This window comes from Phaseolus vulgaris, chromosome 6 (genome assembly GCF_000499845.2).
Source record: "Phaseolus vulgaris cultivar G19833 chromosome 6, P. vulgaris v2.0, whole genome shotgun sequence".
Lineage (NCBI taxonomy): Eukaryota > Viridiplantae > Streptophyta > Magnoliopsida > Fabales > Fabaceae > Phaseolus > Phaseolus vulgaris.
The window spans coordinates 667,245-734,732 of NC_023754.2; the positions used below are offsets into that span (position 1 = coordinate 667,245).

The 67,488-nt window shown below is 37.5% G+C and overlaps 3 protein-coding genes across 3 annotated transcripts; all 3 read right to left on the minus strand.

The window, feature by feature from the left end:
- Positions 1–22,407: 22,407 nt before the first annotated feature.
- Positions 22,408–22,917, minus strand: LOC137832962 (uncharacterized). The gene has a single exon (XM_068641365.1). It carries the CDS (start codon positions 22,915–22,917, stop codon positions 22,408–22,410), a length of 510 nt encoding a protein of 169 aa, XP_068497466.1.
- A 1,528-nt stretch (positions 22,918–24,445) lies between these two features.
- On the minus strand, positions 24,446–28,192 carry LOC137830919 (membrane-associated progesterone-binding protein 4). The gene is made up of 8 exons (XM_068638328.1): positions 27,960–28,192; positions 27,711–27,787; positions 27,536–27,607; positions 27,354–27,391; positions 26,658–26,701; positions 26,390–26,436; positions 25,733–25,907; positions 24,446–24,804 (listed from the first exon to the last, which is right to left on the minus strand). The coding sequence occupies exons 1-8, from the start codon at positions 28,062–28,064 to the stop codon at positions 24,637–24,639; spliced, it is 726 nt and encodes a 241-aa protein (XP_068494429.1). The 5' UTR covers positions 28,065–28,192; the 3' UTR covers positions 24,446–24,636.
- Positions 28,193–29,463: 1,271 nt separating this feature from the next.
- On the minus strand, positions 29,464–31,352 carry LOC137833002 (isoleucine N-monooxygenase 1-like). The gene is made up of 2 exons (XM_068641401.1): positions 30,331–31,352; positions 29,464–30,212 (listed from the first exon to the last, which is right to left on the minus strand). The coding sequence occupies exons 1-2, from the start codon at positions 31,315–31,317 to the stop codon at positions 29,559–29,561; spliced, it is 1,641 nt and encodes a 546-aa protein (XP_068497502.1). The 5' UTR covers positions 31,318–31,352; the 3' UTR covers positions 29,464–29,558.
- Between the last annotated feature and the right edge of the window lie 36,136 nt (positions 31,353–67,488).

A 67,488-nucleotide genomic window follows, 5' to 3' on the forward strand; every position in this document is an offset into this window, starting at 1 on the left:
TTGGAAGAAATACCTTGCGAAGAACTGGAAGAATATGTAGAGGACAAACAGAAACGTAAATTCAACCCCAATTTCTCTTTCTTAAAACCTAATTTCACATTGTGAAACAATCAAATACTAAATGTTCAACTTTTACGTAGACCCCACAACCCAAATAAAATAATATTTTTTTGTGCCACTTTGGCAGTTGTATGGTGGAGCAACTCATTTAGAGTTATCCAAAAATTGGGACCCATAAAAAAATTATACATTTTTAGATTGTATAATATACTTTTTTTTTCACTTGATCTATGAAGTGTAAGGAGAAACTACAAAGGTACAGTAAACAAAATAGCACACAACCCAAGATATTTTGCCTCTTAAATAAATAACATAAACCTAAAAGATAAAACTAATATTATAAGATATACAGATTATTGAGTTTTCTCCTTTTGAATAATTTTTCCTGTGAACGTGATCTCAAATAAAAGACACGTGATCTCAAATAAAAGACCTATAGGTATATTAGGTCACTAACTCACATTCAGATAAATTTAAATAATTTCTAGGTTTAATTATTAATGTGATAATATTCTTGTTTATCATTTGTTATTGGATCATATATATATTTGATTTTTTTAATCATAACATTGATTGTTAGAAAAATAACTAGTGATTAATACCATTTAATCTACTTAACCAATATTCTTTTTTAATATGGTTTGTTCTATATATGTTCCAGTTTTATTGTTTTAAAAAGTAAGTTAATATATTTTAATTTTTATACTATCTGGTCTATGAAATCGGGTGATTAATATCTATTTTATAATATTACTCACTTATAACCCGTCCATAAAATTTAGGTTGTTAATATTTATTATATATTAACAACTTGGAAAGTATCATAAATATTGTTGATAATCTTCTATATGTATCCATAAAATTTAATATCTTATTTATGTAATTATTAAAATATGTATTTGACTTTTACTACCTATAAGTACAAACCCATGGAGTATTTCTCACTCACTAAATACTTCATACTTATATTACTTAGATATTAATATACTCTTACTGACTTGAGTGTCAAAGAGTCTTCTACAGGTGGATTCTGCTTGGTACATGGTGATAAAGTTCGGCAATCCTTCAAGAAACAAAACAGAAATCATCAACAACATGAATTCAACACCTTAAAAGGCTGAACGCAAAACCCGGTAAGAACAATTTTTTTTTTAATTATGACCATCGTAACAATGCTATGAAACTTGTCCTAGTATAAAAACTACAAATTTTATAATAATTGTTAAATGTTAGAAAATTTATATTATGGAAAAAGATTTGTGATAGTATAAAAGTTATACCATTATATCGTTGACAAAATTTAGTAAAAATCAGGAAAATAACGCTAACCTCCGAACCAAGCTCGACATAATACAAAAGGTACATGAAGAAGCTCGTGTTCATGAGGAAGTTGTTAAACTTAGAGTTGGTTGACGATACAACATGCGAGTACAAGAACAAAACTTCCATACAGGAGATCTCGTGTGATGTAAGCTCGGAGATGCTTGAAGGGATAAATAGGAAGGCAAGTTAGCCCCAAATTTGATAACCAACATTTATTGATTCTCTCTAAAATGGAGCTTACAAATAGGAGAGTTAAACGACAAGATGATTCCTCGTGCATGGAATGCTACTCATTTAAAGATTTATTTTAGTTAAATATCTATTGTAAACATTCAACAAAGATAATGTACTTTTTTTTGAGTAACTTGGATTATTTTCCGATTTGGATTATTTTCCGATTAAGATTTTAATGAGGCACGTCCTTAAATTAAATATATAAATTTAATTTTGTATCAATTTTTTTTTTATATATATATATATTTTGATGGTTCAAAGTATAACGAATAAATTCAACTTAGTAGCTTCAAAGTTAACTGATTATAATTATATCTTCAGTTCAAAGTAAGTCGATCACGATTACGACCTTAGGTAAAAAATAATGGATTATTTGTTCAAACTTAAATCATTAGGTTGGCTCAAAGATTAGCCACATGTCTAATTGATGGTTTTTTTACGACAAGAACACCGTGTCAAATGTAAAAAAATTATCCCTAATAATGAATATTAAATTCATAAGGAACAATTGAATTCTTAAGTATAATATTCAATAAATAGAAAACAATAAGTAAAAGTTTGTTGGATGTTTGTTGTGTATGAGATTGCAAGAATGTAAATAAAGTAAAGTAAAGAGTTGTTTGATTCAATTGGGAAAATTATGATTGGGGTTCATCATTCTCACTCTTTTTTATTTTGAAAAGCATAATAATATTTTATCCTTGATTGATATTGATGACCATATAAAATTCATTTATATCAATTCCTCACATATAAAATTATTAAGATAGTCTCCTAAATATCGATTATTTGCATATTTATAAAAAAACCTTATCATTACAAGCAAATGTTGATAACAATTAATATTTCAAATTGATGAACATATATTTATTCACACTCAATAGCTTTAATCATAAATTATTGGACTATAATAATAAATAAATCAATTGTTTTAATTAATATTCATATAATTGGGTTTATTTGGGCCTTAACTATTATTTTTGTTAATTTTGTGTTTTTAGAGTAAATGAGCTAAATATGCAAAAGTCCAAGTTGCTTATTGAATCAAAACAAAAAACAAATTCTAAGGAGAAGAAAGAGAAAATAAAAGCTACAATTTCTCATAAACAAAATTGGAAGCAAATCTTCTGCAAAATACAAGAATTATGAAAGTTGGAAATTGTTAACAAAATCTAAACGAAAATATTTTCTCAAGATCCTTAGAGCAGAAAAGCCTATAAAAAGACACAAACATTAAGGAAAAAGGAGGAGCTTCATAGGATTTTCTTAGTTTCTTTTCTTTTTTGTAATTCTTTTGCCTCTGCATGGAAAACTAAATCTTTTTTGTTGATTTCTTTGTAATTCTCCATTGAGTTCTGAGGTTTTGATCAATAAAAGTTTCATTTTTCAATTCTTTATACCAGTTTTTTTATTGTCTAATCTTATGAAAAACTAGTTTTTGTGAGAGGTTGTACTTGAACACATGATTGAGGGTCTTCCTTATCTTAAACTTTGATTTCTTAGTTAGTTCACATTGTTCTAATTAATTTACTAGGGACATGATTCAAGGGAAAGGAGATAAGCATTCCCATGGAGTATACGCATGGAACAAAGTGGGTACTAATCTAATGCGCCCAAGAAATTAAGTACTTACCACTATACTACTGGTTTAATCAGTACCCAATTTGTTCCATGCGTATACTCCATGGGAATGCTTATCTCCTCTTTCTTGAATCACGCGTCAAAGAAATTAATTAGAACAATGCACACTAGGGCAAAAAGAAGAAAAGGATACGCTTTATTTAGTGCGGCTTTTGCGCTACCCGCTTTCGTAAAAAACGCGGTGGCATTTTTGAAATTATTTTGATTTACGAATGCGGTTATTCAAATAACCGCATTCGTATTTGATTTACGAATGCGGTTTTACCTTTAACCGCATTCGTAAATCCTTTTTTACCCTAAATTTTGAAGCGCGCCACACACAATTTCAAACTTTATTTCTCGTCTTTGCCTTCGTTTCGCGTTCGCACTCTGAGTTCGTCTCCTTCTGCTGCATCTGCATTCCATTTGTGCAATGTAAGTTTCTTGAACTCTCTTTCTTCCTCTTCATCTTCACAAATATATGCATAAATGTTTTTCGTTTTTCTTATATATGTTTTTTTCCTTGCATTGGTGGTCTCGAAGCACTGTTTCGTTGGCTGACATTCGTTTTTCTTACATTGTCTGGTTTCTTGCATTACTCAGTACTCTTTCATTGTCTTCATGGTTTCTTGTGGAGTTTTTGGTTTGCTCCGTTGCTGCTTCTCTGTCCGCCGTCGCTTCTGCTGCCGCCACCGTTGTTGGCGCTCCTGTGACTCTTCATCAACGTTGGATTCACACAAGATTGACGATGTTTTAAAATTTTTAATTTTTCTTTAATGATTTGGCATATACAAGTGCGGTTAAAGCAAATAACCGCACTTGTAAATGGTATTTATAAATGCGGCTATATAGCCGCATTTATATTTCTTGATTTACAAGTGCGTGTTGATCAAATGCGACAATAAAAGCGCATTTATAAATTCGAAATAGCCGCATTTGTTTTATGTTTCTGCACTAGTGGCAAACTAACAATTCTAGTGTTTGATGTAATGATATTGGGAATTACCTACTAATGGAGAAGTTGTTTAAAATCCATGTGTATAAAGAAGAATGTGTATAAAGAAGAAGAGCCCCTTTATTTCACTATGGACCCTATAAGAACATATATGGAAGAAATCTTCTTTTTCTTAAACACTAGTGCAAGAAGATTATTTTACAACATTTATAGATACCAATTTTTGCGACATCGTCATATAAAAAAATGCGGTGACAATTTTGAAAACAAGAGCAATATATTAGAATCGTCACTTATTTGAAATAAGACCATATAGACTACAGTTCAATAGTCAAATGTCGCCTATGATGGACATTATAGACTATAGTCTATTAGGAAACCGCCACCTATAATCATGGGTTCTATATAGAGTACGTTTGTTATGTCATAACAGTCGTTTATATGCCTAACCATCCAGGCCTTTCCGTCTTTGCGTTTTCTTCTCCACTATTGACATTGTTGTCTTCTATGTGAACTTTCTCTGCTTCCATTGCTTTCATTGCTTGTAATGTGCCTTTCTTATAGTGTTTTATGTTGTTTTTCATACTTCATTTCTTCATGTTTTTGTGCATTTTTAAGTGTTGAACAAAGTGGTTTCACGAGTTCAAAATTTGGTACTCTTCTTCTCCTCGCTACTGTAGTTCATTGTCATTCTCCTCCACAACCCCTGCTCCTTTGTTAATTTAGTATTTTTAGGGTTTTTATTTTTTAATTTTTTATTATTATTTGTAATTAATTATTTGTTAAATTAGTAATTTAATTATTATTTATAATTTTATTTAGAGCATTAGTTAGATTACTATTTAAATTATGAGCTAGATTAGTAATGTAATTAATATTTATATTATTATTTAGGGCATTAGTTGAATTATTATTTAGATTATTAAATAGATTACTAATGTAATTATTATTTAGAGCATTAATTAGATTAATTATTATTTAAATTATTAATTATATTACTAATTATAATTGTATATTTAGAATTCGATTAAGTTTTTGAATTGCATGTATGATTGTAATCGTTTAATATGTATTGGTATTGGGTCCAAAGTTGTTCAATCCCCAACAAATTATTAAATTTTGGAAATTTTCATAGAGAGATCTTAGTTTCTCATTTGAGATTTAATACATGTATTTGTCTATTACTCCTCCAATTGTAAACTTTTTAAAACATTTTATAAAAATTAGAGGAGGTTGTAGTGTATTGAGCCATAAATTTTCTAGTTGGACAATTGGAAAGAACAATTACTTTTTATTTGTTCATTAGTACATAAATTGTAATCTACATCTCATATATTTTACGTAATTTTGGTTAATTGCCTTTTGTGTTGTTCTCTGGGTGCATATTTGATTTTGGAGATTTCGTGCCACCTGAATACCTATGCGAAATGTTGCTAGAATTTTGTGAAATATAAGGAATGATGATTAAAGTGTATCTACTCTTGAATTATAATAAAAAAATGAATCTTCTCAAATGGGATAGGTTCATACCGTTAACAAAAATTGTGAGATTTTACATGCATTAGTCAATACCTCAATGACCATTACAGAACATACATATGGATCGAGACTGGATTAATTCAGCTCACATAAGTGATGAGTACGAAAGAGAAGTATAAGAATTTATACAATTTGCGCAACAAAATGCCAACAATATTGGTGATGGAGTAAAGTTTGGTTGTCTGTGCGTTAATTGTTTGAACGAGAGAAAATTTGATGTTAATAAAATCAGGGAGCACCTTCTGTGTGATGGGTTTGTAGGATCTTATACAACTTGGACATGGCACGATGAATTATTACATTTACCAAGTTTGTTTGTATTTCAAGACTATGTTTAATCATGGATGATGTAGTGGGTGATGATAAACTGGAGAACATGATTCGTGATGTTGGAGCTAAGTCTTTCACAGAAGTGCATGGATACAAAATTATCTCAACCGATGTAGAGATTTCATTGTATTCTAAATCAACTAACTTCACACGGTTGTCCGTGGTGTTAAGACTGATGAATTTGAAGACAATAAATGGATGAATAGATAAAAAATTTACGTAATTGCTTCTGTTGTTGAAGGAAATGCTTTTAGAGGGAAATACTCTACCTAATCGTAATTATGAAGCCAAAAAGATTTTTTGTTCAATGGGTACAAAGTGTAAAAAGATACATGCATGTCCTAATGATTACATATTATACAGGTACATGAATGGGTATGAATTGTTGAAAATTTGTCCAAGGTGTGTGTTATCACATTACAAGTTGAAAGAAAAATATGATGATAGTATTGACGAGATTGCAAAGCATGGACCCCTAATAATGGTTGTGTGCTATCTCCCAATCATTCCAAGGATTAAACGTTTGTTTGCAAACTCTAATGGTGCCAAAAACCTTAGATGACATGAAAATGGTGATGACATGTACCGTCATCCAGCTGTTCTATTCAATGGGAGAAATTTGATGACGAGTTTCCCGAGTTTGGTAAGGAGTAAAGAGATATTCGACTTGGTTTAGCTACAAATGGAATGAATCCATTTGATAATTTGAGTATGAACCACAATTCATGGCCTATTTCACTAGTTATTTACAACTTACCTCCTGGATTGTGCATCAAGCAAAAATAGTCTATGATGATATCTGGTCCAAGACAACCAGAATATGACATAGATGTTTATCTAAGTCTCCTAATTGAATACTTAAAGTTGTTCTTAGATCAGGGTGTTAAAGTCTCTGATGAGTTTGCTAATGATACTTTTAAGATGCATGCAATGTTATTTTGCATCATCAATGACTTTTTGAAATATGCGAACTTGTCAGAGTATAGTCTGAAGGGTCATAAAGCATGTCCAATATGCAAAGAAGACACTGCTTCTTAACTATTGAAACATGGAAGAAAGATAGTATATCTGCGACATTGGAGATTTCGTAGAAGCCATATGATGAGCATATATTTATTCACTCACATTAACCTTAATCATAGATTATTGGACTATAATAATAAATAAATTCATTGTTTTAATTAATATTCTTATAATTGGTTTTATTTGGGTCTTAACTATTATTTTTGTTAATTTTGTGTTTTTAGAGTAAATTATCCGGATGAAGCATCTACCTTTTTGAATGGGCCAAATATACAAATGTCCAAGTTGCTTCTTGAACCAAAACAGGAAACAAATTTCGAGGAGAAGAAAGAGAAAATAAAATCTACAATATCTCAGAAACAGAATTGGAAGCAAATCTTCTACAAAATACAAGAATTCTGGAAATTTGGAAACTGTTAACAAAATATAAACTACAATATTTTCCCAAGATCCTTGGAGCAGAAAAGCCTATAAAAGGACATAGGCACCAAGGAGAAAAGGGAGAGCTTCATATGATTTTCTTAGTTTCTTTTCTTATTTGTGATTCTTTTGTTTTGCCTCCGCATGGAAGGCTAAACCTTTTTGGTTGTTTCCTTTGTAATTCCCCATTGAGTTCTGAGGTTTTGTTCAATAAAGTTTCGATTTTTAATTCTGTATAGCAGTTGTTTTTATTGTCTAATCTCTTGGAAAACTTGTGAGAGGTTGTACTTGAACGCATGATTGAGAGTCTTCCTTATCTTAAACTTTGGTTTCTTAGTTAGTTCACATTATTATAATTAATTTCTTGGGCACATGATTTAAGGGAGAGGAGATAAACATTCCCATGGAGTATACGCATGGAACAAAATGGGTATTGATTAAACCAGTAGACGCATGCTTTACTGTGAGTTTCAGTTGAATCAGATCGACGCATGTTCAATCTGATTTAGCTCTGTTGGAGGATTGAGAAAGGACTAATCTTTAGAGAACCTGTGAAGAATTCAATGGTGGAAGAACTTGTGATCAACCGCTTTTTATTTTCTATTTCAATCTCTTTTATCTTTTCTGCATAACTATCTTAACCCCCTTTTTATTATTATTGTTATTCCTAACATTTCATTGCTTGCAGATAGATTTTGAATTCGGTTAACTGAATCACTATTGGATTCATTGGGAGATGACTTGGGGTCATCTGGCCACAATTATACTATCATCTCTATAGTGTTAGCCAAGTCTACGCTAGATTCATATTAATTTGACAACAAAACGATAGTTATCACCATAATCTTTATCGGAGGTTGAAAAAAGCCTTTAATGGACATTAAAAGAATGACAGTTCACCAAATTCATTGACTGATGTTGAAATTTATGAAAAGATAAATAACACAAACCATTAGGTTCTATAACACTATATGATAGATGAGGAATAATATAAGTTTAATTTATATGTTTTTAAATGTTATTTTATATTACATGCTTCTAATGTATAGGAAATTAGCCAAATAGATAGGAATATATATTGGTAGATGTACTTATTTTAAATAATTTATCAATATATAAATAATTTTATAATATATATATATATATATAATTATTTGAATAAATGTAAATCTGACAGTTTGAAATATTATTATATATATGGCTACACTTTTAAAATGATCAGGTTAACTAAGAAGAGGAAATATATTAAACAAAGTAAACTAGAAAAAAACTCATCATAGACTATGATTTTGGCTTTAATCGTAGTCTATGATGGGTCCATGCAACAAATAGTAGAAGATCCAATAAAGGATGTAGGTGACGATTTTGTTAATAATTGTAGCCTACATTTATCTAATAGATTATGACTATTTAACCATTGTCTATAATTCAAAACTATAGTCGACATGCTCATAGGTTACAACCGTAAAACCTCACCTAAGGGCTTTAAAACTGTTGTCTAAAAACATTTTATAAAGACACTACAAAAAAATCATTAAATAGTAATTAATTTTAAAAATAAAAAATAATTAGTTATTATAATGACTGAGTTAGATACTATTTTATAAACTAAAAGCTTTTGGTATCTATTCTATTATTAATAAAAATTTATAAACTAGTTTCTAAATTGGGATCTAACATTAATTATCAAGATTTTAGCTACTAATTATTTTATATTCTAAATTAGTTTTTATGATCTGGGTTTACTTACAAATTATCAATCTTGAACAAATATTTACTTACAAATTTTAATAGGTTGGATTTGGGTACCAGAGCTATAATTTAATTTTAAGATATATGTTTTAGAAAAATTATTTACAATATTTTTTAATTATGGCTTAAAATTATGTTTTTTTAATAAAAATTTATCTTGTTAGGCATCATTATGAAACTTGACATCTCAGCTAGGGTGACACTTTAAGTTTCAACAATCATTTGCCATTACATGAAAAAAGTATTATTAAAAAAAAAAGAAAGGAGATACAAGGAAATATGAAGGGACTAGGCCAAAACTCATAGAATAAAACCTAAGAAAAGAGATATACCTATTAATAAAGAATTATAAGAATATACTAGATAGAAACTTATTATACCAATGAAATTGTTTCTGTTAATCAAATCTAAGTTAGCAAATTTGTTAGCACAAGTATTGCATTCATGAAAAATGTGAGAAATCCTAAATCTGATTTTCCCACAAGGCATTTGTTCCACCAATAACAAAGAATCCAAGAAACTTTAGTCCCAACAATAAAAGCAATCAAGTCAAGGCATAATCACATTCTAGTTACAAACTAGAAATATCCATATTTTTTAGTTTCTTCAATGACGTGGATAACTAGTAGAACTCAACAACCAAAACATTATGAATATCAAGGAAAGCAGAAAAACCACTAATAAACTCCATCATACTTCCACAAAAAATACAACCACCAGTAGCAAGATCAGGATAACCCCTAACAACACCATCAGTATTAATTCTAACTAATACTAGAATACTTTTGATATTTTTAACGCTATTTTAGAGCAAGTTAATAATAAAATGTATTTTTTTTTTCTTTTTTAATCTTTAAATTATGAAATAAATTGTGTAAAATAATTATAATTGTATCTTTTACTTTTATATTTATCTAAACCACAATATTTTATTCCATGTATTAGTATATGATAATCAAAGTTTTTTTATACTTTCTTGCGAGTATTTATTTATTTTTTAACACAACTTCTGTTTTTATAATAAAAAATTATAACTGCTTGGTCTCATCCGAAAATGATAAAAAAAAAACGTGAGAATTTTTTAGTCGGAAGAAAAGGGATAAAAACATTGGTTATACATGTCTATAATACAATTTTTTAAATAGCGGGTCTTCGTAAAAATTTATTGAAAAAATAAATTTGATAATATAAATAAATAAATTTACAATTAAATTGTAAGCTATAAAAAATATCTTTCGAATTTTAAGACATCTCTTAAATAATGTATAATATATATGTAAACTAAAGTAAAAATAAACACAGAATTTTATATATATATCTTTAATCTAAATTAAACTAAAATAAAATAAGTGTTTTGTTCTCGTGTGAGGGTTGGGGCATAGAGAACTATTGAGAGAATTCGTCTTCTTCCTTCCTATCGGTCGGCCATATTGCTCTTCCACTTCCTTCCTAGCTTATGTTCTCGATCTTCTAGTGATTCCCGAATGGGGGTACCTACACGTCAACGCTGAAGTTAACAAAGGGGTTCAACACTCGGTTGTCAGAGTACGGTAGATAATAATTGGAATGCGTGCTATTTATATTACCTTAATGGGCTTTCCTTATTGGGCTGGATTAAGAAGTTGGACTGCGATCAGGGTTGCATTACGTAGCTTTTAATTATGGATTAACTTCGCTGACCTTGCTTGAGCGTAGTTGGACTTATGCTATCGGTCAACCCAATGGGTGTGGGCCTCAAGTCGGTCGTCTCAGTGATGGGACCGAGACATGACATTGGTCGTTCAGCCGTTACCAGTACATTTGCCCCCAGGCTCGAGGATTATTAATTCGTAGAGTCTTATGCAACGGTCAGTTTTTTTGACGTTTGTGGTGATGGTTGGATTTCTCGGGATCTAACATGACGGTTGGGCTTCTCGAGGTCTGACGTGACGGCCGGTGCTTCTGATCGGTCGGGTTCCCCTGAGCAGTTGTCCCCGCAGGGGCTTGACTGGGTGGATCCGAAGATGACTCAGATCACCTCCGCCTTTGTGAAAAAGGCCTCGGTTGCTAAATTTTTTGGATAGGGTCGGTGTTTTGAAACCTGATGTCAGTCTAGACGTCATAGGTATCGAACCATGTGAGTTGACTGATACAATTTGTTCCGCTCAGTCTCCTACTAAGCGTCATTTTTTTACATGTACTCTTGTCTGTTTTCTGACCTTCACGTCTCTCTCCCTTTTGATAACTTCATGGTGGGTGTCCTTTGGGCGCTCAACATGACTCCTACTCAATTACATCCAAACACCTAGGCGTCCATCCAGGCCTTCCGCATCATTTGCGATGTTTTTCGCCTGTCTCCCACCCCTTCAACCTTTCTCAGCTACTACACCTCTCCTTCAGCCAAACTGGTTCTGTGGCATTTGGTAATTGGTTGGTTGAGCAATGCGCTTTTCATCCGTCTTGAGGGAATGAAGTACTTTTTTGATGAAGCCAGTCGACCCAAGTTCCCCTTGTTTTGGACTAGTAAACCTACCGAGTTCAAGGAGTGGCCTTGTCCTTGGGCTTGCTGTTGAAGTTGTTGTTGAGATGCCGAAGTCACCCAAGACCATGCTTAGGGCTAACTTGCGCTTTTCAAGAGGAGTAAAGGTCGGCATCGGCTATTCAGCGCGCGCGATGGTGAAGGCCATTCCTGAGGAGGAGTTGCTCAACAACGACATAAAGCTGTTCTGTTGGGGCCTTGTCCTTACTCAGTTGGGTGCTGATGCCTAGGCTCGACGCATCGAGGAGGTCTCGCAGCTCAAGTAGGAGTTGGCTGAGGCCGCATACATCCTCCAACAGGCCAATGAGGCCAACTCTTCTGATGGCGATAGGCTGGCTCGGTCGGAGGCTGATTGAGAGATTGTTGAGACTAGAGTGGCCAAGTTGGAGAGGAGGGACCGAGATAGCGCAACTGAGAACACCAAACTCAAGGAGGCCCTGGAGATGTATGCCAACCGGGTCTCAGTGCTGGAGGTCGAGAACTCGAACCTGCAGTAGAGGAAGGCAACAGTCGAGGCGGAGCTCGATGAGAACATAGACGAGACATTGGTCATGCTAGGCCAAAGTTTCGATCAAGCCATCTGACATGCCCATTTCCTTTATGGCGACCCTCCTCCATCTAGAAGCTTCGACGTCGATATGGACGTATACGAAGGTCGGATGCTGCCTTGCGGGGAGGTGGAGTCCTTGAAGGTTGTCACTGAAGAGGCCGCTGCTAGTGCTGCCGAGGGAGCCGAGGGTGAAGACCATTAGGCTTTAGGCTTATATTTCGTAACCTCACCCGGGGTGTGGCCTCCTCCTTGTCTTGCTTCAAAGAAACCGTTGTTCCTTTGCATATATTTGCTTAATGATCAAAGAATTTAAACAAGTTAATGTTATCGTTCGGAATTATTTAATCGGATGGATCGTGTGTCGCGTGGTTTAATGGTCTCGGCAGGGTATGCCGGTTAAGGCTTCGTCCTTGACTGCACCAAGTCTTTAGGTGTCGGTAGGGTATGCCGATTAAGGCTACATCCAGACCGAACCGAGTCTTTGGGTTTCGGCAGGGTATGTCGGTTAAGTCTACATCTAGACTGAACTGAGTCTTCGAAGTGTCGGTAGGGTATGCCGGTTAAGGCTTCATCCTTGACCGCACTTAGGTTTTTAGGTGTCAACAAGGTATGTCAGTTAAGGCTACGTCCAAACCGAACCGAGTCTTTGGGTTTCGATAAGGTATGTCGATTAAGGCTACGTCCAAACCGAACAGAGTCTTCGAGGTGTCAGTAGGGTATGTCAGTTAAGGCTTCATTCTTGATCGTACCTAGGTTTTTAGGTTTCGTTAGGGTATGTCGGTTAAGGCTACATCCAGAACGAACCGAGTCTTGAGAGATGCATAAACTTTAGATCACAAGTAATTGAAGAAAATCGTCTCGTTAAAACCTTCCCGACTGAAAACCCTATTTAGGAAAAAACGGCCGAGTGAGGAAATAAAGCGTAAATTTTATTAATCAACTATAATAAAATATGAGGTGCGTGACATTCCACGTCTGATGAGCATATATTTATTTACACTCAATAGCTTTAATCATGGATTATTGGACTTGAATAATAAATGAATCCCTTGTTTTAATTCAAATTCATATATTTGGGTTTATTTGGACCTTAACTATTATTATTGTTAATTTTTTGTTTTTAGAGTAAATTATCCAGAGGAAGCATCTACCTTTGTGAGGGCCAAATATGAAAAAGTCCAAGTTACTTCTTGAATCAAAACAAGAAACAAATTCCGAGGAGAAGAAAGATAAAATAAAATCTACAATATCTCAAAAACAGAATTGGAAGCAAATCTTCTGCAAAAGACAAGAATTCTGGAAAGTTGGAAACTATTAACAAAATCTAAAATGCAATATTTTCCCAAGATCCTTGGAGCATAAAAGCCTATAAAAGAACACAAACATCAAGGAGAAAGGAAGAGCTTCATAGAGTTTTCTTAGTTTCTTTTTCTTCCTTGTAATTCTTTTGTTTTTCCTCCGCATGGAAGGCTAAACCTTTTTGGTTGATTCTTTTGTAATTCCCCAATGAGTTCTGAGGTTTTCTTCAATAAAAATTTTGATTTTTAATTCTCTATAACACTTGTTTTAATAGTCTAATCTCCTGGGAAACTAGTTTTTGTGAGAGGTTGCACTTAAACGCATGATTGAAAGTTTTCATTATCTTAAACTTTGGTTTCTTAGTTAGTTCGCATTGTTCTAATTGATTTCTTAGGCGCATGATTCAAGAGATAGGAGATAAGCATTCCCATGGAGTTTACGCATGAAACAAAGTGGGTATTGATTAAACCAGTAAAAACATGCTTTATTGGTGAGTTTTAATTAAATCAGATCGGCACATATTTCAATTTGGTTTAACTCTGTTAGAGGATTGAGAAAGGATTAATCTTTAGAGAACCTATGAAGAATTTAATGATTGAAGAACTTGGGGATCAACCCCTTTTTATTTGTTGTTTTAATCTTTTTTATATTTTTTGCACAACTATCTCAATCTCATTTTATAATTATTGTTATTGCTAACTTTGATTGTTTGTAGATAGATTTTAAACGTTGATTTAGTGATTTTACTATTAGATTCATTGGGAGAGGACTTGGGGTCATCTGAACACAATTATATTATCATCTCTCTAGTGTTTGACAAGTCTACGCTAGAATCTTATAAATTTGACAGCAAAACGACAACTATCAAATTTGGCGACCTTGGTACAATTCTGCCTGACAACCATTCTAGGTGATATGCCACCCAGCTGCAACTTCTCAGATCCGAAAGGGCCCTTCGCAGTTGGACGAGAACTTGCCTTCATTATTCCTTATGTCGCTCCTCATTCTGCAGACGAGGTCTCCTTACTGAAACTCCTCGGTCAGACTTTTGTGTTGTAGCGCCTTGCTGCCCGAAGCTTGCATGTTGCCTCTCGAATCTTGTTCTTGTCGCGAAGCTCACTGACCAAATCTAGGTTGATCGAGAGGCTTTCTTCGTTCAGGGTCAGATCAAACATTTTCCTTCGAACAATAGGCTCGCCTACTTCGACCGGGATTATTAATTCGGTCTCGTACGTTAGGTTGTACAGTGTCTCTTGGGTGGACGTCTGGGGGTGCAGCAATATGCCCACATGACTTCTAACAATTCTTCGGTCTGTAGGCCTTTTCCTTTGTTGAGCCGCTTCTTTAGTTCGTTCAAGATGACCTTATTGAACGAGGCTGTTATGAACTTGATGCCAAGGTCATTGTAGAAAGATTAGAGCCCTCGATCGATGAACTACCAGTCGTTGTCGGTTATTATCGTGTGTGACACTCTGAACCGGCAAACAATACTTTGCCATACAAAGTTTTCCACGTTTTTGGCGGAGATGGAACGAGTGGCTCGGCCTCGATCCATTTGGTATAATAGTCGACTCCAACCAAAAGAGGAATTTTTCTGTCCCTTTCCTGTGGCAAAGGGACCGATGATGTCCATCCCTCAGATGGCGAACGGCTATGTGGATGTCATGTTGTGTAACATTTTTGGCTTCAGGTGGTGCAGGGGACCGAACTCCTGACACTTAGCGCATTTCTTCACATATTTTGCGTAGCCTCCTTGAAGGATCAACCAGTAATAACTAGCCTTGAGGACTTTGGCAACCATCGTTCGGGCTCTTGAGTGAATGTCGCATACCCCCTCATGGATCTCTTTGAGGACATACTCGGCCTGGTCCTTAGCGATGCACTTCAGCAACGACGTCAAGTAGCCCCTTTGGTACAGATCTTGGTTGATCATGGTGTACCTTGAACACTGCAATTTCATGGCTTTCTGCATAACTCTGTGCTGGCTGTTTTGCTTAAGAAAATTATTTTCCCACATAAGAAAATTTTGAGCCTCTGGATTTTGCAAGATTGAGGTGTTAGAGAAAAGACAAAAAAAGAATCAGTTCAAAAAAACAAATAGAAAAAAAATGATAAATATTATAAAAACAGTGTGCAATCCTGACGCTACAACTGGCGTAACTGAGCATTGATTTTAGAAAATTTATTAAAACAAAATGGTGCATGTGTTTGGAGTGAAACCAACGCTAGAATTTTGTTAAGATCTTGATCTGTTTGCATATAAATTTTCAGAAGCAAATATTAAAAGGCCAGCTCAGCATAAATCAGTGAAAATCACGCTCTCTGGACCACAACAATTATTTCAGTGGTGCTGTTTTTGATTTTGAAATCAAATCTAGTGCTATTCTATAGGTTCCATTTTGTGTGCCATCCTTTCTTTGAGTACCTTTTTATTTGCTTGTCTAATTTCATTGGAACTCTTTCTAGTTGTCACATTTAATTCCTTTTGTGTGGTACTGTTTTTCAAATTAATTTGTTTCTTGCTTTAATTCTTTGACCTCTAAGCTTGGTGGTGGATTAATTATCAATTGGTACTTGACTGAGTGGGAATTGACTTGAGGGGAGTCTAGTTTGCTTAATAGGTGCTGGATTGAAGAATTAATTACCTAATTCCAAGAGGAACAAAGGCAAGGGGCAGAAACAAACATCTTCTAAATACACCACATACATTGGAAGGCCCAACAAAAGAAGTGCAAATAGAAAAATCAACAAAAGGGAGTTCATCTAATTTCTTTTCAACTTAACTCTTGTTAATTACTTGTTTAATTACGTAATTAGACGGTGAGTGTGTCTTCAAGGGCTCCAAGTGTCCAAGAAGCCTCACCTAGGGCCGACTAGTTTAGAACTTTCTAGCTTAGCAATTGTTAATTGTTTTGTTAATTGCTTTTGTTTAGTCTTGTTTAAAGCTTTGATTATTTCTTTTGTTTGTTAAATAGTTTGCATTGTTTTCTTGCATTCAAAATTTGATTTTTACATCCTCATTGTGTTTCAAGTGATTTACCTAAAGAAAGATTTGTGTGAATGTCTTGAGGGATAGTTTTTGGCTAAGGCAAAGACTTGGTATTTAAGTAGTCCATTGTGACTCACCTCTCTTACCTGGAAAACTACCTTCATTAGCTTCCCTCCTCTTTCTTAAAAGTAAAACATTTCTAAACACAAAGCTTTAGTCATGGCTTCTCACTCCTCTAAATCTCTTAAAAGTGAGGAGAAATCCTTGAAATCTCTTTTGAAACAACTTTCTAAGGATATGCAATCAATTTCATCTAAACAATTGGAGAATGAGGCTAAAACTAACGAATTGATTAAAGCAAAGGATGAGAAGTCTCACATTTTAAAAAAATTACCTTCTCATGCATCTATCTCTAAAGATCATGATTCTTTTGGGAAGGGAAGCCTTAGAATAAATGATTATTATCAAGCACCCCTTAGAAGACATAGAAGAGATAGAAAAGAAAAAGAAAACCCAAGAGAGGTTAGGGTAGACCAACCCCATTTCCATGGAAAAGAAAATATAGAAGCTTGCCTAGATTGGGAAATGAGGGTAGAAAAATTGTTTGCTTCCCATAAAGAAAGAAAGGAAAGAAAAATACAAAAGAAAAGAGAGGAAGTCGAAAGGAAAGCTAAAGAAAAAGAAAAGCATGAGAAGACCCTTGAGAAACAAAAGGCGTGGGAGAAGAGTGTTCCTTCCCACAAGGTCATTCAACAAAATACCTTTGAAAATATGTGTCTTGTTTAACAACCTAAAAGCCTTACCTTTTGTAAAGGAACACTTGCAAGCATAGAAAAAAAAAGAAGAATCCTTAAAAGAGGCTTGCATAGATTATTTTACATATATACCAAGATATCCCCAAGTGAAGGTCAAGTTATCTATAGGTAACTACCAAACCAATTTTTTATGTGAGGTAGTACCTAAAGAAACTTGTCATTTCTTATTGAGACAACTCTTGCAAAGCATTAAAATTTTCATGAACAATGGTTGTATCAACGAGACTACCTTCACACATAAAAGAAAAACTCTTCATAAAGGAGAACTCATGGGACAAAATAGAGTTGATAAAACTCTAGAGCTTTTAAAGGGAAAACTTTTGTCGCCCATGAGAAAAGAAGTTCAAAGACATTACCTTAGATACATTTCTTGTTTTACAAATACGCCTAAGGCAATGTCTCATGAACTCTATACTCCTTTACCTTTTGCAAATGATCTTTGGGAAGACATAAACCTCGATTTTATCTTAGAGCTTCCTAGGACAACAAAAGGTTTTTCCATGGATATGGATAAACTCTTCTCTAGAGAAGTGATAAGTCTCCATGGTTTATCTTCAAGCATAGTGTTGGATAGAGCTCCAAAAATTGAAAACCATCATTCGAGGATACTTTTAGAAAAACTTGAAATTAAGTTGTACTCTTCAAATTTTTATCCTCAAAAGAATGGTCAAAATAAAATTGAAAACATAGCTCTTTCCACTATGCCTAGAGTAATCATAAAAGACAAACACAACTCTAGAGATGAGCATGCACACCATAAAGTAGTTCACAAAACTACTTATATTTCTACTTTTGAGGTTGTATGTGGGCTAAATCATCTTTCTTCTTTTGAGTTGTTACCATCTCCTATAGGATTTGTGCCTAAGGAGAAAGTAACCACAATTGAAAATTTTAAAATGCATAAGATGATTAGAGAACAATACAACAATCAAAAAAGAAATATTGTAAAAAGTTGTCAAACACAAAAGAAAAAGAAAAATGGCAACTTAGTGAAATTAATTTTCAAACTAACACCTCTGCTTTATTTTATGATTTCCGTAGGTACATGTTTGACCCGAGAGGGCAATCCTAGTTCTCAAAGCAAGAGGCTGCTATCCGAGATCAAGTCTGAAGATCTGAGGATAGATCTTCTCAAGAAGGAGGAGATGATGGACACCATCCAGCCACAACCATCCCCCTAGGAAGCAAAAGCATTAGATTTGAGGACAAATCCTTTTCAAGAGGGAGGGGATGATGGAGGAGGGCCAAGCACAACCTCCCATGAAAGGCTAGACCCCAAGTCAAGAGCGTCTAGACCCAAGCCAAGCATCTAAGACCAAGCTATGAGCGTCTAAGATCAAGCTAGGAGCGTCTAAAACCAAGCTAGGAGCGTCTAAGATCAAGCTAGGAGCGTCTAAGACCAAGCTAGGAGCGTCTAGGACAAGAAGACTTGGATCAAGCTATGAATGGGAGAATGACATATTGGTACATGTTCCGTGAAGGTCCATCAAGTGTAGCCTAGTTTTAATTGGGGTGTAAATAGCATAGCCATGTGGACAAATGTTTATTTTTCTGCACATTAGAATTAAGGAGGAGTTAACCTTGATTAGCTAAAGGTTTCTAGAAGCCTTCACTAATCAAGTTCGGCCATGTGTAAGTTGGAGGGCCATGTGCACCCATGTGCCATGTGCTCCATGTGCCTCCATGTGCCACTTCTTTACATTTCATTTGGCTTACATTTGTGTAGCATTTAGGTCATCAAATCTGGTTCTCCTTAGCCTATAAAAGGAGGAGCCAACCTCATGTATTTGAAGATTGAATAGAGTATTGTTATGCTGCCAATTTAGTGCCATACATTACTCCTTGCCTAGCTTCTAGGTTTTAATCTTCATTTCACCACCTTCAAAGGGGCTGGCCGAACCTCCCCATTTCCACACTCTTCATGCACCTTCAAGGTCACCACACCTCTTAGGAGGACCTTGTTCATCTCCTCCATTAAGCTTCCGCACCATCTTCTACAAACATCCAAGAAGAGCTCATAGGAAATCCATCATCTGCCACGCTATGTTGTCTCAGCCAGATCTGTTTGATCGAACTATGGTGGCTTTCCTTCTTCGTTGTTCATAGTCGAGACTGTGCATCAACACGCTTGTTCTCCTTTCGGTGGATGTCCTCTAACGTTGCTATCTGGAATCAGGCGATGCTATTTCGGACCGTGTGATAATACCTTTCGAGAAAAGGTTCTTTAAATTCAAATTCACCGTTGATCTGACCGATCATGACTTGGGAATCGCTCTTGCAAGTTACCTCGCGAGCTCTCATATTGTATGTTCAAGCTGACAAGGAAAGCTTCGTATTCGACATTCAGCCTGGTTGTTGGTGGCCTTGAATCCAAACCGGAGGGCTTGCTCCTAGAGGAGGTCCCTGGGTCCTTCGAGGATAACTCTTACTCCACATGCGGTCTTGTTTGAGGAGTGGTCCACATATAGCGTCCATCCAGTCGAGAGGTCAGGGAGAGGAGTAAGCTCGGTGGAGAAGTTAGCCAAACATTGGGATTTTATGGGACCTTTCGGCTCGTATCGGATGTCGAACTTCGAAAGCTCAATTGACTACCCTATCATTTGTCCTGCAGGGTCGGGTTTAGATAAAATTTTAAAAATGGGTTAGTCAGTTCTTACCGTGATGAAGTGGTTCAGGAAGTATCGCCGCATCTGAATGGTCGTTAGGACTAGGGCAAGGGTCACCTTCTCAATCATCTGGTACCTCGTCTCGGCTGCATGGAGCGTCCGACTCACGAAGTATACCGATCATTCTTCATTCTCCACCTTTTGAACAAGTGCGGCGCTGACCGCTTCCTGAGAGACCGCCAGGTACACCACAATGGGTTGCTCAGGTCTCGGCTTCTGGATGACAACTGGTGATGACAAGAAGTTCTTTAGCTTTTGGAAGATCTCTTCACACTTCTCGTCCCGGCTGAACTTAGCTACCTTGCAGAGCAGTTGTACCATTGGCTTGGTTCTCTTGGTCAGCCGGGGGACGAACCTGGAAAGTGCGGTGAGACGACCTATCAATTGTTGAACCTCTTTTATGTTATGGGGGCTCCACATCTTGGCGACCGTCCGACACTTGTCTGGATTGGCCTCGATCCCCCTGTGGGTTAGCATGAAACCCAAAAAAATTTCTCCTTCAACTCTGAATGTGCATTTATCGGGGTTGAGCCTCATGTTCGTACGCCTGAGGGCTTTGAAGACCTATTCAAGGTCCTCGATGTGCTGCTAGCAAGAGTCGGACTTAACTACGATGTCGTCCACGTATACCTCTACACACTGACCGATAAGACCCTTGAAGATCTTATCCATGAGCTGCTAGTATGTTGCTCCAGCGTTCTTCAATCCGAACGACATTACCTTGTACTAGTAGTTGGTGTCATCCGTCACGAAGGTCGTCTTCTCCTTGTCCCAAGGGTGCATGCTTATCTGGTTGTATCCAGAGTAAGCATCCAAGAAATTAAGGATCTTGTGGTCGGCCGTTCCACCTACCAGTCGGTCGATGTTGGGAAGTGGATACGAATCTTTCGGGCAGGCTCTAATCAGGTTGTGTAATCCACACACATTATCCATTTTTTGTTCGTTTTGGTGACCATCACCATGTTGGCCAACCATGTTGTGTACTGGGCCTCACGAATGAAGCCGACCGAGAGGAGGTTCTCGGTTTCTTCCTTGACTGCGAGCCTCTTCTCGTCACCATGGTTTCTCTTTTTCTGTGCGACTAGGTGCGCTTCCTTGAATACCGAAAGCTTGTGGGTCATGATATCCGGGCTTACCCCGGCATATCGGATGTCGTCCATGCAAAAAGGTCTACATTCTTCTTCAGCGTGGCATGCATCAACTCGGCCTAGGTAGCTGCTATGGCCGTACCGACACAGGTACTGTGCTCTTCGTCAAGAAGGGGCACTCGACGCAGCTTTTCCTGGCCTCTAGCCTGTCCTTGGTCTTCCGGAGATCCAGATCCATCAGAGCAACCGTATGCTCTATCGGTGTAGGTTGGTCTTCTCTACGAGGAGATTTTTGTCCTTGAGAGGTTTTACGCTTAGGGGACCATTCTTTGTGCTCCACCCTAAGGCTCTTGGCGTAACATTATTGGGCGACCTTCTGATCCACATGCACCGTGAGAATGTCCCCTGACGCTGAAGGGAACTTCATTGCCAAGTGGGGTGTCGAGACGATCGCCATCAGCCGGTTGATGGACGACCGTCCGAGGAGAATGTTGTACGAGGTGTTAGCGTCAATCACCAAGTATCTGATCTTGATGGTCTTGTTGTTCTTCCCCTCGCCGAAGGTGGTATAAAGCTCGATGTAGTGTTTAGTACCGACCTTCTCACCTGCAAAGCCGACAACGTGGTGATCGTACGTTACCATCTTTGCCTCATGTATCCTCATTGCTTTGAAGGTTTTCCAGTAGAGGATATCTATTGAACTTCCTTGGTCCAACAACGTTTTCATGATGGTGAATTTATCAATATCACCATCAGGTCGTCCTACCGATAATCAACACCTTTGAAATCAACGTCGGTGAAGGTGATGAACGACATTCTTAGTCGAAATGACACCGCATTCACCTAATGCACCGCTCTGAGGTGCTTCTTCCAGGCACTATTGGAGCTTTAATAGTTTGGATAAGTTGTTCTATCTTATCCTTAAAAGCTTTGCATTCTTCAGTGGAATGCCCGCTATTTTTGTGGTATCGACACCGCTTCCTGCGGTCGGCGTTTTCGGGGATTGATGCCTTCCTGGGCGAAGGGATCAGCTGAACGCTGGGAGCCTCATCTAGGATCCTCCCTCTCTCGGTCGTCAGCGTGGTATATCTTGAGAACCGGCTGCCCTGGTTATCCCTTCTCCTATATCCCCGGTTGGTCGATCGGTCATGAGGCTCCTTCTCCTCCTTCCCATTTTCTTTGCTAGCCTCCGCACGGGCCTAGTTGCAAAACTCTCTTAGTTCCTTCTACTTCTCATCCAAGCTTGCGGCCGACTGCATGCAGAGGCTATCAGCAAATGGTCCCGGACGTAAGGCTGTTAGCATATGGTGCATGGCCACGTCCATGCTGAGGTTCCGAATGCTCATCGCTACCTTGTCAAATCTATCGACGAAGGTTCTCAAAGACTCCCCCTTCTCCTGGAGGATACCAACCAGGGCAATGGAGGTCAGATGGTGCGGACAGCTTGTGACGAAATGTGTCTCGAACTTGGACATCAACGTCGCGAAGCTATCGACGGAGTCGGGAGGGAGCTTCGTGAACCAGGTGAGAGCTCCTCCCTTTAGCGATGTGGGAAACACTCGGCACATGACCGCATCATCAGCGGTGTACATGCTCATGCGCATGGTGTACGCATCCATGTGCTCATCTTGGTCGGGCGTGCCGTCATATCGATCCTTGTTGAAGCCTTTCCACTTGTCCGACAGTGGAACTCCGATGATAGAATCGGCAAACGGGTGTCGGCACATAGAATTCATTGTACCGGTCATGTGGACCGGACCGACTTGTTAGGACAAGACTTGCCATCCATCTCTGGAGTGGGGGCCTTGTTCAGAGGCTGACCGACCTACCGACAAGGTTAGGCGGCACAATGGATGGTCCTTCCTCGGTCAGCTTCCTCTTCATATCCTCGTTCTCCCTGCGGAGAGCTTGGATCTCCTGCTTGTTCTTCCTGCTCACTTCTTTGTTCCTTCCAGCTCAGCCATCTCTCTCTGCAGAGACAACAAAAATGTGGTCTGGTAAGCTTTGGTCATCCTCTCTCTTGTCATGCTTCGGGTTGATACCATCTACTAGAGTCCGAAACTCGATTTCCCTCGGTCCCACGGTGGGCACCAATTGTTCTCGTGTGAGGGTTGAAGCCTAGAGAACCATTGAGAGGATTCGTCTTCTTCCTTCCTATCGGTCGTATTGCTCTTCCATTTCCTTCCATTACATTAGTGAGCTTTTCTTATTGGGCTGGATTAGGAAGTTCGACTGATCAGGATCGCATTATCTAACTTCTAATCATGGATTAACTTCGCTTTACTTGAACGTAGTTGAACTTAAGTTGTACTTAAGTTGTCAGTAGATCAGCCTAGTAAACATGACATTGGTCCTTACCCATACATGTTTAAATATGTTTCGGTTCCATTAATTTTACCAATTTCAACTTCTGATCCGTCCAATATTTTTGTCCATGTCACTTTCAAATGCTTTTATTTAGTTTTTTTTAATTATTTTTACTTATACAAATTCTTAACAAAAAAGTGATGGCAAACAATACAAACAAAACACTTGAAAATTAAGTACGGAAAAACTAGAACTTGTTTAGGAAATACAAGTAAAAATTGATATAATTGCAAGGAATAAAAATATTTGAATCTAAAATAAAATAAAAAAGTAATAAGAAAATTATGATGAAAAATTAGAAGACATAAATTACACATTTATAATAATGCTAAAATATACATAAGTTTTAGTTTACAAGTACAGCAGCCTTTGTACAAGTTTAACGAATCAACTTAGAATAAAATAAATATAAGTTGCTTGAAAAATTAGTCCATGATATATAAATTTACTCGTAACTTGAATATTTGAAATAAATAACTCTTTACTTTTGTCAACTCTATTTGAAAAATCATTTTATTATGAACAATCAAATTCAATAAATAAAGGTGTTTTTTACAATTTTTTGTAAATCTCTACAAATTAAAATGAACATATATAAAAAATGTTTATGAATACTAAACAAACCTATAATCAATTTATAACTTTATAAAATTGTATTTTTTAGATAGATAATATATTAAAATTATTAGATAACTCTTTACTACATTTTATCTGATAATGCTTCCATTATTTGTTTGGTTGTCTTATCTTCAAATTGTTATTTGGTAACAGAATGTTCTTCAATTGAAGACATTTGCAGTTTAAATGAATATAACATAAATTTATAAAAAGTGAGAAAAATATATAAAAATTAATGAGAAATAAAAGCTACAAATTAATGATAAAAAAAAAAAGAACTTGAAAGGAAAGAGCAATCCAATCTTTCAAATTTTAAATTTAACTGTTAAAGAAGAGTGACTATTCCAGATTAAAAATAGCACAAAGCAACCCTCAGAATATAAATAAAAGTTACAAAAATAATTACCATTTTCACTAAATTAAGCTTTTAATGTACATACATATAGCTCAGAAAAACATTAAATTATTGATTAAACTTTGCACCTGGTGGCTTGGTATTCACACCCTTCATATACCTCTAAACCAGGTTGATCCAGCTTTGAATCTTCAAAGCATGCACAACGCTTGCTCATCTTCCCTGTCAAAGCAATCTCTAGTGGTCTCTGTACCAATCTAGGGTAACCAACATCACACCATACCTGATCAAAATAAGCAATCTGTGTCTTATAATTTGTAAACAATCTCCATTAATGGGCTATGGTGATGAAGGGTTAATGAGAAAACATGATTGCAGACAATTTCAGTTGCAATAAATTTGTCTTTGTCTAATGCATGGGAAAGTCAGTTATCCATACAAGTTTTGGCCTATTTGTATAAACTGCTCAAATTAATATTAACTTATCTACCACAGCTTTTTGAAGAAATTAAATGAAAAGATCTTGTATAAAAGTTAAATATACAAATTAGTTTTAGCTATTGTGAGAAGCTCAATTCATGTTGGATATGTTTGGATAAACTTTTCTATGAATACTTGTAGCCTTGTAGGAAAAGAAAATAAAAAATGAAATCACTTTTTTTATAACTTTGAATAAGTTTATGCATAAGTTAATAATCAAATTTGGAGAAACTAATAAAGTTTCTACAGATTAGGCTATGTACAAACTAATATTAATTTGTAGAGAAACATGCAGCAAATAAGGACACATTTCTTTGAACTAAATTGCACCAAGCTAAACTTTGGCCAAGTGCTTCCTTGGTCTTATTCTTACCACATTAACATGTGACATACTACATCTTTAAGTAATTGCCCATTTAAGTTTATTCTTCTATAAACAAAGGAACTCAAATTCATTAATTCCATCTGATTTCTGCATAAGTTTTCATCCTATTCCATGTAGTTTACTATTCATTTGTTTCCCACTTTATTTTATGTTACTAATTTAAGTAGTTTGGATGTAAAAAATGAGCAACATAAAGAGTAACTGGACAACCTTGTATCCAAGAAATGAAAACATAGTAAGAAAATCATGATTCACCAGCAATCACTTAATATATCATTTTTATAATTGTTACTAGGAGAAACAAAATATAGAAAAAGTGATTACAAATAATGACAACAGTGCATACCTCACCGCCGTCGTCTTGACTCCATCTTGAATTGCACGACGGTTGTTTAGCCTCTTCAATTTTCTGCTTTTCCAGAAGCTGTGCACCTCTGGCAGCCTTGGCTTCCACCCCTTTCAAATACTTAGTAGGATTCCCTTGGCTGTCATAGTATCGCCCAACTAGCTTACCAACATACCTATAAAAGTAGATGAAAAAATTCTGGTAAGAACTAAAGCAGCATACCTTGTGATACAAACTGGAGAGACGCATGCTAGGAAGGAGATTATATTCATGTTTCAGATGTAAGTTCCTGTCAGAGAATCAGAGTAAATAAAAAAATACAGTGAATCCACCCAATCACCACCATGTTGTGTGAAATGAAAAACCCTCTAAAATAGCAATAGAGAACAAAAGAGAGGGAGGTCCCATACACACAATCCTAGAGGGATTCACTGAAATATGCCAGCAATTTGATTAGCTGTGTTTAGAGAGAGATGATAAATTCAATGTGTCTGAATTACAAGCTGGCATAACTGATCATCAAAAACTGTCCTACGACACACACCCAATTCTCTAGAGGCTGAACAATGAATTAGGTGCATAATGGATGCATTCCAAAATATTCATGACTTACTTATACGATACACAAAATATCAGATTTCATAAAATATGACTTACTTATATGATTTGTGGTAGAAATCCCTCCATTCAACAATACTCTTCACCTGCATGAACCATTTAACTTAAGGTTAAGGTTTAGGCTTGGAAACAAAATGTTACATCAATATTTTAGACAATCAAAGGTATGGAAGTTCACAAAAAATATAGAAGAAGAAGAAGAAGCTATAGATTCAAGGAAGAAGGGCAAATCAATTTGTAAGACCAGGCTTCTTATGAAATCTTGAAGAAAACAAAATAAAACTGAACAAATCACATTAATTACAACCTCAGTGCTAGATAGACCGCGCAATGAGTCAGTGAGACCATCTCCTACATGAGAAAAAGGAAAAATCAAATATGAAAGAGTTAAAAGGCATGCTAGGAGTAAAGAATCTTTCTTTTTCTTTCTACAAACAACATTATAAACAAAATTTATTTTCCTAACATTTTCTCTTCTATTTTTCTTCCTCTCAAATTTTAAAGCATTACATGTACTCATTTATCAAACAACGTTCCTTGTCATCAATAAAAAAAATCGCTTAAATATCAAAAACAGAAGTATTTGATCATTTTTATGGTGAGTAGATACAGATGACCTCTAAGGTTGGCAAAATATAAATACAATACAAACATATCTAAAGGATGATCATTTGACATGATTTCTAGAATGGCAAAGAGGAGGAAGTCCACAATCATATAAAAAAAATGAGAACTCTCATTAATATTCAAGAATGACCATATCTAGGATATTTATTCTAAAATCAAACTATTTCAACTGCAATTTAAAGCATTGAGAACATGAGAGATGTGGAATCCATTTTTGTGTACAACATCATTTAAATTTGAAACAAATAAAAATGCATCACTGTGAAACATATATCTGAGCAGGCTTTCCAAAGTCAAAAACCAAATGAAACACATATCTAGATTATTCACACACATCAAAAAACACCAACCAGAACAAGTCAAGAAACTCAATTACCTGTGAAATTTCCAGAGACAAATGCACGAGAAGCATCCCTGAATTCATGCCAAAATGGGAAAGAAAAAGAAAGAAAAGGACCAAATTGCTGTCGATAAGTGTTGAAAAGTAAATCTTTCACACAATTCCAAGCACAGCAACAACAAAAATGTTTGGATGAGAAAAGGGTCCAAAGAGCATACCTTCCAGCAAAATGATTGTAGCCCCCTCCTGACCCATAATGAGATTTTCCCTTGGTTACATCAAACACAGATCTATAAAAAAATAATAAAAATGTATTAATATATCAGCCTCCACATTCTCAAGAAGCATCACAATTTCAAATTATCTCATTCAATGAATTCAAAGAGAAAATACCCAAGAATTCCCAGGAGGATTGGCAACCCCTCGTCCGATCCATTGAACAATGCAAGCTCTTCGCCACTGAACAATCTCTAAGAAACAAAACGCACAGTCAAAATCGTTGACTTCATCATCCATACATGAATAAAAAATAATTAAAAATTGAAAAAAATAAAGATAGGATCTTTTATGACCCAATCGAACAAACGACACACAAAAAATCAAAACCCAGAATCTAAATTTTTGTGGGTTAACAGAAATAACCTCAGCAGTGTCGAATTTGATGTAAAATCTGAGAAGGAAAGCGAGGAAAACGACCAAAACAGTGATCCCCGAAAGAGGTGAGGTTGCTAATGCCTTCAACGACATATTCAGTTCAGTCTCAGAGACAGACACATAGTCGTCTTCGTAAACAAAGAAGAAAAGAGAGTCTGAGATTGTAAAGTATTTGAGGAATTTTTATATGTTTTCTTATGTTAGACATTTAATGTTTGGTTAGGAAATAATAGAATATAGAACTACAGTAAGAAGATGTATTGGAAAGAAATAAATTAAAAGTTATATTTTAATATGTTGAATTTTGTGATGGAATTAAATATAAAATTCATTATTATAAAAATCTAAAATAATATTTTTTTTATCTAATTAGGGTTACTAAATTGGAACAATTGTTGATTTGGAAGATTTAGTGCAAATTATTTTTTATTTAAAATTTATTTTTAAATTAAAGTTAAATATTAGAGTTTTAAGAAAACAATTTCAAAAATTATTTGTCAAAAAAAAAATTAACTTAAAATCCTTTCAAAGTTAAAAAAAATGTATGGTGTGATTATTCACATTAAAAATATTCGGTTATTATTATATAATTACAGTTTAATTATTTATGCATTTAAATCATTATGATTTAACTACTTTTTAATTTCTAAAATTTAGGATAGTTTTGGTTTTAGTCTCTTAAATTTGAAAAAGTTTTTCAAGGATAAATGTTAAAATAAGGACATGCAAATAAAAATGGAATAATATCGTTATACCTTTTATAAAAAGAAAATCAAACCATTCTATAAGTGTTCCAACATTAATGGTCATTATTACTATTCAATAGTAATGGTCAATGGTAATAGTAACTAATAGAAAGTATGTAACTAGTAGGGTTGTTACCCAAAAAAAAAAACTATTATAAGAGTTTGAAGAAGTTTGTAACGATGAATCTAACTACATGAATAATTTAGGAACAAGTGGAGTATACAGTAAAGGAAGTTTTCAAACGTCTGAAAAAACTCTTGCTTCTGAAAAAAATATAATGTTTATCTTAAAACAATCTAAAAGTTTAGTCTATCTTGCATTAAAAATTAGCAATAATTACCCATCAAAAGAAAATTTTCAAATTAATATTTTAACCTACTACAATCTAAAACCATTTTTTTTTAATAAAAAGGTTTCAGGTTGATTATCACTATCTCAAATAATAAGAATTATTTATCATAAAAAAAAGATTATTAAAAAAAATAAAAGAATATGAGAAATTACATCAAAACAAATTTAAATTCAAATAATGTACAACAACAATATCTTTATTTAGGTGGTGATACATTAACATCATACACATAAAAAAACATACATTAACCTCCTAATAAATTAATATTTTAATTATATATTTTTTTAATTTAAAATATTATTATATTATTATATTATTATAAAGATTTGTGAAGTGTACGATCTTCTACAATAAACACTAATACTTGAAACTAAATTATACCTCTTCAAATAATAAAAATATTTTTTTACATTATAGTGTAATTTGAAGCAATGAAAAAAAAAAAAAGTGGTGGTAATGTATATCTCCCTTTATATAACATAATAAAACTAAAATATTATCTCCGAGGAAGGAGAATTTGACGCAGTATAAAGTTGTGGTTGTAATCTTGGGTTTGGGCGTGCGAGAAGAGGGTGAGCGAGAAGTATATCATGGTGGCTCTCAGCAAGGTTGATGCGTGAGGCATTGGATGGTGCAGTCCAAGTGAAGGAATGAAGCAACCGAGCAAACAAGATCACTGTCATTGTTGTACCAAGCATGATTGCTGGACAACCTCGTCTACCTGTGCTGAATGATATGAAATTCAAATCTGGTTCTGTCAAAACCACATCACTCTTAAGATGGCGTACTGGCTTGAACTTCAAAGCTTCGTCACTCCAAACTTTTGAGTTTCGTCCAAGTTCTTGTCTACTTAACACCACATGGCTCCCCTTTGGGATTAGGTACTTTCCCACTATGGTGTCTTTCACGGAAACATGAGGAACATTGAAAGGTGCAATGGGGTGAAGGCGAAAAGCTTCTCTTGCACATGCTTTTACGTAGTTCAGCTTTGGAATGTCTGATTCTTCCACTAGTCTCTCTTTTCCCACCACCCTGTCCAATTCTTTTGTCGCTTGTTGAAGCAACTCAGGCTGGTTTATCATCTCTGCCAGACTCCATTCAACTGCATTTGATGGATTATCCACCGCAGCCATCATCAATTCCTGCAAGGCAAATTTCATTTTTTATCAACTTATATATTCAGTCATCTGGGAAGTAGTTAACTGTATATATATACACACACACTAAGGAAATAAGCATTAATGTATATCAACTACGTACGATGATTTGTGCCTTGATTTCTTCTGCTGTCAATACTGGGTTCTTGTTGGCATCTTTGAGTGAGATGAGAATATCAAGGAAATCTTCTCTATCAGTCTTGGACCCATCATTCCATTCTTTGATTCGTTGGTCAATGATGGGATCATGATACTTGTTGATGATTTGTATTGCCTTCTTCACCTTGCTCTCATGGCCATCCAAGTCAAGTCCTCTCAAGCAAGGAACATAGTTAGAAACACTGAAGTCATAAATGTACTTTAGCAATGTGAAAATGGCATCAACATGTTCCTCTTCCTCCAAACCAGGCCCACCATCCTTCTTACCTTCCCCAAAGTGATTCCTGCTAAAGCACAAGCTTTTGATCACATTGCAGCTATAGTGTTGCGCAACGTGCCGCACATTTACAAGGCCAACATCATTGTTGACATTGTTTTTGCACTTGTTGAAGATGTAAAACACAAGGTTGTCGGCTTCTTGAAGCCTCTTATGTTGAAATTGGTGGTGGATGGTGGTGGACAGCAACTCATTGGAAACAATTCTTCTCATTTTCTTCCATTGTTCCCCAAAGGGTACAAGGGTTGTGGTGAGATATCCGCGACTGATAAGAGAAGTGGTTATGCTTGTGGGTCTAGAAGCAAAAGTAGCATCTTGTTTTCTCAAGAATTCACGAGCAATGGTGGGACAAGTTATAGGGATAACGTGGATATTTCCTAGGCGAATACATGCAATTTGGGTGTTCATTTCCTTCATGAGGTTGTGTATCCACCGGAATGTAGGCCTATTTGCAAGCATTTCAGGAAGGTTACCGATGATAGGCCATGGTTTGGGACCTGGAGGCAAGGGAAGTGTTTGTTTCTTGGATTTCTTCAACAAGTGAGATCCAAGGCCTCTGAGAAAGGTTATGGCAAAAATTACAAGAATGATGAAAGGTGACCACAAGACTTGAAGTTGAAGGTGGGACAACAAAAAGATAGAATAGTGATCCATTGGAAACCACAAGAACTTTTGCACTTTTGCTCTTAAATTTTGGATTATTTTGTGTGCTGTGACCACCAATACCCAACACCTATTTATAGAAGGAAAATGTTTTATTAACTCCTACACATTACACACTTTTTTTACGCTGCCCACTTGCTCGGAATGGCAAAGGACATTGTTTTAAATGTCATAGATGATGATGTGACACATTTGAAAATTTTTGTAAGAAAAGGATAAAAAGGGAGAAACTTAGGGTTTGAAAACGGTATAAAAAATTGGACTTTCTCAACACAGGTAGAATCCACAAGTAACTTCAATAGTATAAGAGTTATCACAACAAAAATGATGAAAAGTGACCACAAGACTTGAAGTTGAAGATGGGACAACAAAAAGATAGAATAGTGATCCATTGGAAACCACAAGAACTTTTGCACTTTTGCTCTTAAATTTTGGTTAATTTTGTGTGCTGTGACCACCAATACCCAACACCTATTTATAGAGCAAAAAGATTACTTTTGCCAGAAAAAATAAGGAAAATGTTTTTCTCACACATTACACACTTTTGATGTGGGGATTACAATTTGACTTTAGACATAAAATGGGAGAAACTTACTGTTTAAAAACGGTGTAAGAAGTTTAACTTTCTGAACGGGGAAGAAGAATCCACAAGTAACTTTAATAGTATAACAGTTATAAAAAAAAAGAGTGAACAACTAAAAAATAAAATATATTTATTTGACATCACAAAGACAAAAACATTCATATATTTTTAATATATAGAAGTATTTTTGTAAGAGTATCATTTTTTTTTTAAAAAAAAGATGTGTCAAATATCACCATTTTTTTTAAATTAATTAAAATATGAATAAATGGTATGCAAAAAATATCATGTACCATAAGGCATTGGGAAAGTTGAGGTGCATGTAAAGACTGAAGTCAGATAAGTGAAAAGGTACGAGGTATACGCAACTTCGTAGACGGCGCTGTTGCTTTCTTCCATGTTTGTGCAACGTAAAGGGCACCGACGGGGTATGAATCATTCTTCACCAATGTATTTATTATGTTTAAAGAAAAACTTAATATTAATTATTTTAAAAATTTCCGTAAATGTCTTTAATACATTATTAAATACATAAAAAATAATAATCTTTAATATATATATATATATATATATAAAGAGAAAGGGAAGGTGCTTTAGTATTTATTTTTCCAAAAAATAAAGTTATAAATGGTACTGTACTACAGCGCATTTATTGTGCTGAAACTCATCATTAGTTTAAAAAATACTTTAATACGATTTTCGTATAAAAATTTAAATACATACATTAAAAAAAACATATTATTTGATTTTTAAATTACATATAGTTTTTATTGTAATGCATATTTTAATAATAATAATAATAAATAATGTAAGACAATATTTAACGAAATAAAAATATCTTAATTCAATTATAAATTTTACAAACGGTATGATTTTAGATTTTTAATTACATAATTTTTATTATAATACATATTATAAAAATAATAATAAATGTAATACATATTTAAGGAATTAAATATATTTAATTTAATTATAAATTTCAAAAAGTGTAGAGTGGAGGTAATATAAGACTTCAGCTCATACTTCTAACAATATTATCTCAAACACATTCATTCACGGACACCCACACACCTATCCGCCAGTGACACACAACCACACATAAAAGCATGCATATCATATATTCATATATTATTATCTTAATTTTGTATTATTCTCACTGGAGTCACCTTATTTCCCTTAAATGTGAATATGCTTCCTTGCTTAATTATTACACAATGTTATATTACTTAAAATAATATATTTTTAGAACATAGAATACAAGAAAATTATTAAATAATAATTAAATATTAAAGAAAAAAATAATTAGTAAATTAGATACTATTTTGGAAACTAACAAATTATTGGTATTTAAAGTAATTTTTATTATTAATAAAAATTATAAAATGATTTCTAAATTGATATCTAAATTAGCTAGTAAGGTTTTAGCTAATTAATATTTTAGATTATAAATTAGTCTCTAAAAAAAACTAATAGAGACTAATTTAAAATATAAAATAGTAAGTAGTTAAAACTTTGGTAGTTAATGGTTAGATACCAATTTTGAAACTATTTTATAAAATTTTATTAATAATAGAAAATATTTTATATACCATTTTAGTTAGTTTATAATAATTAGTTTATAAAATGGTCTCTAAAAAAAACTAATAGAGACTAATTTAAAATATAAAATAGTAAGTAGTTAAAACTTTGGTAGTTAATGGTAAGATACCAATTTTGAAACTATTTTATAAAATTTTATTAATAATAGAAAATATTTTATTTACCATTTTAGTTAGTTTATAAAATGGTCTCTAATTTAGTCAAATAATAATTAATTATTTTTGTCTCTAAAATTAGTTTTTATTTAATAATTTTCTTATATTGATAATTTTATCTCTTCTTCACTTATGTTCTAATCATCATGCTTAGTGATCCATATATATTGTTTTTCTTCCAAAAACATTTAGAATTTCATCGACGGCTACGCTAGCACTTGAGTGTCCATGTCATCTCTTTAACCTCTTCATGTATATGCATGATTTTTCAAGATTATCCAACATAAAATGGAGAAGAAAACATAAGAAAAAAAATTAATTAGAGGAAAAACTTAACTCAAATAAGAATTTGTAAAACTAGTTTCCAAGAGACACTTTTCTAATTATGAAAATATTGTTTTTTATGGGTTAAAAATATTGAAAATTACTAAGTTATTATACTTATTCTCATAAAACTTGTACCGATCAGGTAATCGGAAGTGATGACGTGGCAGCAAGCGATAATATAGGCGTGTTGAACGGGACACCTGGCTGACAGAAGGGAAGCACGTCGGGAAGTCTGTGTAGTCGCCAATCGTTGAATTGGCGCTCTCCGTTCTCTAGTGTGTGTAACCGGCGGTCACCAGAGTTGCGCCATAGCCGCCATACATGAGTACTAGGAGATCAGGTGGTTAGAGACCGCCGAATGGGGCACATCGCCGAAAGATCAGGAAGGCTTGCTTAAGGCTTTCAAGAGGTACAAGTACGGAGGACGAGGTTATTAGATGATCATTCCCTAGCCAGAGGTCGGGGCAAGGGAACAGTTTCCCAGAACATGCATGATGTGCAAGTAAAGCAGATCATGATAGCGACAGGCGAGACCATAGAGAAGGTGTGCATGGTGACACCCCGTACTCGCCACTTAGGGGATCGCGCTCCAAGGAAAGTTGTGCACCAAGTTACTCCTTGTATGGGTAACTTAGTCGAATGGCTTGAAGAGTAGAGGTGACGCTCAAGTGGAGGAAGCTCCAGATGGGGACACGTGTACAGTTGGATGTGAGCCACGTGTCCAGAGGTGTAACCGTCAGGAGAGAGAAACGCTCAGGTATATAAGGAACACTTAACAGACTTTTGAGGTACGCTTTTAGAACACTTCAGTACGCTTTCAGAATATTTGCTAGTACACTGAGATTCACTGCGCACGGTTCCTTGAGTTGAGATTTCCTCTCTTAGTTTTTGGTGATTCCGTCACTGACTTGAGCGTCGGAGCGCGATCGGCCGTAGCGGCGCCACTCTGTTTTCTTCAGGTTCTTGCGAGGAATTGAGGCGTGAAGGACAGAGGCTCACCACTTACACACACCAGGATGGGGTAGGTTAACCCATGCCTAAATAACTTACCATCGATCAAGGTGTACTTGCTCGAATTTTTCTTAATTTTACTGGCCTTTGTGAGCTCTATTGGGAGTATCTCATCAGCCAAATAGCGTTGGTAGGGTGTCATCCAAGTTTCTCCTGTTTTGACTTGGCAAACTTGCGACGACCTTTTCTCAGCGACTGGGTACACGCTTATTCTAGGCATTTTAAGCATCTCCAGCGTTAACGACCGATGACTCCTCGTCACCCCTTCTGAAGTGCTTATCTGCTGGACTTCTGCCATATTATTTGTGGTAGTTCGAGGTGTCCTTAGGGTCTCCTAAATGACGGTTATCTGTCTGCCCCCCTTGCCCGAACTGGCGAGCTTTGCAAGCAAGTTTGCTCGGGCATTTTGTTCTTTGGGTACGTGGACTAACTCGAACGTCCCCTTCAGAACTTGGACGTACTTTAGATATGCGGACATCTAAGGTTCTTTGGCTTGGTATTCCCCCGTGACCTGACCTGTGACTAATAAGGAGTCACCCTTTGCCAACAAACCTTTCGCATCCATCTCTTCCGCCAGCAGCATTCCAACAATCAGGAACTCATACTTTGTTTGGTTGTTACTAGCCATGAAAGCGAATCGCAGGGCTTGCTCAATAAGCAACCCATTTGGTCCTTCCAAGATGACAACAACCCCACTACCTTGTTGGTTGGAGGAACCATCTACAGAGAGTACCCATCTGAAACCTGCTCCTTCTTGGTGCGTGGCTGCCGATGAGAGCTCTACCACGAAGTCAGCATAAATCTGATAGTTCTACTGCCCATCGCACCATCCTGCCTGCCACATTTGGCATCTGTAAGACCTTGCGTATTGGAAGATCTGTCATCACTATTACGGTAAAGCTCTGGAAGTAGTCGCAAAGTCTTCGCGTTGAAAACACTACTGTCAGAGCCGCTTTCTCTATGGCCTGGTAAACAAAGAGAGAACATAACAAATAGTAAACAAGAGTCAAGTGAAACAAGAGAAATCATCAATAATAGTAAACAAATATCTATAACTGATCTTGCCGGTTGACCTAGTGCAAGAGTGTTGCCTCGTCACGATCTTCCTCACCAGCTTGACACCACGTGCCCTTCAAGTCCACACCACAGATAGTCTTTCTGAGAACCTGAAAACACAAGATGGCGCCTCTGCGGCCGGTGGCACTTCGACGCTCAAGTCAGTAAGAAGAACACCCAAAAACTGAGAGAAAACTATACTCTGTAGAACCGTACTAAAGTGCACACAACCCTAGCAATGAGCCGTAATGAAAAACGTACCTCTGCAAATTCTGTTAAGTTTACCTTTATAGCTAGGTTTTTTTTCTCTCCAGGCAGTTACGCTTTGGACGCGTGGCTCGCATCCAACCCTGCACGTGTCGCCATCTGGGTCGGGGTAGCAGGTAGCACCCAGCCCTACACGTGTCATCATCTGGGCTAAGGTAACTCGAGCGTCGTTTCTATACTGTATCCCACCCTACACGTGTCATCATCTGGGTTGGAATGACAGGTAGCATCCAACCCTACACGTGTCGTCATCTGGGTTGAGGTAACTTGAATATTATCTGTGCGTAGTGGCCAGCCGCGCAACCAAGTCCCCTATTCGAGGAGTAATCTAGCACGTACTACGCTGTGAAACACCACATGACAAGGCGAGTATCGGATGCAACAAAGTGCATCATCTTTGTGATATCGCTTGTCGTGAGTGCCACCCTCCTTATTGCTACGCCGTACACGTTCTAGCTGGGGAAGCCTTGCCACCAACGAATGTCCACTCTGGGAGTCCCGTCGCCGATGAGCAAGGTGTTCCCCCCAGCTTACTCGACCTTTGTTCCCCATGCTGGTGCAACAACCATCTTACTGGACTTACTCGCTAGAAACTACTCCTCTGAGCCTCCGACAGTTTTAACTAGGTTTCCTGGAAGATCCGGCAATGTGCCCCCATTGGCGATGTCTGACCACCCGATCTTCCATTGTCTAACACGTCGATGTCATACAAACCCGGCGACAACCGGCTATGTTCATTGCAACACGCCACTTCCATGAGTCGGCGACTATGCTCACTCCCGAACCATTCATCTCTCTCCTGTCCACGTGTTCTGCTGAGCACGCCCCACACGGTCACGTGCCAGACACGTCATCACAGCCGATGACCTGGTCGGTACACAAGCCCCCCAGTCTTGAGCTGCGACTTGTTCAGCGAAAAGGCTATTGGGTTAAATTTCCGGCGACCTACGTGGCCTTGCGCGTTGGCGCTCATACTGTTCATCGATTTGACACTTCACCAACCCCTTCGATCGCTCGACACGTGGACTTATCAACGACCATAATTCCGTGTCGCTTGCGCTTTTCGCAACGTTCGAGACTCTTCAAAACTTTTAAACACTTCACACCACTTCACTGTTTCATTATCTTCTTCCTTACTCCAAACTCTCGAAACACCTCAGCGAACGCTTCGACTCCCTCAATCACCATCTTACTGAACACTCTTCTGATCATCAAAAGGTAACTTTTTTATCACTCCCACCGATATTTGCTGCATTTTAATCGGTTTGCATCATCCATTAACTGTCTGGAGCATACGTTGTGGGATGTTTTCTCTGCTTTGCTTTTTCTTTTCTGCATTTAGGGTTTCTAATCCTTTTCTCTGCGAGCCCCCCTTGTTCTTCTATCTCCTTCTCTTCTGTTGAGTCTCTCTACTTACAAACTCTCATCTCTTCCCCTTTTCGTCTTCTTGCAGCTTCTCCGATGGCTCGCTCCAAAGTTACACCAAACCCTCCTCCATCTCCTTGCAACCCTCCGACGAACACCCGTAGGGAAAACGCTTCCTCCTCCCGCGACCCCCCAAGGGATCCTAACATCCCTTCAAGTTAGGTCGTGAGACCCGCGTCTTCTCGACCTAGCCAACTGCAGCCAAACCCACCTCACACCAGCGCAGCTGTGAGGTCCCTTCCAAACTACAAGCAACTATACCCTTGGGCCTCTTCAGCCCTGCTGGGTGAGACTTCCTCCATCAACACCGACCGTGACATCCTCCGCCTTCAGAAAGGTGACCAAACTCACCTTTCTTTCAGCAAAAAACACGATGACAAGGTATTTGTGCATCCTTGTCCTCCTGGAGAGCCTATTTGCATCGATAACCAGGGGTGCGACGGCGGCCCCTTCTGCTTCATCTACGCCACAATGTTCAAGAAAGTCAAGCTCCGATTCCCTTTCACCCGCTTCGAGAGGGAGCTCCTAACCGAGCTTGACATAGCCCCCGCCCAGCTTCATCCCAACAGCTGGGCGTTCGTCCGGGCCTACCAAATCATTTGTGCACACTTGGGACATCCAGCTTCAGTGGACGTGTTCCTCTACCTGTTCGAGGCCAAGAACTCTGGCGATCGTCTATGGGTTAGCCTCAACGGGGTCGCTGGGAGGTCCATCCTTTCCATCTTCTAGCAATCTTATAAGGACTGGAAGGGGAAATTTGTCCGCGTTCGCTGCAACGACCGAGACTCTTCCCTCCTCGACGAGTTTCCCTTGTATTGGGTGAACAAGGGAAAAAAGGAGTCGAGCTTCAGGAAGGCCAGGGGGCCAGAAAAAATGGGGGAGCTCGACAAAGACTTATGCAACTTTTGGAAAGGAGTTGCCTCTTCCAACGTGACTCTGTCTACTTCCTCCATCATCACCAACGAGTTTCTCGAAGGCCAACTGGATGTTCACATAGGTTTGTCCTTAAGTCTTTGAGTTCCCCTAGTTCAAACTTGCATCACCATGTCCTTACTTTGATGTTGTTGTTCTGATTTGCGTATGGTTTTAACTTTTTCCACGCATTGACTTACACTGCTTATCTTCCTGTGCATTATTAACTATCGAATCTTTGTGCTGGTTGGTAACTGTTGGCCCCTTTATGCAGATATGATGTTGGGGAAGGATAGGATGGCTGAGCTACGCTCCATAGCCAAGCTCCACAATCTTGCGGCGGGCTCCCAAACTCTGTCGCGGAGATCGCCGCTGCCCAAGGTCAGTCTTCTGGCCCGTCCAACGCTGTTGCTCTTCCCGCCCCTGAGTGGAAAAAACTACCACCCAAAAGGGCTAAGAGGAAAGCCCCCAGGGTTGTATCAGACGAGGAAGCAGACGAGAGCACCGAAGACGGGCTGATTTGCAAAAGGAGAAGGGGAGTTGCAACTCAGCCACCAGCAGCTGAGGTCGCCCCTCCTGACTACGCCGAGAATCCCCCCTGTGCCTCCACGCCCTTTGAGTCCACTGGGGACGTTCTCGCCTTCAACACCTCGGCTGCTGAAGTTGCGCCTGAACAGCTTGCTGATACACAAGCTTCCTCCCAGGCTGCAACAGAACTACCAGCCTCACCACCACGCCTCGAGGCTCCCCTCGCCATCCAACCTTGCGAGGGTGGTGGTGAGTGTTGAAGATGGTTGCTGCCCCTTCAAGATTGTGTTTGATGAAGACTTCTATGTACATTTCATTTGTATTTTGCTTTTCTTTAAGTGTATCTTAGGTAGTGCTTAGAGGTTGTTTAAGAGTGGGCTTTTTGTTGGGTAACTCACCTCATAACCACTGGCCATGTGATAAGAACAAGCATAAGTTTTCTTAAACTGTTTTTCACATGTTTTACAAAACACACGTTTACTGCATAAAAATAAATATGTTCTTTTCAAAATAAACAAATTCTTTTTTACACTGATGCCTTGGCTAAGTCTTGTAAAAATTAGATTTTGTGCATCATGTTTTTTGACTAAGTCTTCTACCTTTCAAAACGACTGTGTTTAAATAGTTAAGCTTTTCTGTTTTCGTTTAGAAAAATAAATCTGTTCATCTGTAAATGAATAGATTCTTTTTGTCTCTGGTGCCATGTCAAGCTTAAACGATTTTCAGTTTTATCTCAGCACCAGAATGGTTGACTGAGTCTCCTCACTTAACAAATTCTCTAACTGCTTTTGAAAATAAATCTGTTCATTTCATTTTCAATCTGTTCATTTTATAACAGCTTTAACTGTTTTTCAAAATTCAATTATAAGTTGGTTTTCTATAAAATGAAAACTTGTTTCTGAGTTTAATAGTCGTTCATACATTTGCAAAAACAAGTTTTGACAGCAGAGAATTAAGAGTTTACAAAGGATTAGCATTTGTTCTTCAAAGATTTCGAAAATCACAAAGTGTTTGTTCTTGGTTTGGTTCCAAAAGCTTGGTGTGAGGTGCTGCTACTGTTCTAGCAATCTTGCCTACTGGTTTAAGGCAGATCTTTGTATCCTCAATCAGGTGTAGTCGTTTCACTTCTCATTTCTTGTAATAGTTTGGTTGAACACTCTTCTTGATAGGTTTTCTTGAAGAGTGTGTGAGCTGAAATAGGTTTTTTCAGCAAGAGTACCTAAGTTCTTGTAGGTTTCAAGAACAGTGGGAATTGTGTTTGTTTGTACTGTGATTTAGTGAATTTGACCTTGGTTTTAGGTGAAGACTGGATGTAGCTCAGTTGAGTGAACCAGTATAACTGCCCTGTGTTCATTCTCTCTCAATCTCTGCAATTAAGTTTCTGCATAATTGTTAAAACAGAAAAGAAATAAATCTGTTCAATCAATAATAAATCTGTTCTTTCTGGGCTCAATTCATATTGTTCTTAATTTCTGAAAAAGCTGTTTGATTCTGATAGGAACATATAAAATTTGTTAAAAGTCACTGGAACAGATTGACTGTGATAGGTTGCTGAAGAAATTGTCAAAGCTATTAATTGAACCTTAAACAATTGCTTAAAATTGAAGCTTGCTGTTCTGTGATTCATTGTTCTTAATTTCTGGAAAACTGTTTGATATCAAGAAGAACACTCATAGTTTGTTAAAAGCCACTGGAACAGGTTGATTGTAAAGGTTACTCAATTAATTGGCATGCTATCAATTGAACCTTAATCACTTGCTTGAAATTGAAGTTTGCTGTTTTGTGGTTCACTGGTTTTCGTTCTAATATCAGTGTGTGTGCATCTGGAAAATCTATCTGCATAATGTTGTGATTAACCTTGCTGTATAAACGCTTTTCAAACAAAAACAGTGCTGAAATAAATCTGTTCATTTTCACATAAATCGATTTATTTTCTGTAAACTGTGTTAAACACTGTTTCTACGAGAAAGTTTTAAAAGGTCAATTCACCCCCCCCCCTCTTGAACTTTGGCACTATTAAACCCAACAATTGGTATCAAGAGCTAGGACTTGTATTTTAATCAAGTTTGTTTGTAATAATGTCTGAGTTTAATGTGCTTTTTGCTGAAGGATCTGCTGTTAATAGACCACCTATGTTCAATGGAATGAATTATGCATTTTGGAAAGTTAGAATGAGAATTTTCATGGAATCTATTGATGCATTAATTTGGGAAGCTGTGGTCAATGGACCTTATGTGCCAATGCAGGTTGTCAAGGATGAAAAAGTGGTAAAGCCAAGATCAGAATGGAATGAGACCGAAAGGAGGAAGGCTCAACATGATCTTGTGGCCAAGAACACCATAACCTCTGCATTGACAACTGATGAGTTCTTCAGGATATCCCAATGTAAGTCAACTAAGGAGATGTGGGAAGTCTTAGAAGTCACTCATGAGGGCACTGAAGATGTGAAGAGGTCAAGAAAACATGCTCTCATCCAAGAATATGAACTGTTCAGAATGCAACCCGAGGAGAGCATTGCTGATGTGCAGAAAAGGTTCACCCATATTGTGAATCACCTCACTGGTTTGGGAAAAGAATTTGACAGAGAGGAACTCAACATAAAGATATTGAAGTGCCTCGACAGAAGCTGGCAACCAAAGGTGACTGCCATATCTGAAAGCCGTGATCTGTCAAAGCTGGGAACTGCTGCATTGTTTGGAAAGCTAATGGAGCATGAGCTAGAGCTCAAAAGACTCAAAGAGCAGGAAACAACAGAGAGAAAACCTAAAGGTCTTGCACTGAAAGCTACTGAACTGGATGAGATCAAGGAGGAAAAAGAAGATGCTGAAGATGATGACACAATCAGCCTTCTTACAAAAAGATTCAGCAAATTCCTGAGGAAGAAAAGCAGAAATAGAAACCAGCAGAAAAGAAGGTATCCTAAACCCAATGATTCAAATTCCTCTAAATATACTTGCTTTGGATGTGGCAAAACAGAGCATATCAAAACAGATTGTCCAGACAATCAAACAAAGGACAAATCTGCCAGCAAGAAATTTGAAAGGAACAAGGGAAGAAGAGCTTACATCTCATGGGAGGAAAATGAAGTGTCTTCAACCAGCAGCTCTTCAACTGAGAATGAGGAAAGCAATCTGTGCTTCATGATGAAAGATGAGGAGTCAATCTCAGATTCAGTAAGTGATTTCTCTGTGGATTCAGATAACTATGATCAATTGCTTGCTGCTTTCAAGGAAACTCATGATGAAGCAAATAGGCTAGCTGTAATATGCAATAAGCTGCAAAAGTTGAATAATGTGCTTGCACCTAAAGTAAAAACACTTGAGGAAGAATTGCATAAAGCCAAAACAGATTTGGTAAGCCTTGAACTAACATGCTTGCATGCCTCTATTAAAACCTGTGAAAACTGCAAAAAATTGGAAAAACAAGTGGAGTATTTGCTAAAAACCCTTTCCAATTTCACCAAGGGAAGAGAAAACCTTGAGTCTCTCCTTGGATCACAGAATGCTGTTTTCAATAAGAATGGACTTGGTTATACCCCTGGAAATGTAACCAATGTCAAAAAGTTTCAAGTTTTTTTGTTCCAGCAAAATCAGTTTTTTCAGCTTTTAACAGTGGCAAAAAGGCATCTCATTTAACCTGTTTTTACTGCATGAAATCTGGTCATACATCTAGGTCTTGCATTGCTAGAAAGCATCTTGTTCCTAAGAACTTAGCAAAATGGCTACCAAAGAGAAGGTTTTAATCTGTGCTGGACCCTATACTGAAAAGGGTACCATTTGTATCATTTTTATTCTGTTTTGTAGATTGGCAGCAAGAAAAATCAATGGTACTTGGACAGTGGTTGTTCCAAGCATATACTGGAGATCTTACAAAGTTTACTAGCTTGAAGCTCAAAGCAAAAGGACATGTAACCTATGGTGATAATAAACGAGGGAGGATTTTGGGCAGAGGAACTGTTGGAACAGGGAACTCAACAACCATTGAGAATGTGCTCTATGTAGAAGGACTCAAGCATAATCTTCTCAGCATAAGTCAGCTTTGTGACAAAGGATACAAAGTGAATTTTGGGTCAAAAGGCTGCACAATCTCAAGTAATTCATCTAGTAAGGTACTGTTTACTGGTAAGAGAGTGAATAACATATATCTGCTGAATATCATGGAAACTAACTCTTCAAATGAGTGTTTGCTGTCCAGAAGTGATGAGTCTTGGCTGTGGCACAGGAGGTTAGCTCACATACACACAAATCACTTGAATAAATTGAAATCTAAAGATTTAGTTTCTGGTTTACCTAACATTAAATTTCAGGACAACAGGCTTTGTGATGCTTGTGTGAAAGGTAAACAAATCAAATCCTCTTTCAAGTTAAAGGATATTGTCTCTACAAAAAATCCATTGGATGTGTTACATATGGACTTATTTGGTCCATCTAGAGTTGCTAGCTTGGCTGGAAATTTGTATGCTTTAGTTGTTGTGGATGATTACTCTAGATTTACATGGACTCTATTTCTTGCACATAAACATGATGCTTACACTGCCTTTAAGAGATTAGCAAAAATTCTGCAAAATGAAAATGGTTGCTGCATAAAATCAATTCGAAGTGATCATGGGGGAGAGTTTCAAAATGCTAAGTTTGAGAGGTTCTGTGAGAAGCATGGGATAACACATACCTTTTCAGCCCCTAGGACACCCCAACAAAATGGTGTAGTTGAAAGGAAAAATAGATCATTAGAGGAACTAGCTAGAACTATGTTAAATGAATCTAAGCTTCCTAAGTATTTTTGGGTTGATGCAGTTTATACTGCAGCTTATGTGTTAAATAGGACCTTAATAAGACCAATTCTTAAGAAAACCCCATATGAATTGTATAAGGGCAGAAAACCTAGTGTGAGCCACCTTAGGGTATTTGGGTGTAAATGCTTTGTATTGAATAATGGCAAAGAAAATCTTGGTAAGTTTGATGCTAAATCTGATGAAGGTGTGCACATTGGTTATGCTTTGAATGGTCATGCATATAGAGTCTTCAATAAAAGGTTGCTTATAGTAGAAGAATCAATACATGTTGTTTTTGATGAAACTGATCATAGCATATCTAAAACTGCTGCTGATGACCTTGACAGTAATGAATTTAAATATGTTTTAAATCAAAATGAATCGATTCATTTTGATACTGATGATACACATGCTATACAAGAATCTACTGCAGCTGCAGGTTTGCCAAAAGAGTGGAAAACCCCAAGAGACTTAACCCTTGATAATGTCATTGGGAACATTGAGAAAGGAGTGTCAACTAGAAAATCCTTGAACAATTTCTGTGAAGCAATGACCTTTGTATCTCAAGTTGAACCCAAGAATTTGAATGAAGCTCTCAAGGACAACAACTGGATTTTAGCTATGCAAGAGGAACTGAATCAATTTTCTCTTAATGAGGTATGGACTCTTGTACCTAGAATACCTAAGATGAATATAATTAGGACAAAATGGGTATTTAGAAACAAGATGGATGAGCATGGAGTGATCACCAGAAACAAGGCTAGGCTTGTAGCTAAAGGGTACAATCAAGAAGAAGGGATAGACTATGATGAGACCTATGCACCAGTGGCTCGGTTAGAAGTTGTTAGATTGCTGCTTGCCTTCTCCTGCATCAAAGGGTTCAAGCTATTTCAAATGGATGTGAAGAGTGCCTTTCTAAATGGTTATATAAATGAAGAGGTATTTGTTTCACAACCCCCAGGTTTTGAAGACCATCAACATCCAGAATATGTGTTCAAACTCCAAAAGGCTCTCTATGGACTCAAGCAAGCTCCTAGGCAATGGTATGAAAGGCTAAGTGATTTTCTCACCTCACAAGGCTATGACAGAGGCACATCAGATAAGACCTTGTTCATTAAGAAGAAAGGAGATGACTCAATTCTAGTACAAGTATATGTGGATGATATCATTTTTGGATCAAACAATGGAGAATTGTGTGAAGCTTTCGTGAAAGTCATGAAGAGTGAGTTTGAAATGTCAATGATGGGTGAGTTGAACTATTTTCTAGGCTTGCAGGTCAAACAACTCAAGGATGGCATTTTCTTAAGTCAAGCTAAGTATTGCAAGGATCTGCTGAAGAAATTTGAAATGGACAAGTGTAAACCAATCAGCACACCCTTCTCAACAAGCTGTCATTTGGATCATGATGAAGCTGGAATTTCTGTTGATGAAACCAAATACAGAGGGCTCATAGGATCACTACTGTATCTCACTGCCACCAGGTCAGATATAATGTTTGCAGTGTGCATGTGTGCAAGGTTTCAATCTGCTCCTAAAGAATCACACTACAATGCTGTCAAAAGGATTTTGATGTATTTACAAGGAACTAAAGAAGTTGGCTTGTGGTATCCAGGTAATATTTCATTAAGCTTAACTGGATATTCTGATTCAGATTTTGCAGGTTGCAAAATTGATAGGAAGAGCACAAGTGGAACCTGTCATTTGCTTGGATCAAGCTTGATCTCATGGCAATGCAAAAAGCTGGCTTGTGTAGCTCTTTCCACTGCTGAAGCAGAATACATTGCAGCAGGGAGTTGCTGTGCTCAAACTATATGGCTAAGACAACAATTGAATGATTTTGGTATCTTACTTAACCATATACCTCTGCTGTGTGATAATACAAGTGCAATCAACTTAACCAAAAATCCTGTCATGCATTCAAGAACCAAACACATTGAAATTAGACATCATTTTCTAAGGGAACACATATCTAATGGAACATGTGATATTAAGTTCATTGGTACTGATTTACAACTTGCTGATTTGTTCACAAAACCATTAGCCAAAGATAGGTTTAATTTTCTGCTTAATGAATTGGGTATTATAAATGTCAATTGTGCCTAGCAGTGAAAAATTAAATTTGTTTATTCGTAATTGAATGTGTTTATTTTCTGCACTGATATGCATTGATGACTAGGAAAGAGAATTTCTGATCTTTGACTGCTTGACTGACTTAGTGGGCATTAACCTATGTACCTTTGACGGTTTTGGTCATGGTTATGTAACCGATTTGATGGTTTGGGTGCTCAATAAAAGTTTGAGTGTATGCATCGTGACCCTAAATATTTGGTGCATATTTTCAAAGATTCTCTGCACAAATTCAGAGCATAAAATCTTCATGCATATCCACTCATAACTGCCATATCAATCCATTTATTCTGCTATAAATCTGTGTGAATATTTGCCACCCACATTGGCTACCTCTCTTTGATTCTCACCATTAGAAACAAGAAATATTTTCTGGTTCAAACATGGCTTCGTCTTCAAGACAAAAACAGAAAAGCAAAGGAAAGCAAACCACCTCTCAAGGTGTACTAGAAGGTTGGTTCGCTGTAAATGAAGAAGGCATCAATGCCTACATTCACGAGACAAGCAGGAAGCAGATCAACATACCCAAGGTGCTGAATTTCAACTGGCTGAAATCTGAAAAACTGGTAGAAACAAGGGCTGTGTTGAAGCACCAGAAACTGAAAAAGCTGCTGGAATTAACGGGTAATGTTTATCCTGACTTGGTTAAGGTGTTTTATACTAACCTCACATTGGATGGGAAGAATGTTGTCTCTTATGTGAAAGGAATTAAGATGAAGATCACAAGTGAGGTGTGGAACTCTGTGGCTGGAATAAAATATGCTGGATTGAAAGTAGGAAAGGGAAATACCAGTGGAATTTCAGAATTCAACAAGCTGCAATATTATAAGAGTTGCATGAGGAATCCTACAGAGAGTATAAACAGGTTCCATGCAGGGCATTTGAACCTCATTCCACGGCTAGTTGCCTACATCATAGCATGGCAACTTATTCCAAGAGGGACAAACCATGCTGTCTTACATGAAGAGGATCTCATTCTCCTATATTGCATCATGAACCAGATTAAGGTAAACTGGGTTTTCATTATCAATGAACATATGCTCAAATAAAAAAGGTTGGCTGATTACCGATTTCCCTATGCTATAATTGTTTCCAAATTGATTGATTACTTTGGTACTGATGTTACAAATGAGAGAAACGACCCTATCAAGGCTGTAAGTGAGATTGATACTTCAACTCTCACCAAAATGGGTTTTCACAAAATTGAGGACAAGTGGGTGGTTCTTAAAGGGAAGGACCCTCAAGCAGAACATGAGGCATCAAACCTCCACAATGAGGATGAGGATGAAGATGTTCCTATGGATGATGACTCACCTGCTACCCAGTCTGTGCATGAGGAAGCTGCTGCAAATGCTATAGTTGCCTATCAAGCTCCTGAATACCGAGGAGAACCAATGTCTATGTTTGAGAGGCAAGTGTTGTATCTTCTTGATGTAATGTCTGCAGAACAAAGGGCATACTTTGAGACTACTCATGCAAGGTTTCAACACCTTGATGATCAGATTGAAGGGGTTCAGGCACAACTGGCAGAGCTTTACTACAAGGATCAGTAGTCATTTGTTTTTAATGCTTTCTTTATCAGCTTTCAAATGTCTGTAATGGTGAACAATATGGTTTTATTTTCTAGACTATTATGGTTATGGTTTCTGTTTCATATTTGTTTTCCCTATGCTTATATGCTGTTTGATGAATCCAAAGGGGGAGAAAAATAGCTCACCATGCTAGGTGAAGCTAGCTGAAACAGAGAGTTAATTCTGCACCTTAAAACCATTTCTCATGATATGCAATGTTGCTGTTTTTTTTCTGGTTTAAAATCTGGTGCAGTGCAGGTGCTTAAAGCAACAAAGCTATGAGGTTAGCTCTGGGGATTTGTCTCCATCAAACAGGGGGAGATTGTTGAAGATGGTTGTTGCCCCTTCAAGATTGTGTTTGATGAAGACTTCTATGTACATTTCATTTGTATTTTTCTTTGCTTTAAGTGTGTCTTAGGTAGTGCTTAGAGGTTGTTTAAGAGTGGGCTTTTTGCTGGGTAACTCACCTCATAACCACTGGTCATGTGATAAGAACAAGCATAAGTTTTCTTAAACTGTTTTTCACATGTTTTACAAAAAACACGTTTACTGCATAAAAATAAATCTGTTCTTTTCAAAATAAACAGATTCTTTTTTACACTGATGCCTTGGCTAAGTCTTGTAAAAATTATATTTTGTGCATCATGTTTTTTGACTAAGTCTTCTACCTTTCAAAACGACTGTGTTTAAATAGTTAAGCTTTTCTGTTTTCGTTTTGAAAAATAAATCTGTTCATCTGTAAATGAATAGATTCTTTTTTGTCTCTGGTGCCATGTCAAGCTTAAACGATTTTCAGTTTTATCTCAGCACCAGAATGGTTGACTAAGTGATGGATATCAAGCTCAAGAGGACATGGAGGCCAATCAACAAGATCAAGAAGAGGTAGAGGCACAAATGGAGGACGCCCATGGAGGTCAAAGCCCACCTCAAAGGATTACAAGAAGCATGTTCAAAGTTTTAAGAGCTAGGGGACATTTATTTTCTCTTTTTGTAATTTCTTTAGTTGAAGGTGCTTAGAGGGAAACATTAGAAACCTCTTTTGTTATAGCATCTTTTAGGCTTTAGTTAGGAGCTTTAGGAGGGGGGTGTATTAGTAGATAGGTGTAGGAGTAGAATAGGAGGTGCCAAAGTAAAGGAAGAGGTCACACCTTCCTCATGCATAGGTTTAGGCGCCGGTTTTGAATAAGTTTAGGAGGGAATTTTGAATTCTCTTAGCTTTGATTTTCAGCACCTTAGGCTATAAATAGAGGTGCTCTCCTTGTATTTTTCAGATTTGAATTTATCTAAAGAAACTATACTCAAAATTGGAGTGAGCATTGGAGAGCTTTTGAGCCTTCTTCTCTAGTCTTATCTTGAAGGATCATGGTTTCCTCAAGTGGCGGCTTGCACACTCATCTAGGAGCATCCATACTTCTAGTGGCGTGATCATCCAACCATTCTTCCATCTTCATGAGCATTCTCTTCTCCTTCCTTTCTTCTCTTGTTAATTTCCTTGTCTTAGCTTGTTTTCTAGTTGTTTTGGTTCGGCAATTTCAGCTTGTTTTGTGTAGCTATGGTTCATTTGTGTTCTTGGCTGTTTTTCATCTTTTCTTCTTCAATTCCAGCAATTTGATTCGGTTCCTTACTGTTTTTTGTTGTTAATTAGTGTTTTTGCCTTTCCTCCATCTCTTTTGGTTCAATTTGACAATATGTGGAACATCCAAATGAGTTTGGGATTTGGTACTAGTTTTTGGTGAGTTCTTGTCTTAGAACAATGATCCAAACTCTAAGAAAAGTGTCTCAATAATGTCCAGCTCAAGGTGATTCCTAAGAATGTCAAGAATCATTCTCAGCTAGTGGAATCACATCATGTGGTATCATGAGTCTTAGGTTCTTCTTGTTTAATTGTTGAGTTGTGTGCACTTTAATTTCAAGAGCTCTTTAATTTTCTTGCAATTTAAGTTTTTGTTTTAGGTGTTAATTGAGTTTTCTTGCTGTTTTTCTTTTGTTACACCAAGTGCTTGTGAAAAGGTTTATGGCACTTATTATTCATATGAGTATGGTTGCTCTTTTGGAATGGCATTCTCCTTCCTAGAGTTTACCTTAAGCTTCCTTTCACTTGTTGTTATTTTTGTCATATGTCTTTTAATTTTGTAATCATGTCAAGTTTTGTCTTAGTCATGTTATTCCATAATTGTCATTACTTCTAGTAGTACTTTTATTGTTTTTGATTGTTTCTTGCTTTAGTGTCATATAATTTTCTGAATTGATATTGATCCTTTGTGCATTTTCTTTTTAGAATTGAGTTCATACTTGTATTCTAGACCTATACAAGTTCCAATACATCATTTTCCATTATGTCTTTGCTAGTTCATAATTCTGTTTTTTATTCCTATTAGGATTCCTCTGTTTCTGAAAAAGAGTGCTTACTGTTTTTCCTTATTGCAATTGATTTAATCACTGGAAAATTCTGAAATTCTGGATTTGTGATATTCAAAGTGTTAGAAAAGAGTAGAAAAAAGAATCATTCAAAAATTCAAAGTACACAAAAATGATAAATAAAATAAAAAAGTGTACAATTCTGCCGAAAAGAATACGGTAATCTGGCAGCGATTTTAAAAAATTTATCTCAATTAATTGGCTTACTGTTTTTAATTGATTCCAGTGCTATTATTGAGTTAACATCTTGAAGTTTCTATTGTTTAAATTTCATAATCCAGTTCGCTCTACATCATTCCATTTAAATCAGTGAATATCAAGCACAGTTTGCATTAAAAAAAATTTTCCAGTAGCTAATTTTTTTGTTTTCTTCATCTACTCTAGTGCTTTTCCTTAAGTATTCTTTTGTGTGCCTACTTTTCTCATTGAGTTCTTTATTTTATTGATTGTCTTTCATTCTTACTCTTTGAGTTCGTCTTACATATAGTTTTCCTTTTGCAATTACCTTTTCTTGCTTATACCTTTTCTTGTTTGTCTTTATTGTTTCATTGGTTTTGTGGTGGTTGCTTTTGAGATTGGTGTGCTTGCTTTGACATCTTTCATTTGAGGATTCCAAGGCCTCAAGATCAGATTGGTGCAAGGACATTATTTCTTTGAGAGTGACCTCTTTTTCTGCCTCATTTCACTTCGGCATTCTTGCTGGCCACTCTCACTGTTTTTGCTAATTTTTGTTGCTTAACTTGTTTGCTGTTTTTGTGTGTTTGCTGTTTTTTATTTCCAAAATGGCTGGATTTTCAAGTGATGCATCATACAAGCAGAATTCTCCATCCAAAGCTTCAATCCTTGGTGAATTACATGAAGCTCAAAGAACCATTAGACGGTTGGAGGAGAAATTGCAAAAGATGGAGGTGCAACAAGCTAGACCATCTCCTTCAATTCATGATGAGCATCATAGACCTTCCACAAGAGCTTCTTCAAATGATTTTGGCCGTGAAGATGAGCATAGGAGGAGACCTCCACCCCAAGTCCATGGACAAAGACATCATCACCAAGGGGAAAGAACTCACTACGGCAATGGCTTCTATCATGATGCAAAGTCAAGGCTTCCTTCGGTCAAGCTACCTTGTTTTAATGGCTCTAGTGATCCTAATGTATATTTAGATTGGGAGGCTAAGTGTGAACAAATATTTGAGATCCATGAGATCAAAGATGAGCATAAGCTTAAGCTAGCCACCCTAGAGTTTAGTGATTATGCCATGAAATGGTGGCATGGAATTGTAAAGGACATTATCTATCACAAGGGTCCTCCCGTGGACTCTTGGAACTCTTTAAAGGATCATATGCGCGCTAGGTTTGTGCCCCTACATTTTAGGAAAGACCTCATGTTGAGACTCCAACGGTTTCAACAAGGCACGCTAAATGTGGATGAATATTATAAGGAGCTTGAGACGCTTGTGCTTAAAATTGAATTAGAAGAAAGTGAGGAAGCTATGATTGCTAGGTTTGTGAGTGGTCTTAGGAAGGATATTCAAGACATTGTTGAGTTACAAGAGTATTCATCATTGGGCTCTTTAGTTCATCTTGCAATGAAGGTGGAAGCCCAACTTGCTAAGAAAAACTCTTTCAAAAATGCTTCCAATGATGGATACTACTCCAGGTCTTGGAGAAACAAAACTTCTTTTTCTAAACATCCTTCCAAAGATTCTTTTTTCAAACCCAAGGAAACTAAGCCATCTACTTCTAGACCTAAGTCTCCCACTAGAACATCCAATACTAAATGCTTTAAATGTATGGGTTATGGTCATATAGCTGCAAATTGTCCTTCCAAACGAAGTATGTACATGCATGAGGGCATTGTAGTTAGTGAGCATGATTCGGATTCTCCTAAGCATTCATTGCATTCTCATGCATCTAGTGAGGAAGAGAGCGCATGTCCACTTGAAGGGGACTTGTTAATTGTGAGAAGACTTCTTGGACAAGTTTCACAACCTTTTGATGAAAGTCAAAGGAAAAATATTTTCCATACAAGATGTCTTATTCAAAACAACATTTGTTCCTTGATAGTGGATGGGGGTAGTTATGCAAATGTGGCTAGTACAAGAGTAGTAGATAAGCTTGGATTGCCTACTATCTCTCATACAAAGCCCTACAAATTACAATGGCTTAGTGAAGTAGGAGAAATAATTGTCAATAAACAAGTCCTCATCCATTTCTCCATTGGAAAATACAAAGACGAGGTATTATGTGATGTTGTGCCCATGGAAGCCACTCATGTTCTTTTGGGAAGGCCTTGGCAATTTGATAGAAAAGTTTTACATGATGGCTTTACCAACAAACTATCTTTTGAATTCCATGGTCACAAGGTTACTTTAAAATCTCTCTCTCCAAGAGAAGTCCGTGAGGACCAAGTTATCATGAAGAAAAAGAGGGAGAGTGAAAAAGATAAAAAAGATAAAAAAGATAAGAGTTTTAAGCCTACACTCCTTGTGTCTAGGCGTGACATTGAAAGGGAAATAGTGGCTCATCATCCTCTTTTCTTAGCCATCCCTAGAACTCTTAGAGTAGAATCACTTGTTGATAGTCCTCATTGCTTGGAAAATTTGGTAGAAGAGTTCCAAGATGTGTTTCAAGATCCTCCAAATGGACTTCCACCTTTGAGAGGTATTGAGCACCAAATTGATTTGATACCGGGCTCTTCTTTACCAAACCGTCCAGCATATAGGACCAATCCAAGTGAAACCAAGGAAATTCGCCAACAAGTTGAGGCTTTGATTGAAAAAGGGTGGGTGCAAGATAGCATGAGTCCTTGTGCTTTGCCTATCATCTTAGTGCCAAAAAAGGATGGCACATGGCGAATGTGTTCGGATTGTAGGGCCATCAATAACATAACAATTAAGTATAGGCATCCCATACCTAGACTAGATGATTTGTTGGATGAATTACATGGTTCAAAAATCTTTTCAAAGATTGATCTTAAAAGCGGGTACAATCAAATCCGTATCAAACCGGGTGATGAATGGAAGACGGCTTTTAAGACCAACTTTGGTTTATATGAGTGGTTAGTCATGCCTTTTGGCCTAACTAATGCACCAAGTACTTTCATGCGCCTCATGCATCATGTTCTTAGACCTTTCATTGGTAAGTTTGTTGTTGTTTACTTTGATGACATTCTCATTTATAGCTTATCTTTGAATGACCATAGGTTGCATGTTAGGCAAGTTTTAGAAACCCTTAGGAAGGAACATTTGTATGCTAACCTTGCTAAATGTATGTTTGCTCTTGATCATATAGAATTCCTAGGGTTTGTTGTGAGTTGTAAAGGGGTCCATGTGGACAAAACAAAGGTGGTGGCCATTCAAAATTGGCCTACACCGAAATCTTTAAATGAGGTCCTAAGTTTTCATGGACTTGCTTCTTTCTATAGAAGATTTGTCCCAAACTTTGGTACCATTGCCGCACCACTAAATGACATAGTGAAAAAGGATGTGGTCTTTCATTGGGGAGAAGCACAACAAAATGCTTTTGACACTTTGAAAGAAAAATTGACTAATGCTCCCATCTTGGCCCTTCCTAATTTCACTAAGACATTTGAGATTGAGTGTGATGCTTCAAGCATAGGTATTGGGGCTGTTCTCCTTCAAGAGGGCCACCCCATAGCCTATTTTAGTGAGAAATTGAAGGGAAGTCATCTCAATTATTCCACCTATGATAAGGAATTATATGCACTTGTTAGGGCTTTGTTTACTTGGCAACACTATCTTTTTCCCAAAGAGTTTGTGATACATAGTGATCATGAATCTCTTAAATATTTGAAAAGCCAAAACAAACTTAACAAGAGGCATGCTAAGTGGGTGGAATTCATTGAGCAATTTCCTTATGTGATCAAACACAAGCAAGGCAAAATAAATATTGTGGCGGATGCTCTTTCTAGAAGATACACCTTGCTTAATCTTTTAACCTCTCAATATCTTGGTTTTGATCACATTAAGAAACTTTATCATGATGACCTTGATTTTTGTCTCATCTATCAAGAGTGTCTTAAGGGAGGACACAAAGATTTTTTTATTCAAGATGGCTTTCTTTTTAAAGGAAAACGTCTTTGTGTTCCTCAATGCTCTATTAGATTATCTCTTGTTAGAGAAGCTCATGAGGGGGGTTTAATGGGACATTTTGGGGTTGCTAAAACTTTGGATGTGTTGCATGAACATTTCTTTTGGCCACATATGCATAAACATGTTCATAGTTTGTGTGATAAATCCATAGCTTACCGCAAAGCTAAGTCTAAAATGCATCCCCATGGTCTATATACTCCTCTTCCTATCCCTTCAATGCCTTGGGTAGATATATCTATGGATTTCATCTTAGGCTTACCCAAGACATCAAAGGGAAAGGACTCCATTTTTGTGGTAGTGGATCGTTTTTCAAAGATGGCTCACTTTATTCCTTGCCACAAAGTGGATTATGCATGCCACATTGCAAACCTCTTCTTCCAAGAAGTGGTTCGCTTACATGGGATTCCTAGGTCTATAGTGTCCAATAGAGATCCTAAATTCTTGAGTCACTTTTGGAAGACCTTGTGGGGCAAGCTTGGGACTAAGCTTTTATTTTCTACCACTTGCCACCCACAAACTGATGGTCAAACCGAGGTGGTGAATAGAACTTTAGGACAACTATTGAGATGTTTTATTTCGAGGAATCCTAGAGTGTGGGAGAATTTACTACCCCATGTTGAGGTGTAGTAAATTCTACCACCTCACATTCTCCTTTTGAGGTGGTCTATGGGTTTAATCCCCTAACACCTCTTGATGTTCTTCCTATTCCCCTTCTTGGAGATGTCTTGTGCAAAGATGGTGATGAAAAGGCTTCTTTTGTGAAAACTTTGCATAAAGACATCAAGAAGAGAATTGAGAAGAAGGTTGGCAAGTATGCTGAACTTGCCAATAAAAGGAGAAAAGCATTGTTGTTTGATGAGGGCGATTGGGTTTGGCTTCACTTGAGGAAGGATCGTTTTCCTACTCAAAGGAAGTCCAAACTAATGCCTCGAGGGGATGGACCTTTCCAAGTCCTCAAGAGGATTAATGACAATGCTTATGAGTTAGATATGCCTGATACAGTCTTAGGTAGTCATACTTTTAATGTCAGCGATCTAACTCCTTTTTCTGTAGGTCTCCAGAATTCGTGGTCGAATTCTCTCCAACTCGGGGAGTATGATGGAGATCAAGCTCAAGAGGACATGGAGGCCAATCAACAAGATCAAGAAGAGGTAGAGGCACAAATGGAGGACGCCCATGGAGGTCAAAGCCCACCTCAAAGGATTACAAGAAGCATGTTCAAAGTTTTAAGAGCTAGGGGACATTTATTTTCTCTTTTTGTAATTTCTTTAGTTGAAGGTGCTTAGAGGGAAACATTAGAAACCTCTTTTGTTATAGCATCTTTTAGGCTTTAGTTAGGAGCTTTAGGAGGGGGGTGTATTAGTAGATAGGTGTAGGAGTAGAATAGGAGGTGCCAAAGTGAAGGAAGAGGTCACACCTTCCTCATGCATAGGTTTAGGCGCCGGTTTTGAATAAGTTTAGGAGGGAATTTTGAATTCTCTTAGCTTTGATTTTCAGCACCTTAGGCTATAAATAGAGGTGCTCTCCTTGTATTTTTCAGATTTGAATTTATCTAAAGAAACTATACTCAAAATTGGAGTGAGCATTGGAGAGCTTTTGAGCCTTCTTCTCTAGTCTTATCTTGAAGGATCATGGTTTCCTCAAGTGGCGGCTTGCACACTCATTTAGGAGCATCCATACTTCTAGTGGCGTGATCATCCAACCATTCTTCCATCTTCATGAGCATTCTCTTCTCCTTCCTTTCTTCTCTTGTTAATTTCCTTGTCTTAGCTTGTTTTCTAGTTGTTTTGGTTCGGCAATTTCAGCTTGTTTTGTGTAGCTATGGTTCATTTGTGTTCTTGGCTGTTTTTCATCTTTTCTTCTTCAATTCCAGCAATTTGATTCGGTTCCTTACTGTTTTTTGTTGTTAATTAGTGTTTTTTCCTTTCCTCCATCTCTTTTGGTTCAATTTGACAATATGTGGAACATCCAAATGAGTTTTGGGATTTGGTACTAGTTTTTGGTGAGTTCTTGTCTTAGAACAATGATCCAACTCTAAGAAAAGTGCCTCAATAATGTCCAGCTCAAGGTGATTCCTAAGAATGTCAAGAATCATTCTCTATATGGCTAGTCGAATCACATCACTAAGTCTCCTCACTTAACAAATTCTCTAACTGCTTTTGAAAATAAATCTGTTCATTTCATTTTCAATCTGTTCATTTTATAACAACTTTAACTGTTTTTCAAAATTCAATTATAAGTTGGTTTTCTATAAAATGAAAACTTGTTTCTGAGTTTAATAGTCGTTCATACATTTGCAAAAACAAGTTTTGACAGCAGAGAATTAAGAGTTTACAAAGGATTAGCATTTGTTCTTCAAAGATTTCGAAAATCACAAAGTGCTTGTTCTTGGTTTGGTTCCAAAAGCTTGGTGTGAGGTGCTGCTACTGTTCTAGAAATCTTGCCTACTGGTTTAAGGCAGATCTTTGTATCCTCAATCAGGTGTAGTCGTTTCACTTCTCATTTCTTGTAATAGTTTGGTTGAACACTCTTCTTGATAGGTTTTCTTGAAGAGTGTGTGAGCTGAAATAGGTTTTTTCAGCAAGAGTACCTAAGTTCTTGTAGGTTTCAAGAACAGTGGGAATTGTGTTTGTTTGTACTGTGATTTAGTGAATTTGACCTTGGTTTTAGGTGAAGACTGGATGTAGCTCAGTTGAGTGAACCAGTATAACTGCCCTGTGTTCATTCTCTCTCAATCTCTGCAATTAAGTTTCTGCATAATTGTTAAAACAGAAAAGAAATAAATCTGTTCAATCAATAATAAATCTGTTCTTTCTGGGCTCAATTCATATTGTTCTTAATTTCTGAAAAAGCTGTTTGATTCTGATAGGAACATATAAAATTTGTTAAAAGTCACTGGAACAGATTGACTGTGATAGGTTGCTGAAGAAATTGTCAAGCTATTAATTGAACCTTAAACAATTGCTTAAAATTGAAGCTTGCTGTTCTGTGATTCATTGTTCTTAATTTCTGGAAAACTGTTTGATATCAAGAAGAACACTCATAGTTTGTTAAAAGCCACTGGAACAGGTTGATTGTAAAGGTTACTCAATTAATTGGCATGCTATCAATTGAACCTTAATCACTTGCTTGAAATTGAAGTTTGTTGTTTTGTGGTTCACTGGTTTTCGTTCTAATATCAGTGTGTGTGCATCTGGAAAATCTATCTGCATAATGTTGTGATTAACCTTGCTGTATAAACGCTTTTCAAACAAAACAGTGCTGAAATAAATCTGTTCATTTTCACATAAATCGATTTATTTTCTGTAAACTGTGTTAAACACTGTTTCTACGAGAAAGTTTTAAAAGGTCAATTCACCCCCCCCCTCTTGAACTTTGGCACTATTAAACCCAACAGTGAGCACCAACCCCTACCTCCTCCTCCAACACTGGGCCTTCCAGCTTCCCTCCAGGAAGCCTTGAAATGTTTCAACGTGCGCCTACACGCCATGGCCGACGAATGCCTTCCTCAAATCGTCGGCGAAGGGCTAAAAGGCTCCTTGGACAAACTTGAGCTCGATTGCCGCATCCATCAGGAGGTGGCAAGCACCGCGAGACCTGAAGCCGAGAAAGTCAAATGCGACATGATGATGCAAGGCTTAGAGTTCTCGCGGGTCGAAAACGCTCTCAACGAAGAGCTCTGAATCTTGCGTGAGGACAAGAAAGAACTGCGCAAGAAACTGCACGACAAGCTTCCGTTGAGCTGGAGAGCAAAATCGTTCCTATGAGGAAGTGAATCGCAGAGCTGGAGGAGGCCCGAAGGACCGACGCAGATCAAATGTCCAAACTGCAGAAAGGTCGACCGAACGGGAAACTCTTCTGGGCAAAGTTGAACAAGATCGGGATAAGGCAACCAAAGAATTGAGTGAACGGCTACCGAGCTTGCCCGAGTTCGTGAAGAGAGCAGCGGGTTCAAGCAGAAAGTCGATGAGCATGAGCTTGAAATCACCCGGGTTCGCGGAGAGAACAACGAGCTTCAACTCGAAATCACCCAGGTTCGTGAAGAGAACAACGGGTTCAAGGCGAAGATCGACGAGCTTCAGCTTGAGGCTGCCCAAGTTCTTACTTCCGGCTTCGGAGCAGCTTTGGAGCAGTTCGCCTGTAAATTTCCCGATCTTGACCTTTCCGAGTTTTCGGTGTACAATGAAGTGGTAGATGGCAAAATCATGCCTCCGACTTAACTGCTGCTCCCATCTGCCGCTTCAATTTTACCGCTTTTGAAACTCTTGTATTTAATCTTGACTCGTATGTAATGATTTTCTTTCTGCTTGAACTATTTGACATACGTGTGTATATACATATGGTCTTCTAACTTATCTGTTGTTCGATCACCTGGTACGACTGGCTGGTTTTTACTCAACCCAATGCACTTCGCACAAATTGGTACTTAATTCTCTGGAAATCACCTTAACTTAAACAAACGGTTAGTCTGTAGCAATAACGTTTAACGCGAAATCACTTACTTGGCAATAAGGGCGCAGGTCGATCTTAGTATCTGAAATCTCATTCGCCCGATCTGCCAAAGGACAAGCGCATTTCTACGTTATCGCCCAAAACTTCGCTGATCTGGCTCTCGCTGTGTATGCTCTTTCTATTTCGATCCCAAGCCGTGGGCTTTCGGCGATGCCGTTTTCCTTTAACTGAAAATGTCCCCTGTGGGGCCATCACATGACTTCATATTTTCTCATCTGGAAGGAGAGCTGCCTTCCGGATGTCCCCTAACCTTCCCGAGTCTTTAACCCGAGATAACTTAAATCATTGTCCCCTCATCTGGGGGTAGAGCCGCCTTTCAGATCCTTCTCTACCTCCTTGAGTTTTAGAACAATGATTTAGGTGGTGAGGTGTCCTCTGCGAACCTCCCCCAACCACCCTTTAACTGGTCCTACTAGGTCAATATTGACGTTTCACTCAAGGGGGAAGGCATTCTCCAACCCTCCTTTCCCACACTTAAGGTCATTAACACCCCTGACTTTTCAGTTTCATCTCGCCTGAACTCACTCGAGGGTGAGAAGGACTTTTCCTGCTATCTCGACTTGTCTAGGGGTCACATCTCCTCCTCCCCTGGATGCACTGAGGACTTTCAACTTGCCTAAATTTGCTTACACAAAGAGGTCTTTAATCTGCTCTTGCCTGTACTCGCTTGAGGCGAGGAGGACTTTAATCTTTTCTCGCCTTCACTCGCTCGGGGCGAGGAAGGTCCTTTTAACCTCTTTCTCGCCTACGCTCGCTCGAGGCGAGGAGGTTTTTTAATCTCTTTCTCGCCTACGCTCGCTCGAGGCGAGGAGGTCTTTTTAATCTCTTTCTCGCCTACGCTCTCTCGGGGCGAGGAGGTCTTTTCAAACTCTTTCTCGCCAGATGGCGGTCAGAAAATTTTATGCTTGTGCCTCCAATCGCCAGGTGACGATGAAGGTTTAAGCTTCATACTTTGAGAACTTTGTATCGGATGCATGAAATTTGGATTCACCATTGTTTAAAACTACACAAGGGCGATAAATCTCTTTCTGAAAGCTTAAAAACGATGAGCATGCAAACTTAATAATTGGGAAACTTCGATAACTTCGAAAACTTCTTTATTGGGTGGCCTCGTTAAAAACCCTCCTTAGGGAAAAAGAGTGCCCCTTTGAAAAACTGTTCAAACTGAACATCCTTAACTGCTCAAATAATGACTACATACAATGCTTTAATTGTAATAAAACTTGAGATGGGTGGCGTTCCAAGTTCGAGGAATCGCCCTCCTTCCAACATCTCCAAGCGGTAGGCGCCGTTCCCGGTGCTTCGGTTATTCTGAACGGTCCTGTCCACTTGGGCGACAATTTGTTTTCCATCTCATACTAGTGGGCCTTCCTCGTTACCAGGTCGCCACCTTCTGAATTGCCTTGGTCTTACTCTAGAGTTGTTACTTGCGTTCAACTCTTCTTTTTACTGCTTCAGCCTTCACCCGTGCTTCCTCCCTGACCTCATCCAGCAAATCCAAGTTCATTCTCCTTTCTTCGTTCGAGTCTTCCGCCACGAAGTTCTGGAATCCGGCGAGCTTTCCTGAATTTCGACTGGAATCATCGCATCGCATTCAACACTAAGCTAAAGGGGTTTCATGGGTTCCCGATTGCTCAGTGGTATGATATGCCCACACTATGCGGGGAATTCTTCAGCCCAAGACCCCTTGGCCTTTTCCAGCCTTCTCTTCAGGCCTCTCACAGAACCCGATTGGCTGACTCCACTTGCCCATTCGTTTGTGGGTGCTCCACAGAAGCAAACACCTGTTGTGTTCCGATGTCCTCGCACAGCTTCTCAACAGGTGACTTGCAACTGAGTCCCGTTATCTGATACCAAACGCTTGGGCACACCGAACAACACACATATTCTTCCACACGAAACTCTGGATTTTGTGCGTGGTGATCTGGGCTACTGGTTCTGCTTCAATCCACTTCGTGAAGTACTCGATCGCCACAACCAAATACTTCATTTGCCTGATCGCCAATGGGAAGGGTCCCAAATATCAATTCCCCACGTGTGGAACGGCCAGGGGCTGTAGATTGACTTTAGCTCTTCTGGGGCGCCTTGTGCCAATCGGCGTGCTGCTGGCATTGCTTGTAATGTTGGGCGTATCTCTTTGCAATCTTCCCTCATTGTGGGCCAGTATATCCTGCACGGACAATCCTTGTTGCCAAGCTCGACCCCGATGTGGCTCCCACAAATCCCTTCATGGAGCTCAGCCATAATTCTCGTGCACTTCTCTCCGTGTACACATACAAGAAGAGGGTGTGTAAATTCGAACCTGTACGCTCGCCATCGATGAGGGTAAACTTGCTGGAGCTCTTCTTTATCTTTCTGGCCTCTATTGAGTCACTGGGAGCACGCCATCTGCCATGTAGCATTGGTATGGCGTTATCCATGTATCTGGTTCGTGGATAGCGCAAACTTGCAGCGATTTTACCTCTTCCGCTGGGCGCGCTCTACCTCGGCGTCCTCAAAGTCTCCTGTGTTAGAGATCTATGGCTCCTCGCCGTCCTTTCCATCGATCTGCAATGTGAAGGACCTGGTTGATCTACGACAAAAGCCCAAGGTGTCTTCAAGTTTCTTGTATAACGGTCCTCTGTCTGCCCCCTTTGCCCGAACTGGCGAGCTTGGCTAGCAAGTCAGCTCGGGGCATTCTGCTCTCTTGGACTGCACCACTTCAAACAAACAAAGGACCTCCTCAACTCTTGCACATACTCCAGGTAAGCTGCCATCTGCGGATCTTTAGCCTGAAACTCGCCGGTTATTGCCCAGTGACCAATAATGAATCACTCTTGGCCATAAGCACTTTGCTCCCATTTCCTTTGCCAACAGAATGCCGGCGATCAAAGCTTCATATTCTGCCTGATTGTTGCTGGCTTTGAAAGCGGAACCTCAGGGACTGCTCTATCAACACACCGTTGGGTCCCTCCAGAATAACTCCAGCCCCGCTACCCAGCTGGTTAGACGACCCATCCACCGAGAGCACCCAACGAAATCATCTCCGGCGTTCTACCAGTTTCGGAGGATAGCTCGACCACAAAGTCATCGAAGATTTGACCCTTGATCGACCCTCGGGGCTCATACTTGATGTCGAATTCCGACAACTCCACCGCCCATTTCACCATTCTCCCAGCCACATCCGGCTTCTTCAAAACCTTCTGGATGGGTAGTCAGTCATTACCACACTGTAAAGCTCTGAAAGTAATGGCGCAGCCTCCTCGCCGAAAATATAACCATCAGAGCCGCCTTCTCTAAAGCCTGATATCTCACCTCTGGGCCCTGCAACACCTTGCTAACAAAATAGATGGGTTTTGGACCTGATCTTAATTGGACAAGGACTGCGCTTATCGCCCTCTCAGTTATGGCAAAGTACAACCTGAGGGCGTTGCACTTGGGGTTTACACAGGACCGACGGGCTCGCCAAGTATTCATTGAGCCTCACAAAAGCTTATTCGCATTCCTTCGTCCAGACAAACCTGTTATTCCTCTTCAAGCATTGGAAGTATGGGTTGGCCCTTCTCTCCACTGGCGGACACGAACCGAGACAGGGCGGCCATCCGACCCTTGAGCTGCTGCACCTCCTTTACAGTGGCAGGACTCCTCATCGCCAGAATGGCGGCACATTTGTCGGGGTTTGCCTCGATTCCCTCTCCGACAAGAGGAAACCCAGAAATTTTCCTGCCTCCACGCCGAAAATGCACTTCCCAGGATTTAGTTTCAGCTTGTACCTGGCTATTGTTGTGAACAATTCTTCTAGGTCATTGACGTGCCTGCTCTTTCTAGGGATGTTACGACCATGTCGTCAACGTACGTTTGCACATTCCTTCCGAGCATAGGGGCGAGCACCTTGTCCATTAGCCTCTGGTACGTGGCCCCCGCATTCTTCAGCCCGAAGGGCATCACTTTGTAGCAGTAGCATGACCTTTCTGTCATGAAAGCAGTCTTTTCCTCATCCATGGGATGCATCTTAATCTGGTTGTATCCTGAGAAGGCGTCCAAGAAACTGATCAACTTACACCCTGACGCACTGTCTACCAGGGCGTCTATACTTGGTAAAGGGTAAGAATCCTTTGGCAGGCTTTATTCAGATCCGTGAAGTCAACACACATCCGTCATTTCCCGCTGCTCTTCTTGACCAGAACGACGTTAGCGAGCCATTCTGGATATTGGATCTCCCTGATATGGCCTGCTGCCAGAAGTTTCTACGTCTCGTCCTTTATCGCCTGCCTTTCTCTTCATTGAACTTTCTTCTTCTCTAGCGGATTGACCTTGACTGGGGATCCATAGCTAAACGATTCATGAGCATATATTTATTCACACACAATAGCCTTAATCATAGATTATTGGACTATAATAATAAATAAATCCATTGTTTTAATTAATATTCATATAATTGGGTTTTTTAGGCCTTAACTATTATTATTGTTAATTTTGTGTTTTTAGAGTAAATTATCCGGAGGAAGCATCTACCTTTGTGAATGGGCCAAATATGCAAAAGTCCAAATTGCTTATTGAACTAAAACAGGAAACAAATTCTGAGGAGAAAAAAGAGAAAATAAAATCTACAATATCTCAAAAACAGATTTGGAAGCAATCTTCTGCAAATACAAGAATTATGGAAGATGGAGACTTGGAAACTGTTTACAAAATCTAAACTGCAATATTTTCCCAAGATCCTTGGAGCAGAAAGTCTATAAAAGAACACAAGCATCAAGGAGAGAAGGAGAGCTTCATAGGGTTTTCTTAGTTTCTTTTATTCTTTATAATCTTTTGTTTTGCCTCCGCATGGAAGGCTAAACCTTTTTGGTTGATTCCTTTGTAATTTCCCATTGAGTTCTGAGGTTTTGTTCTATAAAAGTTTCGATTTTTAAGTCTCTATAGCAGTTGCTTTTATTGTCTAATCTCCTGGAAAACTAGTTTTTGTGAGAGGTTGTACTTGAACGCATGATTGAGAGTCTTCCTTGTCTTAAACTTTGGTTTCTTAGTTAGTTCGCATCGTTCTAATTAATTCTTGGGCGCATGATTCAAGAGAGAGGAGGTAAGCATTCCCATGGAGTATACGCATGGAACAAAGTGGGTATTGATTAAACAGTAGACGCATGTTTTACTGGTGAGTTTCAGTTGAATTAGATCGGCACATGTTCAATCTGGTTTAGCTCTGTTGGAGGATTGAGAAAAGATTAATCTTTAGAGAACCTGTGAAGAATTCAATGGTGGAAGAACTTGGGGATCAACCACTTTTTATTTGTTATTTCAATCTCTTTTATATTTTCTGCACAACTATCTCAAAACCCCCTTTTTATCTTTATTGTTATTGCTAACTTTTATTGCTTGCAGATAGATATTAAACCCTGATCAACTGATTTTACTATTGGATTCGTTGGGAGACGACTTGGGGTCATCTGGCCACAATTATATATCATCTCTCTAGTGTTAGCCAAGTCTACGCTATAATCATATTTATTTGACAGCAAAACGACAGCTATCAAATTTGGCGCCGTTGCCGGGGACTCCAATTTGATTTTGGTTATCAGGTTTTTCTTTCTTATCTGCATAATTTTTTTTCCTAATTTTTTTTTCTGCATATTTAACATTTTCTTCCTATTAGTTTTTATTTATTTAGTATAGCAAAAAAAAAAAAAAAAAACAAATAAAAAATCTAATATTTAGGATATCTCTTATCTTTATTTTATTTTGATTCGTTTTTATTTTCTTTCTTTATATCTTTTATCTTTATTTTGTTTTTATTTGTTTTTATTTTTATTTATTTATATCTTTTATCTTTATTTTGATTTGATTTGTTTTTATTTTATTTTATCTCCTATATCTTTTATCTTTATTTTGTTTTGATTTTATTCCTTTATATCTTTTATTTTTATCTTATTTTGCCTTTATTTTATATCTTTTCTGTTTTTAGTTATTTCTTTTATTTTGTTTTGTCATCTTTATTTATTTCTATTTTTGTTTTGTTTACTGTTTTTATTTTCTATATTTTATTTATTTCTTTATTTATTTTACATATTTTTTTTTCTCTAACTTTTTTTAGCATTAAGTGTAGCATTTGCATTAGTTTTTTTTTATAGGATCTTGCATTTAGGGTAGACACTTCAGTTGCTACTCTTTTGATTTTTTAATATTGAAAGCAATTCAGGGAAGACTCTGGCTAGGAAAGACTTGGTTTCTAAGTTTGTCCACTTGTGACTCACCTCTCTTTCCTGGGAGTTTACTTGGTTTGCTGTTCAATTTAAAAAAAAAAGAATTTGCTCTAAGGCGTCTAATAGGTGTTGGTGTCCATAATATACATCCCCTATTTTCAATTCTAAAATGGAACGGAAATTAGCTGAAGAAATTTACAATTATGATATTCATTATGAGCCATATTTGCAGCAACCTTCACAATTTTATGAGCAGCCTCTACAACAATGTGAATCATATTTTCAACAACCTCAGCATTTTAATCCATATTGTCAGCCGTCATATGAGCAACATCAACAACAACCATATTATCAACAATACTATTTTGATGAAAGGCAAACACCTTTTCAACCATTTTTGCAAACTGATAATATTCCTCATAATCTTGAAGAGCCATCTTTAGAGGAGCTAGTGAGACAATTAATGATAAATACAATGAAATCTCGACAAAGCATAGATGCTAGTCTATTAAAATTAGAAGAGAAAGCTAGTCAATTGGCTAGACAAGTTGAAGATATTGCTAAGAATTTTGATGATACATGTGCAACATGTGTTGAGATGAACAAATGCATATCGTCTGATGATATGATTTGCACTGCAGACGCTGATATTACTACACCAACATTGTTTAATGAGTCAGAGTGCATAGATGCAACCATACCAATTGTTTTTTATGTTGACCTAATTGATTTGCAGGTTGTTAGGATCTCTGAACCATTACCAAACTAATGTCCAACCTCCACTGATGGAGGAAAAATCATTGCTTAAATCAAGAGGCATTAGACTCTATGACACATGCTGATAAAAATCATTTCGTGCATCATATAAACAATGAGGATGAAAATGTGCTTGAGCTTCTAGGATATTTTAACTTCTCCAATCCAGTTGAATGTACAGAGGATGAGATAGATGAGTTCTTAGAATGCACTAACCCTTGTGATGCATGTCTTGATACAGAAGTTGTTGATGTTGTTATACTTGCTGAATCTACTGAAAAAGATAGCGCACTAGCAGATGGCTCTAACAGGGTTTTGGAGGAGGAAGAGCAGACATTACCCATCTTTCAAGTAAACACGGCTAGTGGAGAAGAAGATGACATTATTCTTCCATCCTTAACTTCAAAGAGTACAACCTCCACTATTTAAGGTGAAGGCCCATATCGCTCTTCCATCATCTCATCTCCACTGGCTACACCTTCTATCATAATTGGAACGTTTGAAAGCAGCCTTTACCAGCCACCATCACCTCCTAACTTACATTTCATTCCATCTCCCACCCCACTAGACCGTCTACCCTAGCTAGACTGTCTAGCCTTAGACCACCACCCTTAGACGATCCCCAAACAGCTAACCATATCAAATCGTCTATGATGAATAAATTTTTTGTCTTCCATCTATAATTAGAAAGTACCATCATCCATTCATGGAAGAAACTGTACCATTTCACACACCCTCCAGACCTACCCCAGTTTCATCCACTATTTCAAGGCTTCTTCATCATAATATTTTTGTTACATAGTTTTACCAAGGTACTGCATGCTTTGGTTAGACGATCCAGCTGATAGTGTTTCTACACCACTATGGATGAAAAGTCTTGGCTTATACTGTAGAGGATGGTTGAAACAGCTGCAACTGCCACTTCCCTCAAGCTGAATGAGGGAGTACTTCTTCTCTCGCTTTTATTATACACATTTATTTATTTGATTTTACATTGAGGACAATATATGATTTAAGTGTGGGGGAGGAGAATGATAGTTTAGGATTCTTTTGTTGATTTGTTTTGTGTTTTTTTGTTTTTCTTTTATTTATTTAAATTTATTTTTTGCTTCTGTTAAATAAATAAGCTTTTTAGGATTGTCTAATGGCTGACATGTTTTTAATTCTTGAAAATCTTGGTTTCTTTATCTTTGTTGTTTGGATTTTCTTAAAATTGATAAATAAGTGGTTATGAGAAATTTTGGGTTGAATCTTTTTGATAAACTGTCCCTAGTGAGTTTTAGAGCCTTAATTAATATATCATAATTTTTTTTAGTGTGTTTTCACTCATGTTTGCTTATACTCTAGAACTTAGCTTGACTTCTTTGTTTTACAACTGTGATTTACGTGCATGAACTGATATGATAGAGGCATTCTTTGTTTAAATTAACCCACTAGCCATATTAGCCTACCTTTATGATAATCCATTTGTTTGGCCCCTTGAGCCTATAGCCTTTTTCTTATTTTAACCCTCATTACAAGCCTCAAAACAGAAAAACCATGTTTGTCCCTACCTTAGAAGATAAAGGAGCTTGAAATTATTTGGAATAGGTTTTTGAATAAGTGTGGGGGTGTATCTCATTTCATAATTTACCTCTTCAGTTTTAAAGAAGAAAAAAAGGGTAGAAAAAAAAAATAGGAATACAAAAGAAAGAAAAGCAAAGCAAAATAAAGAAAATAAGAGTGGATCCTCTAATACTTTGGATTGACTGTCTACTATAATGAAAAAAAATTATATCTTGAAATAAAAAGAGGAGTTGAATTGTCATAATACTTACACTTGTTTTTTAGACCTATCGTCCATTGCTCCTTTG

What these genes read in the sequence shown, in the direction of transcription:
- LOC137832962 (XM_068641365.1), bottom strand. Translation starts at nt 22,917, where the DNA reads ATGAATTCTATGTGCCGACACCCGTTTGCCGATTCTATCATCGGAGTT.
- LOC137833002 (XM_068641401.1), bottom strand. Translation starts at nt 31,317, where the DNA reads ATGGATCACTATTCTATCTTTTTGTTGTCCCACCTTCAACTTCAAGTC. An exon ending in AAATCAAGGCACAAATCATC is followed by an intron (nt 30,213 to 30,330) that starts GTACGTAGTTGA and finishes TTTGCCTTGCAG; the next exon opens with GAATTGATGATGGCTGCGGT.
- LOC137830919 (XM_068638328.1), bottom strand. Translation starts at nt 28,064, where the DNA reads ATGTCGTTGAAGGCATTAGCAACCTCACCTCTTTCGGGGATCACTGTT. An exon ending in TCAAATTCGACACTGCTGAG is followed by an intron (nt 27,788 to 27,959) that starts GTTATTTCTGTT and finishes TTTGTTTCTTAG; the next exon opens with AGATTGTTCAGTGGCGAAGA. An exon ending in GCGGTCTATCTAGCACTGAG is followed by an intron (nt 26,437 to 26,657) that starts GTTGTAATTAAT and finishes TGGTTCATGCAG; the next exon opens with GTGAAGAGTATTGTTGAATG.